Genomic DNA, 72089 nt, shown 5'->3' on the forward strand with positions numbered 1-72089 from the left:
ATGTCCTTTCAGATATAATAAATGTTCCTTGTAAACAAGACTAGAAACGGTGGGTAGTGGAGTGGGATGGGGGTGGGGAAACAAACCCTTTAGTTACAATATTTTGGGAAATGAATCGACACAATAAAGCAAATTTTAAGTCAAGTTCCTTCACTATACTACATAAGCAGTTTAGAATCTTAAGCAGATGTAAAAGGAATAAAGCAAATGGGGAGAAAAAAAGGCCAATAAAAATTCTGGCTACAATACAAGAGACATATCATTACCATATGATCTAATGTGGGTGTCAGCTGGGTAGTAGTGTTCATTGAGGGAAACCTTATTTTTTATCTGGGCTATGGAGTAGAAGCAGGAGATTTTCAACCTAGTGACAGGCACAGAGCAGCACCTACCCCCTCCTCCTTTCCACACCTGCAAACTCTTTTGCTTGGGCTGAATATTTAGTGTAATTACATCTCAGCTTTGAGGGCTCCTGTGGCAAATCCCTGGATTAAAAGGTACGGTTTTCAATAATTGTCCTGAACTCTGCTACAAACTAATAAAACTTTGATCAAGTTGAGAGATTATTTGGTGAGAAAAAGAAAAGAAAAAGTAACTGTGGTAAACTTTTTAAAATCTTTATGCAGCATTTTAAAAAAGTAGTGTTGAAAATGGAAGTAAATACTTGGTTAAATTGATTAAATGCATTGTTTTAGTTCTTTCTCTCTGTTCTTGCAGGAAAAAAGGATGCTTATTAAAATCTGTGACCTAACAACATGACTATGTTTATATATTTGTATTTGTACTGATGAAATGTTTAGCTGCTTACAATGTATTTGTAGAAAAGTATCATAGACTAGCATATTATTCATCGTTCCATTATATTGCATTACATAGTTAAGGATGTACTTCCTTCCTGAATTCTTGTATATTTTAAGAACTTTTAAAACCTAAGAGAAGTGAACCCTGGTCATTAGTTGTAGAAGTCTAGTGTACATTTCTACAACCTAGAAAAGATAAAAATTATCACCAGAGAGGTGAAAATAAACATTGAAAACATTTATGCTGATGCTTAAAGACCTAACTAAAATATCAGATTTAGCTACAAAATTCCTCAAATGTAAAGCAGCGATCCTGCCAGTATTTTCAATGCAAATGGAAATTTTTATACGGTACATTCCCTATGAGATGATGGTGTAGGTTATTTTTCTTTCTAATTGCAAAACAGGGCAACATGATGCCCACTTGTTCAGTGGGTTCCTGGTGATGTAAATACCTGTGGTTTTTTCCTTCCAATTGCTATTTTGACCAGAAAAAGAACCAAATGCCTCCTCTAGTAGCTCTTATTTATGGATAAATACAGTTTTACTGTTTATTTTTAAATTATTTCTTTTATTATTGAGGCTTTTTAAAGTCACCTAGTGCTGGGGTATTTTGATTTTGCTCTGCATTTATAGCTTCATTTGTCTCAGGAGGGTTAAATTTTGGCTTTGAAAGTCTCTCCAAAGTCAGAAATGACATCACACAAATGTTGATCTGAATTAAAAAATTAATTTACTGGGCTGAAGTAGTTTAAGGAACCAGAGATTGTTATTTTTGATAAAATACTTATAAACTGTGGCAAGATTGTGTGCTTTAATGAACTAGTGACATTATTCTTAGCAATTAGCATTTAGGAAAGAGTCATACATTTAAGAGTACTTAAACCATTTTAATGAAATTAAAAAAAAAACACTGTGATCTCAGGAATAGCCTGCCTGGTCTCTACATGGGCAGCTGTTACTTTTTGTTTATTTTCCTGATTTCTTCAGGAAGGAAGGAGATGATTAAAGAAATCATTAGTATCAACTGCCCACATTAATTGTTTTAAGATGCTGAGTTTCAAGTATTATGGCATCAATTTAAAAGAAGTTTGTGGAGGAATTGGTACAAAGTTTCTGGACATGTTAGTATTTATTCCCCAGGACAATCAGAGTTAAAATTCACACACACACACACACACACACACACACACACTGAAGGAATGGCACCTATAAGCTGCCTGTTTGCATTCAGCTCCGACTAAAAAGAATGTTGTGTAGAGAACTTGCACCATTTTAACAAGAATAAATAAGTATAAATGATAATATTTCCTTGAACTTATAGCTCAACATTTCCTTTTGTGGGTTTGTGAAACAACCAGGAACTTTGTGTTCTGGAGAAAAGATCAAAAAGTGACATTTGCATTAATTCTAGTTGCTATTTATTAAATCTGCAATTACTTTGCTACATTTTTCTTCTAAAATTGTGAGGCATTAGATATGCAAGGCTAGCAGACTGCGGTAAACCATAAACTTTGCATTTTAATGTGAAACAGACACAAAACCCTTCCCTTACATCCAATCCAAGGGAACACTGCCAAACAATAGGGTCTCCATTAAAAGGCCATGCAGCAACTGAGTGGGAACGGGCTCCTAGGGAAAACCTGATCCTAGACTTAAAGAGACAGAGTGAATAACAATCTTAGTAGCATTTTTAAAATAAAATCTACAAGCCCATATTTTATATATGCCGCATTACATATACTTCAGTAATAAATATAAACTAAGAAACAGAAGTATAAAAATTGAAAAATATTTATTTCCTCTCTAGTGGATCTAGGCAAAAATTTCCTGAAGATACATTAGGGTTAGGGCATGCAAAGATTTGTTTGCTTATTTGTTTATGCTACAATCGGATAATGACTCCGACCAATTATTAATTCTATATATAAATGTGCAGCTTTAATTTGGATTCTTATACATGTAACATTCAAAATAGAGATGATGGGACTAAAGATAATATGTGCGGTATGTTTTGGGAATACTTAGAAGAGTTTCAATGCAATTTTTAATGTATCAATTCAGGAATAGACTCCTTGTTCTCTATATGATCTCTACTAATGTTTTGTTATTCAGATTTAGTAAGATTTCATTAGTCAATTTTATTTAGTTCACTTCAACCAACTAAACACCGATTTAGCAACATAGATGTACATAAGTATTTAATGAATGAATTGACAAATATTGTATGGATTCGTCAAAAGTGTACTTTCTCTGTTTGTTTACAAATAGCCCTATAGGTAAAATGAAATCCTGTGTATTATATAAAAACCATTTAGGATTTTCCATATGTGTTTATTGATTCATTTGAAATGATCAGTGTGAAAAACTATCCAACAGAAAATTTTTAAGTCAGTCAGTCAGTCTTGCTTCTACCAAGCTGAGGTATTCAATTCAATATCTTTCTTATGCTAGAAATTTGATATTGAAAAAATATAATTTGTGTTTAAAAAATTAAACTGCTTGCTTAGCACATATTGAATAACTCATGTTAATAAACTGATGGTTGATATGGTCATTTATGTGCAAAACATTGTGCAAGGCTGGGTAGAAAACAAAGAATAATAAGGCACGCCCTGAAGGAGTGCATCTTCTAGTGGGGGGTTCCCGGGTAGACGAAGCACGCAAAACAAATTACAATAAAATGTGGTAAGTTCTTTAAAAGAAGTAACAGCAACAAACTTTGGGAGCACAGAAGAGGGAGAAAGCAGCACCCTGACTGGATGAGCCAGGGAAAACACAGGGGAAGCCCATTATCTCATTTAATCTTTACAACACTCTTACAAGGTAGGTACTTTAAGTAGCAATTAGCTTTGAGGGTCAAGGTTGGGGTGGGGAGTGGGAGTGAAGAGCAAATGGAGAGAAATATGGCTAGAATATCAGCTGGTACCAAATTATGAATGGCCTTACATTGTACCACAGGGAATGTAAACCTTATTGGCAAACCATGGAGGTTACCAAAGGGTTTCCAATAGAAGAGGAATATAATTAAATTGAATTTTTAGAAGATGACTTGGGCAGCAGAGTGCAATATGGCCAGGTGTAGAGGGAATATTGAAGGCAGATACCATGTGGCAGCTTTTACCATAGTTTCAGGAGTTGAGAAGGGCCTGGACCAAGATAAATACAGTAGGATGCAGAGATGAGATTGGCTTCCAGAGATATCTCTGAAGCAGGAATCAGAGATCTTTGAGGTGTATAGACAAAATTTATTTGACTGTGGCATGGCTTGTGTTGAGTGAGCACTGAGAATTTCAACGTGATTTATCCATAACAATTTTGTAAATGATGTGAGTATATATGTTGCCTTAATTCAGACATTCAAAAGAAGCAGATTTAAATAATATTCAAATTTTACTTCATAAGTAAATAGCCATGAAAATTAGTCTATAATGTACCTTATCACCTTTTAAATATATTTGTAGTGCTCTGCTTCCTAACGATAAATTATATGTATATAATTCAAGTTATATACATATAACTTTTCTCTATGCTCATCTGCTCTGCTATGAGGTGTTACAAACTAGGCAACACCAGTCTTCTAAACCTTTTGTTTGTTTCCTAGGTTCCTGGGTTGTGAAAATACATGAAATAAATCATGAAGGCAACCCTCATCTTCCTCCTGCTTGCTCAAGTTTCCTGGGCTGGACCGTTTCAACAGCGAAGCATATTTGACTTCTCTGAGCTCTTGCCAGCAGATGAGGCTTCTGGTGCAGGCCTTGACGACCACACTCCTGAGGACCCTGAGCTCATCGGCCCAGTGTGTCCCTTCCGCTGCCAGTGCCACCTGCGAGTCGTCCAGTGTTCTGATTTGGGTGAGTGGAGTGCAGGCTCTTTTTACCCACCTTGTTTGTCGTATTCTGGGAATGGCTTCTCTGGGAGGTTAGCACTTTCAGTTTTAATCTCTGCATTTCCAAATGTGAGAGACAGTGCCACCTAATGAGAAGTAAAGGAAGCAAAGTAGGATAGAAAGAAATAGCTTAAAGGTTAAGAGACATTTTTTTTCTTTTTCTTTTTCTGTAAATCACAGCTCTATCACTTTGCAATCTTGGACAAATCACTTTAAAAAAACTTTTTTCAAGTCTCATGGTCCCTCTTCTATAAAGTAAAATTTTAAACAAAACACTTTATCTTACATTCTGTGATTCCAGAGTGATACTTTATTTTAAGTTGATGATTTTTTAAATGAAACTTAGATAGTAAGAAAACCTGAGCAATCTCCCTATGCTTGGCTTAGTCCATACAACAGAGTTCAAAGATTACTGGACTGTAAAGTATGCAGAGTTATCAGAAGCAAAACAAGTGAACTTTGAAAATAAAAAAAAATTATCCTTCAAATACCAAAATACTCCCTTAATCTCTGGGTCTTATCTTTGCCTTCATTGTTGATATTTTGTATTCTAGCTGTTTATATTCTTTAGAAAGTTTCAAACTAACTCTTTATAAGGCATGGTGTAAATATTCAATATAATCACAGAGCCCATATATTTAGCCCAACATTGTAAATACAGTTTGATTTATCATCTTTCAAGACAAATGTGGCCTGGGAATTTCAAGAGCAACATACCCTGAAGATAAATCTCTACAAGTTTAGAAGTCCCAGCACATGGGCCAAAAGGGAATGAATTAAGTTTACACGGCAGCTGATTCGTACTCCTCTTTTCTTTTGGTACATTTTGTTAGTGGAAAGGAAAAAGAAAAACGCCCCCAATGAATGACTCTACCATGGTGTATTTCCTTGTGGAAGAAACCCATAGCATAGTGGGACATTTTCAGAAGCCCTATATTCATTCAAAAAATGCTTTCTAGCAGGATTTTGCAGGAAAAAAAATGCCACTGACTTCTACAGTTGAAATAAATTAAATACAGAAACCCAGGAAAACATAAAACATGTTCAATAATAACTGAAAACCAAACCAGTTTCTTCAGTATTGACATACATTGCATAGCTTTTTGAAGCCCAAATAAGTGTATAGAAAACATATAGAAAGGTTGTAAAAAGACTGTAAGAGAATTCTACTAGATTCATTCATTCATTCATTCATCAAATATATTGAGAGTCCACAATGGGCTGGACCTATGCTAGGCCCTGGGGAGAAAGGAGTGAGAAAGACACGTGTGGTCCCTGTTCCTGTGAGTCTGGTACTCTACTGGTGATTTTGTTTGTTTGTTTGTTTGTTTTTTAACTTTTGACTTTTGTAATCATTACCAGGGAGATTAGATTACTATCAATTCAAAAGAAACTTCTATAAGCATCTAGAGATTATGTGCATTATGGGTTTAGGCAGAAAAAACAATGAGGTTGGAACTATCTGGACAAAAGCATCATCATTTGAAAGATATACTGGTGGTCAACTTTTTCTGGCATTACTAAAATGGCTGAGTTCCCAAGAAAAGTGATGCAAGTTAAATTTCACTTTGTCTCTGAACAAGGTTAAAAGACTTCATGATTATTCCCACCACATATTATCAACGATGAAAGGTTAATGTTTTTGAAGAATGAAGACTTGTCCAGTCACTTCACTTAATTTTATTTTCCCATAAATAGTTTTACTATTTGCATGATAAATGGTCCACAAAGCTTGGCTCTGATAAAATCGTTAGAACAGTCGTCCAATTGTCTATCACGGAAAAGGCCCACGCCTACTGCACAAAAGTGCACAGAAAAGTGTAGTGTTCCAAGGACACATCAAGGGTTGTTGACTTGGGGGTCTCATGACAGTTTTGTTGCTGTTGTTGTTGTTTTGTTTATTTTCTTATTTTTAGATGAAAATGCTTTCTGTTACTTTGGTCCACAGGCCAGCACTCAGTCCACTGAGCCACACCAGCCAGGGCAATGTTGTCTTATTTCTAAGGGCCCAGAGTGTGCATCATTCCTTCAGCTTTTAAAAAGGATTTTATTTACTTATTTTTAGAGAGACAGTAAGGGAGGGAGAGAGATACACCCATCAGTTGCCTCTCATACACTGGGGACCTGACCCACAACCCAGACATGTGCCCTGACTGGGAATCGAACCAGTGACCCATCAGTTTGCAGGTCAGCACTCAGTCCAGTGAGCCACACCAACCAGGGCTCATTCCTTTACTATACATAGTTTTACTGACTCACAAAAAAGAATTAGCTAAAATTGTAATAATGATCTGTCCTGGGGAGCCATATTTAGCCAGGAGAACTGAGTTCTAAGGAGCAATGGGCTCATCCAAGTTAATTTTAGTCCTTATTACTGCACGGATGCATATCTAAATATTTAAATATGTTATCAGAAGTGTTGGTCAGATATTCCTAAGACAGCAAATACATTTCTTTTAAAAAATTGTTTTTATTTTTCAATTACAATTGACATTCAATGTTACATTAGTTTCAGGTATACAGCATAGTGGGAAGACATTTATTGTATATAACTTAAAAGTGAAGAAAATACATTTCTTAAAAGGAAGAGCAATCCACATATACATGCCTTTACAAAAACACTCAATTCACATTTTCAACTACTATCTAATTCTTGATCATTTTAGGATTCTGGCTAGCTGTTCAGAGCCTTGATATATTTATCTTCAGAAAAAAGCACAGTCAGTCTTGGAAAGCTCATTGTATGTCTGAGCTCCCTGACTCAGAGTAGAGGCTCAAAACCTTGTTTCTCTATGATGATTATATGGAGTAAAAGTAGAGAAAAGCAAGGGAGAAGTGGGCAAACTCATTCATATAAAGGCAATTCAGTTTTAAGTTCTCTAGTGATCTGAACATGGAGTTTGTATTATAGTAAAGAAAAAACTGCTGAGCACATTGGGACAAGAAGTGTAACTGTTTTAGTACCTGTAGAACATGCGCCTATAAAAATGGGTTTTTAAAGTAGTGATAACCAAGCGTGACAAACTTGACTTAGGAATCCTCAGTCCATGAAGATAGGGACAACTCTAGACATAACACTGAAAAAGTCCTGTTACAGCAACGTGAAGTATTTGGTTCAAAACTAAGTGGTGACCACATGTTTTTCTTGTTTACGTACTGCTCATTCCAATAATGGACTCTCAGCCAACATTGAAGCAATAAACTCCTAAACGAGAAAAAAAAAGAATTGTAAATGCTTATCTGTATCAAAGGCTAATGTTTTTTCCAAGGTTATTTTTGGCAGAGCTTTTAATTAGCAGAGAGAAGCTACAGCGTTAAAGGACAAGGTCCTTTGTCAATTTGTCTAAACAATGTTTAATATAAAAAAATTGTTAATTAAAATGTTTGACTATATTTGCCACTGAGTTCTGACCAAGTTAAACAACATCAGCTCTTTAAACAGCTCTTTTAACGCTAAGAAGTAAAAATTGTGACAGTAGAACTGAATAATTACTCAATAGGAAAATTTGAGACCTTCAGGAGGATACACTTACTGTTTAGGTTTCTAGTTATAATTTATAAGAATTGCAATATATTATGTTTTCCTAGAGCATGGCACATTGAGCAAGTAAACATATGTCTTAACCTGTTGGAGGAAGTAATGAATTCTCTGTACACATTGGCCAGATTTTTTTAGCTAAAAGTGTAGCGATTTAGCTTGTAATTTGAGCCAGATTTTTATGAGGTCTATATCTTCTTTCTTTACTATCCTATTAAAACATAAAACAATTCACTCCTAATTATAGCATTTATAAAAATAATAATATAAAAATAAATGTAGGAACAGCAAATTCAGAAATCTGTGGGTTACTTTAAAATAATAAACTCACAATGCAACTCATTCTTATCCAATCTTTTGAAAACACCCAAATGCCCTAATGGTGGTCCGTGACTATCTCTCTGTTTCATGTAATTAGTGTCTTGAAGAAAGACAGTCCCCCGCACTTGTGTGCTCTTTGAGTTAGCCATTCATCTGTGGGTCAGCTGTCCAGTGGCATTATTTGGTTATGATTTTCATTGTATGGATAAGGGGCAGATCAGCGCTGACAGATGAAATAAGTGTAAGCATTGCATTTTTTACTACTTGTCCAACTTAAAGTAATAGTTATTGATACATTTCTTATACACAAGATTCAAAAGAACTGAAATATCTTTTAAAATTATTTAGTCACGTAAAGAACTTGGGTTATGCAGTTCAACAGCTATGAACTCAAGTCCTGATTTACCAGTCATTACCTTTAATGTTGAAACATTCAAAATCTGTTTTCTCATTTGTTACATGGGGCTATATCTTCATTAGGTAAGAATAAAAAATACTTTAAAATGTTTACCATAATAACTGTTACATTCAGTTTACCATTTCAGGTAAAGTTGGCTAATAATATGAGGTTGTTTATGATATGTTCTTTTATTTTTCTTTGAAATTGAGAATCTTTAATAAGTATGTGTTTTGTCAAGGTGGTATAAAATAGCATCTTCTTTCACCTTCACCCTACAGAAGGCCACATCACCTCCAATGTAAATAGATGAGTTAGAAAATTGTGCAACTATTCAACAAATCGTGTCCTCCAAACACTATTCCTTTGAACAAAAGGGACTTGGTTGAGTGAAGAACAATGAAGCACTATGCTATTTTATAATCATAAAGGATTCATATCCACATACTTAGCCCTGTAGAAATGATGTCAGAAGATGGAAGGTTTTGTTTTGCCATGTAAAATCATAATAAATAAATACTGTTCTTATAATGCACCTCCTACTGCAAAGGACATTTTAATTAAAAAGAAAAAACCTCAGGGAAAAATGTATAACCTGTTAAGCTGCAAAGAGTTAGTTTTCTTCTCTTTAATCATTTTCTCACCTGTTGAAAATTTTGTTAGTGGTCACAGCTTGGGACAAATTATAGTACAGCTTGCCCCTTGTCTGGGAAAATTAGTGTACCAGAAGCAAGCCTGGTATATAAGGTAAATGGGCTGTTAGACTTCCAGGACATCAACCCAGGAGAATAATTAGGGCTATTTTGTAAAGGAGTAGAGAGAATGCTGGAAGCTCAGTTGCTTTCATGCTGATCTCTAGTGCTGTAGCAGCAAGGATGTGGGGTGACTCTCCTTAGGAGTTTAGATGCATCAAAAGGGCCCACTCCAAGATGTGGTATAGGAAAGATACTGTGCACAGAGCATGCCCAGTGGGTTTCTGAAGTTAGTGTTGGAAGAGGCAAAGTATGGCAGATCTTCAGATGAAGCAAGAGGAATGCCCACGAGTAACCCAGGTAACCGACGATCTTGACTTAAAGGGTTAAAGATGGGTGGGAGGAAGAAGAGAGGAGTTAGAACCAGAGGAAGCTTCCTTCTCCTTGACCTGACTGAGAACTGATACATGCTTAGTCTCCTTCTCAGTCCCAGGAGGGGAGACAGGCAGCTGTGTGGGATCAAGCTGCGTTAGACTGCAGCTGTGGTGCCTTCTCCTCTGTGGTGTGTTACTGGCTCCAGAGGATGGGAACGGGTTAGCCAGAACTTCAGTTCCCTGGGTAAAAGAGGAAATGCAGAGACCTTTTAATTTTAACTTTTCTTCTTCAAAAAAAGTGGCAAGATTATACGTTTCCTTGAAAATAAGGATAAAGAAGAATTAAACCAGTTTGCACTTGAGTCTTAATGAAAGGAGGAAGCCTTGCAGCAGTTACACTGTAATACTCAAGACTATGTTAACCCTGAACTGCGACTGTGGATTGTTTTGAGGCAACTTCTGGGCTTGTCAACTTCTGTGTCTTCATTGTAATACACAGTTGTTTTGATTATTCCCTAGCAATCAATGATATGTAAAATTGTTATTCACTATCTTTTTATTTCCTGTTTAAACATCTCCTTTCTCCACCAGAATGGAAGCATGCCAATAATTTAGTTGTAGACCCTCTATTCAACTAATGCCCTATGCTTGGTAGGCTGTCATACATTGATAAACACTTGGAGAACGAATAAACGAACAAATGTAGGCTTAGTCTATGGATGAGTGCATAATTCTGCAATATTCTTGATTCTGTGAAGCGGGAAATAGGAGGGATCAGGTCTGGCTGGGAAGTAGTTGTCATGTAGCTGTGGCTCACTTTTTCTTATTTTCTTTGAGAACGACCTCACAAGGAAGCTTACATCTTCCTTGAGTTTATTTGGAAATATGATCCAATTAAAGAGGGAATCTTCTATTTCTCCAACCTAGTCTGACTACCACTACAGTCAAATTGCCACTTTTAGGAGGGAAAGAGGGAAACATGCATGCCTTGAGCAGAAAGGTATTTTGATGGGGCTGGACGTCTACATATTGTTCTGGTTATATGCCCAAAACTGAAATGTATCACCATGATCCTAATTATTAAATTGAAAACAGAATTACAAAAACACTGTTGGGAATCAATAAGGACGAATGGAGGAGTTTGGATCGCGGCCACAAGGCAGAGGGGGAAAAGCATGTTAGGGGTCAGCCTGGCCTTCGTCCAGCATAGTGTTTAGCAGGTTGCTGACTCTGGCTAACAGAACACTGCTAGTCATCACTGGGACAACTACAGAGAAAATAAAATTATTTTTACTAATAAGCCTTTATTTCAGAAATGATTTTCCACTAATGTCTTTAGACTTTTATTTAATAAATAGCCCTACTTTAAAGATGATAAAGTTCCTTTTTACAGAATTTGGGAGAGCAAATAAATAATTCAGAAAAGCCTTAGAAATAACTGTATTTTAATGGAAACTGTAGGATTATATTGAAGTATTCTTACTGAAAAATAATTAATTTTAACTCTATTCCTTTTACTATTGCTGAATAAATATTACCTCAAAACTTGGCAACTTAAAAATATAATTTTCATTATGATTTTAGGTATGGGAGTATTGAGCAGTGCTTAGAATGGCTGTTCTCACTGGAGGTCTCTCAGGAGTCTGTAGGCAGGCACTGGCTGTGGCCCTAGCTGTGGGGTTGCTAGCCTAAGCTAGACAGACCCCCAGGAAAGACAGCTCAATCTCATGACTGGCAGCTGGTGCTGCTGTTGCCTAAGAGCTCTGCTTCCCGTCATCTGGAGTGTCTCAGGTGGCGTCTCCAGCGTGGTGATCTCAGCACAGACAGAATTCCTTCTTACATAGCCTCTGGCTGCCCCCAGAGCAAGCATCCCAGAGGAATGGATATCAGCTGGACAGCTGTTTCTGAGCTAGCGTCAAAAGTCATGCTGGGTTACTTCCACCACATCAGTTCATAGAGTCATTAGGAGGCCAGGCCAGACTGGAAGGAGGCAAATTTGACTCCATTTCCTGATGGGGGTGGGACAAGTTTGTATTGAGTAAGAGCATATTGGGTGGCAGATAGGATTAGTATCATCTTTGAAAAATGCAATTATCTACACAATCACTTAGATTATATACATTTCTTGACAAAAAATAAAGAATACCTGAATATAAATAAAGACTAATACTTTACAGATGTCCAAGAGAGTAGAGGATTTACTCCCATTAAAGTAGGATTACATTGACCATGAACAGCTTTTAGTAGATCTCATTATTAGTTGGGAGCATAGGTTTATGAAACTGAGGGGTTATCATCCAACAGTGGAGCTTGGTAGATAAGCTCACCGAAGGTTCTAAACTTCCTGAGAACAATGATAAATGCAGCAAGACAATGAACTGACTGACAACAAAAACCCACCCAGTATCAAGAGCTTGAGATAAAAATCTGTGTGTGGCATACCTTCAAAAGACATTTCAACCTCCAGATAATATGCATTACAATCGTATCATGCAGACAGAAAAAAGAAAACACTTGTTACCGACATACAGAGTAAAGTCAGCAGTTTCCTTATTGAAGATATTTGTAGGTACCAATAATTGGGACCGCGCTATGCACTGTGGTAAGGAATTATTTTGTAGAACAGTTTATTGAGTTCTCAGAAAAATTCTGTGAAAGATGCAGGAAAATTAAGGCACAGAGAGTTTAAGCAAATTTCCCAGTGATCTTAAGGATCAAGAAGAGGACCGGAGTTAAAATTCCAATAACAATCTTATAAAAAGGTGTGAGAACATTTGTAAATATGCAGCGTTTACAAAATGAGAGGCAGTTGTGCATCCATCACCAAGCTTCACCAAGTATCGCTAGTGCCAGTATTTTCCTCTGTACCCCCACGACTTTCCCCCTCCCATGTTATTTTGAAGCACATTTCAGACATCATATCATTTTATCCCACAAATATATCAAATCCCACAAATATTTCTCAGAAAGTTTAAAACTCATATAACACAATCACAACAACCAGATCATATCCCAAACTAAAAACAATTTTTTATTTTGCTACTTTCTTTATTTTTTCTTCATTTTTACTTTGACATTACTACACATGTCCCCACTTTTGAAATACTATCAAATATTCATCCAATGTATAGATTTCCAATCTTATAAATGTTATAGATATTTTATTTTACAGTTTATTTGTATGAATCAGAGTCCAAATGCAGTACATACATTGCAATTATTTAAATGGCTCTTATGTCTCTTTTAAACCACAGTTTCACCAACATTTCTTCATTTTTCCATGCAATTTATATATTGAAGAAATTGGGATTTTGTTGAATCCATTTTTTAGTAGATTTAGCATGTTCCTTTGACCTCTATATATTTTTTGTAAATTGGGACTTAAATCTTGAGGCTTAACCAGATTCAGGATTCATTGTCTCTTTGTTTGTGTGTGTGTCTGTGTGTGTTTGACAACACTAATCCATAACTGAGGATCTGTTTCTCCTTCCACATGCTGCAATCACTCCCTCCCCCACAAGAAATTTGAGAAATATGTGTCATTCAAAGAAACTACCACCACAGGATCAGTCACCATGTGGGACAGAAAAGGCAGGCGTCTTCAGACCCATAGGTGACCAAAGTTTCCTCACAAATATATCAGACACATAAGAAGGCGAGAGCAATTTTTAGGTACAGATATTGGGGATGATATGTTTGATAATAGCATTTATTTCTAAAATGTTCTTGGACAACCAAGAATCAGAAGGAAAATTATGACTATTATTGTTACTTGTACCCTAATACTTCTCATGAAAGCAGGATGTGAAGAGATGATTGTAACAAAACATTAGCGGAAAAGCCTTTGAAGCTTATCCGGAATGTTCACCATGGGAGAGCAGGGCAGACTAGGATTTCACAATTCATCAATCAAAACTCTACATCCTGTGTGTAAAGTGGTAAGATTAAAGCTCTGATGGAGGATAGTAATTTGTCCTTGCTTAACCAGAACTTTCGGAAAAGAAAGAAACCTAAAATGAAGTATTACATCAGAAGCTTATACATAAAGGAGTTTGCAGGGCGGGGATCATCATTATCTGGGTTGGCTAGGATGAATATTACAAGGGAGGAAAATGAGTGTGCCTTACAAGATTGTTAGAATGGAAGCAAAAGGAAATGAGTGGGTGACATATTCCATACACATAAGTTATATGAAGAAAAAGAGTAGCTAAAAATAAGCACAGTATGTTCAAGAGAAATTGTTGATTGGCATCTTTAAAAACATTCAGAACATTTATATGCATAAATGGCACATTGGGTTGTTCCGGAATGAGGACACATAACATCTTGGTCTTGGTCTAGGGTAGCTATGAGGTACCTCAGATACACCATTCAACTTCTGGTTTTTTACTTATAACAAGAGATTGTTGGACTAGCTTAGAAGTTCCTGATTTCTTGGACAAGTAAAGTTCTTTTGAATGTTGAACAAGTTAATTTTTTATTAAAGTAAAAAATCCAACAAAATAACAAAAACCTGCTACCTGCTATTAGAATCTTTTTTTTTTTTTAAAGAGGGCATATTTAAAACCAAGGCAGTGTGTGTGCACGTGTCTCTGGTGTGTGTGTTCCACAATTTATATTAAAACTAACCAGATTGCCCTCGTTCTTTTCTGGTTTTGATATAGCCCGATAAGAACCTCCTCATGGAGTCTACCTGGTCAGCATTTGGGAACCATAGACTAGCTGATATTTAATGGTCCTCCCCTTTGTGACATTCTAAGAACTTCCAGCTGGCGTAACCTCCCTATCATACTCTGCCTATAGTCGTCAAGCAACCTAGTTAACCAACACTCCGATGCTCTGCCTAGCCCTTAAATGTGCAGCCATGGTATTGAGTCTGCTGCCAGAACAATTCCAGTTGGGGTACACATAGGTAGAACAGAAAAAAAACCTTTTAGCTGGAAACCAGCAGAATTTTCTTCTGTCTGCATTTTTGTCACCCTGGCTGCTTGAACATGTTCATTCATTAAACCTTTCTAAAAATTATCTGGAAAAATGAAATGCCCATAGTGTCTTACCCATCTCACTGAGTTGCTGTGAGATCAATAAGATAACATATCGATTGTTATTTTTATAAACTGTAAAGCTACATAAACCTTAATAATAGAATAGTGATATATAACATATCCCAAATAGATATGAGTAACTAGAATTTCAGAGAAGATTGTAGGGTTATGATTTTGATCATAAAAATGACTTTCTAAGAACTGAACTACAAAACCCACAAACCTAAAGATGTTTTTATGACAAATCTTCAGAAAAAAAGATTTTAATTCACCCCAAGCATGTCATGTTTTTATAAAATCTAGGATGACAACCTAATCAAAATTGTCAGCTGTCCAAATATATCATTTTTTTCTCTTCACATCTGAAAATTAGTTGGACTTTGCATCGAACAAATGTTAAGAGAGCCACTAGCATTTAAGTCCAACAACATATAAAAGGCCCTGGCTGGTGTGACTCAGTGGACTGAACGCCAGCCTGTGAACCAATATGTGGCTGGTTCGATTCCCAGTCAGGGCACATGCCTGGGTTGCAGGCCAGATCCCCAGTTGGTGGTGCATGAGAGGCAACCACACATTGATGTTTCTCTCCCTCTCTTTCTCCCTCCCTTCCCCCATGTCTAAAAATAAATAAATAAAATCTTTTTTAAAAAAACATATAAAAGTGAACATGAGTGGAAATTAAGACTTTGACAAAGATGCCTATGGAGTAATGATGAAATGTAGGCAGTAACTTCTGTTCAAATGAAAGGAAATATGCCTTTTCTTGGTTGGAGAACAATAATTATCAAAGATTTAGCAGAAGTCTACAAGTCCTACTTGCATGAAATCAGCAAACTGACATTTCTGAAAACAGCAGCAGTCACAACGCAGCACAGTGGAGTCACCCTCCTCCAAGGTGGCTCCTGGCTGCTCTGGTGGCTTGCTGTCCGTCACCGAAAACAGTTCAGTCTCGTCATTTCTCCATGAACTGTTTCTGTGATTTCTTGGAATATAATTTATGCATGTTTAGAATCACCTGTATTCTAATATTCATGTTTAAAGCAGTTGTTGATCAATGAATTGGGATCTAGACTTTTTTTCAGAGCAGGTGATTTCAGATCCATTTTCTGTAATTTTCACGGAAAACATGAAGATAAAATATGGCTACCATGATATTTTACCAGTATGCCCTACTTAAGATTCAAAACTGGAAAGATATCTTCTTCCCAACATTGCAGTTATTATCTACCCTATTGCAACTTTTTTTAAAATTGAAAACTGTACATTGAATTCTATTGTCCATGGTGATGTGGACAATTTTTGTCTTGTTCCAGCTCTATCCCCAGGGCCTAATAAATTGATGGTATCTAGGAGGTATTCAATAAAGCATTGTTGAATAAATGAAAACATGATGGTCAATGCTTCAAGTTCCAGATATGATGGAAAGGTTGAAAAACATTTCTGATTTATGTTATGCAATTTTAAAATGCAGAAACAATCACAGGAGTTTACGTTAATATTGTAGAATCTCAAATTTTGACTAATATCCTTCATCAATATGGAACAAAAAATATAAGAAAGGCAAACAAATATAGATTTAATATTTTTCTCCATTAACATTCAAAATGATTTATTTTAAATGCCATTCTTTTGAATAAAAATAGTTCATCCTTATACTTCTAGTTGAAAAAATATGTTTTAATACCAAAGAATATTTTTATTCAATATGTTTATGTTTATAAACTACAACCATAACTCAGTTATTTAGAGCAAAATTTAATGTGCAGAGGAAATGCTTCACACTGACGATTTTAGACAAGCCCAAAGGTTCTTAGTTCATTCTATTCTAACTAGCCACATATCCATCATTCATAAAATATCAATTAAAATTGATAGTATTTTGGTATTCAATTCAAACTGAAAGAACTCCCAAAAGTTTGGATAAATATTGGCTTGGTTGGAAAAGGTAAAGCAGATATTTTAAATTACAACTAATGTAACTCCTAGAAGAAAATATGCTACTTGTAAAACTTTCATTGCAAGAGTAATTTCTTTGTAAAGACATCCTTTGTGATTCTGTAGTAATGTGTCCCTTCTCACTGACTCAACACTGCTTTTATTCCCACTGTAGGTCTGGACAAAGTACCCAAAGATCTTCCCCCTGACACCACACTGCTGGACCTGCAAAACAACAAAATAACTGAAATCAAAGATGGGGACTTTAAGGACCTGAAGAATCTTCATGTAAGAATTTTTTTTTAATTTTTGAGTTGTAACAAGATCTGACTCAAAGTATTTTTCAAAACAAAAGTTAGGTAAGGCCAGGAATGCTATATAGTAATTAATAAGCACCTAAGTTTTTATTCAATTCTCTTCTTAGGAGATGATAGGGAAGCAAATCATCATAGTCATTAACTCCTAAAAATCAGCCAAAATTTTTTACATATACTGCATATATATTTAGTGTTTGTTTCTTAAAATTACTTTGAATCTTAATCTCATGTTTCATGACTAAAAGTCTTTATCTTCCCAATTACATTGTACTTCAGTAATGAAACAAAATGGACCAATTTCAGTATTATTTTATTTCTTTGTTTCTTTTGTTTTCATTTATTCATATTCTAAGAAGTACAAATTACTTTGGAAAGGCTTATAGGTTGACAGCAAGAGAAAAAGGGGTAATATTTATATTTTATTTAGCAAATATAATTCCATCTTCAAATATATATGTATGTATACACACACACATTGCTCTGTAATTTGGGTTATGCATACAGCATTCCTATCTGCATCTGTGTTATTATTATGATTTTCACTTTAATATATGACAACACATCTAGTCTACCAATCAGGATTTCAGCAGAAAGGAGATGGCATTCTCAAAAGGGTTTCATAGAGACATTACTAAAGTGACTCTTCACAAAGGGGTATGAGAACCAAGGTTTGTGAGTCACTCAAGCCCAAAAGGCCTCAAGGAACTAGGGAGCCCCAGAGCCTTGAGAGAGTTGGGAAGCTGTAGTCCTATCTCCTGATTTCCTGCCAGTACCTTCTATGGTTGAACCTAACTGGAGGCCAGAGGACAAAGGCATATGGGTGATGAAGCCACCAGAGCTCAGCTTTCCAGGACACAGGGAAAGGTCAAAAAGGGCAAAGAATGAATATAACTAACTGCGTTTGGGAGAGGTGCACTAAAAATGAGAAATGATCAACCTACTCAAATAGGTTTAAGCTTTGCTAAGGTCGCCTTCTGTAAGTGTAAATGAACTGTCTGTTCACATAGGGCATCTGAATCCCTATAAAGTTTGTTATCTAGTCAGTGCTTCACCTATGATTTCCTACCAAAATATCATTGTGCATTTAGTGTTACCAAGCCAGATTTCAATGTCCAAATAAATACTAAATGTCTCGCTGTCTCTGTATCCTACTCTGATAAGCCTCTCTTAAAATACTGAGTCTTTGGACAAGACATTTTAGGAAGGACATTAACCTTTGAACATCCAAAGAACGGTCATCATGGCTATAAAGAATCTGGAAGTCATGTCTTATAGGAAGGACAGCTGATGCAGGTGTGACTCTCTAAAGTGCACGCAAAACGGGCATGGCTGACACATTTCAAGAGCCACGTTGGGGAAGAGAAATTGAATTTTCTTGCTTCAACTACAAGATGACAGAATTGTCCTATTGACAATTGAGTGGAATTTCAGAGATGCTGACTTTTGTTCAACATTAAAAATAACAACATAAAGAGTTAGAATTTTCAAATAATGTAGAAGATTGCCTAGTGAGCAGAGTGTTTATAAACCTTAAGAGCATTTTTCTATGAGATCTATCTCATTTATGATATAGATCTCATAGAAAAATGCCCTTAAGGTTTAAAAACTTAAAAAACTATTTTCATATTCATTTATTTCTTTTAACTGTTATAAAAATAACAGGAGTTATATAGTAAGAATAAACAATACATAGTAAAATATAAATGTAAAAATATACATGTTTGGCTGCTATATATCAGAATAAGAAATGTGTGTTCAAGGGAAACAACATAATGTAGAGTAGAACAAATTGATCATAATATGCTACAGGGTTCATATAATGAGAACGAGATGTAGTAGTCAACTTTCCCACAGCCAAGATGAGAAAAGCAGTAAACATGTATCCACTAGGAGAATTTTAAAGGGAAGCATATATCTTTTTTTCTTAAGAATTTCAGATTCCCCATGGAACCATTAATTAAAATGATAGCACTTACAAAGTTGTGTACCAATCTATCGAAGGGTCCAGCCGTGTCCTGCTACATATCAGTAGTGCATGTTAAGAGCACCACGTAAGTGAAAAATCAGACATCATTTCACGTCAGGTTACCAGTGAGTGTTTTGAGAAAATATGGGGCAAAGAAGTCTCAGAATATTAACAGAATTTTGAAGAGAAGAGGGTTTTCTGAGCAAGAGGGAAGGAAATGTAGAAGACAATAAGCAGACAAACATAAATAGAAACTGGGTTGGGTAAAAGATTCAGGTTCCAGAACTGTAGAAGATAAGGTTTGAGATAAAAATTTCAAACCATGGCCCCCCGGGGTCCATCTCCACTGGCTGGTTATGGCCCGAGCACCTACCTCACTCTGTGCTTTCCTGTGATTGCTTCCCTGGGAGTGTGCCCACCATGCTACCAGCAGGGTTTGTCTGTGAGTATTTAAACTGTCATTGGAATAAGCTAAAAAGAATAATAATAAAAATGGAATATTATTTGCTTCAATAAACTAAAACATTTTGAAAACTTTATTTTATTTTCATGAGAAAGCTATGTTTTTAAGAAAGGAAAGTTTTCTTCCCCTAATCCCTACTTCCTGTGTATTTATGTGTAATCTGAATAATTTGTTTAAACTCCTCATATCCTGAAATGAGAGGTATCTAGTTTCTATGTTCTCATTAAGTCTGGCATTTGTAATAATGTGTTCTTTATTTTCCACATCTCCATCTAAGTATGTTTTTAGGCAATTATCTTCTTGGCGATCTCTTTATTTCTACTTCAAAGTCACATTGAAAGACGAGAGAGGGAGTTTATTAGAGCTTCCAACTATTCAGAGGATGCTAAATGGCTACTTTTCTCTTAGTCTTTCATTCATGATCATTTCTAGCCTTGTTATTATGCAAATGAACATCATAATTTCAGTCAGGAAAGCCTCACTGGAATGAGAAGGAAGGCGACAAATGAAAATTTAGCAAGGATTAAAATGAAAAGGATTTAACAGAAAAATGACTATTTTTTTCCTCAATAATTTGATCAGTTTACAACTCTCTGGTTTGTTATGAGTGGTACATGTTGTATGAGTAGTTATATGTAGTAGAAAAACTATATACTTATTCTATAAAATAATAGAGAATTGCATGTCAATATTCAATATTTTTTAATTGAAGCTTAAAATCTAGTAAGGAATTTTTAAGTTAAAAATAAAAATTGTCAAAGATTGAATTATAAAAACATTTGCTTAGCAATTACTATATACTAGGCACTGTTCTTAATACCTTATATGTATTAACTCACTTAATTCTCATAACAATTCTTATGAAGTAGACGCTCTTGATAACCCCTTTATACAGATGAGGTCACTCAGTCACTGCGAAATTGAGTTACTCACTAATAGCCACAAAGTCAATAAGAGCCAAAGCTTGAGATCTAAACTTAGGAGCAGTCTGGCTTGAATATGTGTCTGAATAATTTCCTCTAAATTTGGTAGCCACCATAGCGTTCCTTAAAACAGCACCGGGTACAGCGTAAGCTCTGCATAAGTGGCTTTGGAGAAAATTCTATGTTTGAATTCAGGTTTCTATATTTTTTCTTTCAGTTTTATTGAAATATAATTTACCTACATTACTGTATACATGTAAGGTATATACCATAAAGAATTGACTTACGTATATTGAAAAATAATTGCCATGATACGATTAGTTAACATCCATCATCTAAAATATTAAATTGTTTTCCATTATGATGAGAAATTTTAGGATTTACTCTCAGCACTTTCAAATATACCATACAGTAGTGTTAACTATAGTCATCGTGTTGTCCATTGCATCCAAAGCAGTGATTTGTCTTATAACCAAAAGTTTTGTGCCTCTTATCCCTTTCTTGGATGAAGGTGGTGAAGATGCTTTTACTCCTGCCTCCGCCCATTTCTGTTGCTTGTCATCTTCATCACCTCTCCCCGCCTCCCAGGTTGGATCCCTTTTTTCATTAGTTACCTAAGAAATAGGTTGTCCTGATTTTCGAGTCTGTGCTTCAATTTTAGAATAAATGGCACTCAAGGCACTTCTCATCCCCAAGCAACACTTTCTCTTCTAATTCAATTCTCCCGGCCTCTTAGCTAACTGATGATAATCCATTTTCTGCTTGTTTTTCTTTTTTATGTTAGGTGAAGCAGTCTCCAGAAGAACACCTGGAGTTTGCCTTTGACTTTTTCTTCACTCTGGACTTTCTTATTAGCTACTGTAATTAGTCAGTTCTTTCCCATCTCAACATTTTGCCATTGCCTGTTATTGTATAAGTATGCTTTCTTAGATACATATCCCTCTGTATGGAGCTAACACCAACCATCTTTAGCAATACTGTGTATACACCAGTAACTTTCTCATGTGTGAATCTGTTTTAGATGACGTTTTAATTTACATAACCCTTAAAAGTTTACCTTATTATGACCAAAATTTTCAGTTTTATTTTTCAAATCGGTTTTATTCTGAAAGCAGAGATGGTTTTCACTAGACTAGAACTTTAAATAAACAATAATATTTGAAAGGCACTTAGCAAAGAAGCAGTCTATACATTATAATTTTTCATCCTCACAACAACCCCTCTAGGTTATTATTATTCCCACTTTACTGAAAAAATAATTGGAGGCAAATGTCATACTACTCCCGAAATCACCAGCAGTTATTACTTCAACGTGCTCACAGGCCCAGGCATCATCTAGTTATTAACCAGTCAAAGAGGTAATATTTTATTACCTGGAATAGCAGGTAATGAATGCATCCTCAGGTTGATGCTTTATTAATAGCTTTTAGCATTTAACATGAAATAAAATAGATTTTCAAACCATGTTTAATGAATTTAATTATACCAAGATTTCAGAATTTGAGGATCTCCTTTGCATTTAAAATTAAGCTTCTAAGCTGTTGCAAAGGGGGGTGGAGGGGGGAGGGGAGAAAATGCAGACAACTGTAATTGAACAACAATAAAAAAATGTTTAATAAAAAAAGAAAAGAAAAAAATTAAATTAAAGTAAGCGCCCACTATTTTGGGTGTCCTTTAATCATGCAAGTCCTTTGAATCCCTGCCTCTGGCTTATACTAATTTCTTGGGCATTTTGTTAGTATACATTTTCTATGATTTATAAACCCTGATGACTTTTTGAACTTTCTGTACTCTTCATTGGAATAGTTTAGGATTTTGTTTTAATTACCAATGCATAGTTCAGGATTAGATAAAAATCATGTTACTTGTAACAAGTTTTAACTAATTAAATAATGTCAACTACATGAAGATGTACACGGTTTAATTAACCAGCTGTTACTCTAAAAGTTATTCTTTTGCATTCCTGAGACTGGAAGTTGCTGTTACTCTAGTTTCCTTTTTGTCCCTCTGCATTTTCATGTGCACATAGATGTTACTATAGTTGAAAATGCAAGTTTTTAAAAACTTGATAAAGATTATTCTGTTAATTAGGATTACTTGACAAAGAGATTTACAATAATGACCGGTGTGGTTCTGTAGACATACAGGTCATTGGAAGACAATGAGGTAGTCCAAAATAGGTTCAGCAATAGCTATAGAAATGGCAGTAATGAATGATAAGTAATTACCCATATGAGAAGAAGTCAGAACAAGATTTTTAAAAGTTGCCAAAAAATTAATATACTTAGCCATATAAGACCATTATATGCAAAAGGGTCAAGAAAATAGAAGACAATATATTTAGACTCTGAATACCATATTAACTATATCTTTGTTTTCTTAACCAATTACCAAAATGTAATAAAAATGAGAAGTATTGCGATCAGGCAAACCCTTCCCTTCAAAAACTACAGTAAATCATAATAAAATGAACAGAAATTTCTTAAAGCTTTCGAGTGACAAAAAAAATGCGAAATAAAGCAACATGCTACAACATAATAGACTAATTTGGCAAACTTTTGAAACAGATCGCCTAAATTTTTGAGGCTTCAAGAAAATATTCCCGTCTTGCACTGCTGATGAGAGCGTCAGTTGGTGCCGCCCTCTCATGGTGGAGCCCGGGACAGCAGCCAGTGCTGTGGACTGAGAGTTTGGAAAACCGGAGAGTGGGTGGATGCCTTTTCAGGTGTCTTGGGTCACTCCAGTAATTTCAGTTTTTAGGAATATTATATATTGTTTAATATTATATATTGGGTTGGCCAAAAAGATTGTTTAATTTTTTTCAGTATGGTGACTGTGATAATGCTTAGTTGCCATTAACTTCATCCGATACAATTTAGTTAGATTGTATTGTTAACAGCTGTCATATCGGCATGCATTTTTTAAAAACTTATGAAAATTGGTGAATTTTTGTGCAGCCATTTTAGTACTGAAGATGTAAGAAAATGTGCAACATTTTTGGCATATTGTGCTTTATTATTTTAAGAAAGGGGAAAACACAACTGAAACACACACAAAAAAAGATTTGTGCAGTGTATGGAGAAGGTGCTGTGACTGATCGAACGTGTCAAATGTGGTTTGCGAAGTTTCTTGGCACTATTGACATTCTGGCCAAATAACTCTTTGCTGTGGGGCTGTCTTATGCACTGGAAGATGTTTAGCAGCATCCCTGGCCTCTACCCACTAGAAGCCAATAGCAGGAGATAACCGACATACTTAAACTATCCAAACAATAAAGTTATTGGTGACAATTTTTTAAAAATTGTGTCTTATTATATGGAAGAAAATAAAAGGACTTTTTGGCCAACCTGATATAAATAGATATATTTCATTACATTTCCTTCCCTTTTATTCCTGATGTGGAGTTCTTCATACACTTCTTAAAGGAATCACATCTGACTGATATCTACTGATTTCTTACAACTCTGCAGGTTTTTCTGCTAGCTTCATCAATGGGATGAACAGACTACCCCCTCATTTTTAAATGTGTGGAAGGTTTTGGAGTTAAGAGAAGGTTATTTTATTCCCTATCCACAGGCATTGATTCTGGTCAATAACAAAATTAGCAAAATCAGCCCTGGAGCATTTTCACCTTTGGTGAAATTGGAACGACTCTATCTGTCCAAGAATCAGCTGAAGGAATTGCCAGAGAAAATGCCCAAAACTCTGCAGGAACTTCGTGCCCATGAGAACGAGATCACCAAAGTGCGGAAATCTGTGTTCAATGGACTGAACCAGATGATCGTCATAGGTACGGGTATTCTTGTAACTCTGAGACCAGGATTCAAGGTTCACCCTAGGAGATTCCAAGTAAGCTTTAGCTGCAGGAAGGTAAATTACCTAGAACTTACATATCTTAAGCCTAGAAGCCTGGCAGGAGCATGGCCTGGAGAAGTGGGATTTGGAATTTGTGCCTTACTTACTACAGCGTTTCTATTTCTCATCCTCGGGGTTCTGAGAATATAGAGAAAGCTCTAGAGCTGAAGTTACCCTACTGCTTGTCCAACATGCAGGATGTAATTCAGTAGGGCTTAATTAGAGATATGTGAGGGTCCATTTTCATGTGGGAATTGGTTTTATCCGGAACATCTATAAATTATTTGCTTCAAAAAATGTGTTCTAATGTTTTGTACTCTGCATGACAAAATTAGAATTTTATAATTGGCTTACAATTACAAATGTTAGATTCAAATTATGTAACAACATTTTAATGTCTTTTAGGAAAGAAATAGTCCCATAATAAGTATAATATGCAAATACTTGATTTTGTTGATTTCTGGGCAAAGTTGTGTATGTACCTTAAATAATTTTGTTGTTATTGTTTTTGCTACTATTACTCATCCATAAACATTTGTGTACTTTTTTTTTTTGTTATTCGTTTTAGTAAGGGTCATTTTAGTAAGGGTCATTATTACCCCATTTTGCCATCCCTTTGAGGAGCATTACTTTAATTTCTCTTTTGTTTTTCAGTCACGATGTTATTGAACCAAATTTCTGTTTATTCCTTGTTGAGATAAACACTGCTCTGACATGCAGTATCCTGAAATTGACTTCTAAAAGCTCTGTGCTTGCTGCGTTTGCAGAACTGGGCACCAATCCACTGAAGAGCTCCGGAATTGATAATGGAGCCTTCCAGGGAATGAAGAAACTCTCCTACATCCGCATTGCTGACACCGGTATCACCTCCATCCCTGCAGGTGACGGCAAACTCCCCAAAGCAGTTTGAAAACCTAAATTCAAAGGCTTTCATGCTTTTAAAAGATTGTTTTGTAAAGCTGAATGATGACTCAAGTAGCCAACTTCATTTCTAGTAAATTCTCTATCCCTGGAAGTGTTTCTACCAAGTCTGGCTGACCACTCGGCCAACTAGGCTCATTGGAGAGATGACCCGGCTCTTTTACCTATAAAGTTTCTTCTAAGATGTAACTTAATGCATAGTGATTTCATATAATAGAATTGTGACTGTACAAGGGAAAAAGCATAGTTATTTTAAGAAATAGAGTGCCTTAGTGGTACTCTGTTAAAAGATAGATACATAGAAGTACCTCTGAAACTGAACCAATTTTTTCTTTGAGTCCCTAATCGCTTAGTGAATTTCTTTCCATTTTAGTATTTTCCTGTTACTACTCTTTGAGTACATGGATCCACAGTGACCACACTCTTATGTAAATAGAGATGTTTGCTTGTTATAAAGAGTGTGGGTTTTGGAGACTTATCTGCTTGATTTCCAATTGTCACTAATTGGAAGTTATCAAAATCAATTTCTTTATTTTTGAAGTGAAATTAATATTAATAACCACCTCATTGGGTTGTTTTAAAATTAAACAAATAATTGGAGGGATATCTGGCATATAGATAAGTAGTGGATTAGTATTACCTTACATAGTTCATTTAAAATGTTTTAAACATTTATTTTGCTTAGGCAAAGTCCCATACCCAGGAGACAGGACAGTGGATAGGAGGATATACTGCCTGCCTTCAGGGAGCTTATTGCCTGAGCAAAGCCCAACAATTAAACAGTAATCACTGCACAGCCCTGGGGGTAAGCTCATTCTGTGAAGAGCTACCCAGGAGAGGCACATAAGCCAGTCTCTGTGAACCAGAAAAGGTATCAAATCACCAAAAGAGAGTTCTTGTCATTTTCCCATTTTCCCTGTCTTAGGTTCTTCAGTCTCACAAAAAACCCTCTATATTCTCAATTTTTCCTTTCAATCTGCCTCTTCTCAATTTATATGTCTTATTCGTAACCTGAGTAGAAAATGCAGCTACTTGCTCACAGAAAAGCAATGACCCTTTATTGTGCTTCCATAAAAACTTCAACTTTTGAGAGTACATATTCCATAAAATGGTTTCTTACCACCCCTTGCCCTCTGCACAGTCTTTATTTTACTGTGGAGGGTATTTTTGACTCATAACGGCAACTACAGGTATAGGTAGGGAGACACATACAAAGAGAAGGGAGATTGATTTCCCGTTCATAGTGACTTGTTGCATGTAATAAGCGATGTTTTTTATCCCCAGTGCAAGGATTATATATATTTACTGTATTTATATATTTTATGTTATATAGTTTATGTTGTGTATTTATGGTATATATACAGAAAGTTTTGTATCTATGTCTGTATCATCTACATCTATCTGTCTATACCTATATATCTTGCCTGAGAGCTGCAGGAGGTGAAGTAAAGTTGCTGGGATTTAAGGTCCAGGTCCTTCCACTGCTTCACGCCGCCAGATGTCTTGCATTCAAAGAACAATCTCTGATTTTTCTCTCCTTAATGTATCTTACTAAATATCCCTCAGTAATACATTTTATTGCTTAGTGACCAGTTTTTCTAGACTCTCTTATATCCTTTCTCTACGCTGGGTGCTCTTATCATCTCTAGCTTGTTTTTATTTAGTAAATACTTAATACTATTACAATTACAGTAACTAAATTTCATTTAGCACATGAACCAAACACCTTTCATGGGTTCTGTTATGTGTGTCAAATGCTTTTCATGGATTGTTAAATGAATCTGAAACAGTCCTCTGTAAGTAACATTATTAGACATGTTTTATAAATGAGGAGAATGAGGCTTAAATTGTGATCAAAGACTTGGGGCTGGGAAGGGGCAGAGTGGGGGTGTGCTGGGCTGATGTCAGAGTACCTGTGTGTGACATTTCACTCTGCTTCCCTATTAAGGCCTTACTGCATGCATATTTATTCGTATCTGATGTCAAAATCTACGTTCTTAGGCTGGGCCCCTTCTGCCTGAACATCACCAGTTTTCAAGGAGTCTTAATTTCTGCATGTTACCTTCCATTACTGTTTCAGGAGAATAAAATGGACAGATTATAAACTCACACTTGAGTTAGACCAACCTGAGCGAGAGGCCTACCCAGCCTTTTAGTTGCCCTTTGACTTCAGGCCATTTGTTCCACATCTCTAAAACCTCCGTTTTGTTATCTGTGAAGTGGACACATCAATGACACTATCTTCCAGTACTTGGAGGATTACTAGATGTCAGACTTGTAATGCACACACATACTATTTGGCCCAAAGTAAGCTGTCAATATATTTTGTCTGAAAATGGAAAAGGGAAGAAAGGTAACTATAGGGTTTTTGGCTAAATGCTACAGTGCCAAAGGCTGATGACGTTTGCTGTTACTTTGACTCCTCTGTCCTATGCAAAGCTTTCGTCCACAAACTCCCTCCTGACTATAACTTTCCTTCTGGGAAACTGGTGTGCCCAAAAGGGAGACACTTTGAAACTAGGTAAGAATGACAGATGTGGTGATGCTTGGCATTCTAGGGACACTACACTTTAGGAACATCTTTTCATGGTGATAGGGAAGAAAATAGAGGGTCCAGGAGAAGTAACACCTGCTTGAGTGTGGTCGGTAGGAGAATAATATGGATGTAATCATATATAGTTTTAATTTGAACATTTCACCTAAAATGCCATATGGTGTGCTTCAGTGTGATTGTTATGTTATAGAATTACATGCTTATGATTTTGTAATAAAAAGGGGCACTATTTGTGCCAGACCCTGTATATGCCCAATTTTAAAAATTTCTAGAGCTACATTCATTGTTTTATATATATATATATACATATATATATATATATATATATATATACATGTGTGTGTGTTTTCATTTGTTTTACTCATAGAAATAGTTTACAAATCCACATGTATTTATACTAAGGAAATTCAAGTGGTTGAAATTCCTTATTCCAACAGTGATTATGATTTCCTGTTATTTATTCATGAGAATAATGCAATTGCCACTTCATTTCCTTCAGCTTAGAGCATGCTATTTTAACTCCTTTTGGCCATCTGGAAACCTACTGTATTCTCTACTTACTACCTAGATAGCCTACAACATTTGTAACTTTGAATCTATGTTTCCTCATCTATGAAATGGAATAAATAAAAATAATTTAAGTAATGAAAGAATTAAATGAGCTAATTCAGGAAAAGTGCTAATCTCAGTGTTTGGCACAAAACAGACATCTAGTAAGTAGACCCTTTCCTTAGCATGTCCCACATAAATAGAGAAACTAATAGTCATTTTCAAATCAAATATAGATTAAACTTTTATGGTAAATAGATACTCTTGACAGAATTCAGTGGGATGCAATGAAAATTTTAGACCAAACATAACCTGTAATTTTCCAGTTATGTTTTTAATGGACAAATAACCAACACTTTCTGCTAAGCAGATGTTAGTTCTACATGTAACCAATTTGCAGTTTTCTTTGTAGTTGTTGCTATTCTTTTAAGTGGAACAATATGCTCCACTTAGAAGATAAAAAAAAAAAGTATTAAAATATAATACCTCCTCGGATGGCAGAAGGAAATGAAAATAAAATATCTAAAGTTTTCTATTTATATTACCAAATCTTTAGAAATCTTAGCCATTCAAGAAGTAGCATCCAGAGGTTTAGTGGATGCTTTGGATCTGAAGTGATTTCCCCAGGTGCTCTGCATATGGCAGATCACTTGGTTACCGGACTCTGCACTCCACTTGTATAAAGAAACAGTCTTGATTAAAGAGTCCAAAGAAGCTTCAGCTCTTCCCATACACCTATGCTGCAGAGAGGCATTTGATATTTTTATGGAAAAGTTAGGTTAAGACTAAGCCAGTATATCAGTGTTAATTTTTAATGATCAAATACCTAGTTAACTTATATATGATCTCTGTATTATAGTTCAGCTGCTCATCTCTTCACTTAGAGTTATTATATTTTGTCAATAACAGTGTTACCCCTGGCCGGTGTGGCTCAGTGGATTGAGCGCAGGCCTGCAAACCAAAGGGTCACTGGTTCAATTCCCTGTCGGGTCACGTGCCTGGGTTGCTGGCCGGGTCCCCAGTAGGCAACCACACATTGATGTTTCTCTAATTCTCTTTCTCTCTCCCTTCCCCTCTAAAAATAAATGAATAAAATCTTTTTAAAAATATCGCTGTTAGCCCATTAACAAAAGTGTAAATGCCTAATGAGATTCAGGGTTTCACTGCAGTTCTATAATTGTATCCTAACAATTCCTAGGGGGAGAAATCTACTATTTGTTAAGCACAATCCATATTTTTGTTAAACTCAATCTAGGAGAAAAGTAAAAAAGGTCTCATACTACTTCCAAGAGCATATATTATTACAAATAGGGTGAAGAAACATGAGGAAAAGCAAAACTGATGAGCAAGATCAAAAGCAAATCGTTTGAAACTGTTATCTTTTAGAAAGTGGCATATGTCATCATTACATACTTCTACATTCTGTAATTATGTTTATCTGCTAATTTAACTTTTTGTATCCCTATTCTAGGTCTCCCTCCTTCCCTTACTGAATTACATCTCGATGGCAACAAAATTACCAAAGTTGATGCAGCTAGCCTGAAAGGACTGAATAATTTGGCTAAGTAATAATCTTTCATGCAATTCTATCAGTAAAATTCTATCAGCAAAATGGCTAGGTGTATTAGTGCCTACGTGCTCAGAATTAGAAACATGATTGCTTTTCGACTGCACCACGTTTTTTGTTGTTGTTTATAATAACCTCAGACTCCAGCTAGCCAGCCCAATTACTTCTTTGAAAAAGCTAATGAAATAGTATAGTTACTATAACTACCAAGGTCAACTTCCTATTTTATGAATACCCTATGTTGTTCGATTAAGGTATATCTTATTACAAAGTATTTAAATCAGTATGCTCATTATGTTCTAACTTAGCTTGATTGAACAGAAGTTTAGCAAATCATAACAGAGTGTCCAGAATTTGAAAATGCATTAAAATGAAAGCTACCAGGATATGGAAATATTGGGCATCCCACACCACACTATTGAGTTAGACCAGTTATGATGAGATTTTCCAATTCTTATTCAGAAGAGTTTAAAATGTCCCTAGATACTTAATATAGTATAAAAAAGATTTTTAAAATGTCTGGCCCTTCTTCACTTCCCTCGCCCAACAGATGATCACCAGTTCCTGTCTTTCTTTCTAGCCTAACTATGATATTCCTGTACTTACAGTCTGGTTCAGTAATAAAAGGAGGAGAGTTCTGGAAAACTATTTCAGCTGTCTTCAAGGAAGACTTTGTGCTTGATCCACCAGTACTGCTGAATGGTTTTACAGAGGAGCATGCTATGGTGCCAAATCGGCTCACTCCTCTTGTTGTATATGAATTTCATGGCAGATAAATAAACGTAAAGTATTCAGTTCATCTTTGAAAAGCACCTGGTACATCATGCAGCTTTTCCCACTTCTGTGGGTATTTCTCGTAACCCCAGGGACGGTGAGAGCTGAAGATGACCACAGGCATGTGACAACCCTGGCATGTTACAGGTGATAAGAAATCCTTTATCTGAAGCTGTTTAATTTCAGCTTCTAATGTAGAAAATATTTTTAAAAATAGTATTATGCATCACCCACCTTTCGTTGTTGGTTCAGTCCCCCTAGCTGCAGAGAAGTGTTGGAAACTCAGTTGCATTACTCATTGTGTAAACTGTCTTTAGGACAGCAGTTAGCGCTGGGTCATCCCTCAGAGGAGTAGTGGGGATAAGAACAAACAATAGCGTAACATTCTAAATGTCTTAGGTCATTCATAACATTTGAGCCTTTTTAGTAAAAACAATTATGTACTGAAAATAATATGGATATCTTGAGATTCTATACTTCAGTACTAACATCATATGCTTGGCATTAAATAGAAAGAAGCATAAAGAACTAGTAAACTTTGAAAGATCAATAGAAGTGAGGATTTCCGGTTAAATGGATTTGAGCCTCATTGACTAAGCAAACTTTGCTAACTCTTGAATTTATCAAACACATTTCTTTTGGGAATCAAACCCAGAAAAAGTTGTCTATTAAACCATCAAACTCTTGTGCTACTTGCTCCTCACCAATGTTGGAACAGGAGAAGTGTTTTGGAGCTGAAATATCAAAACTGTGAAAACAACGGGAAAGCAGCCACTGGTCTCAGATTGCTGTTGCAGGGCAAATATTCTAACTAATGACTGGGAACAGTGGGGGAGAAAAGTGTGTATGTTCCTGCACACACAAAAAAATTATTATCAGGCAGACTTCCCTTTTCTTATATATACACACACACCATCATATATATCAAAATATCTGTCATTGTATCATCATCTCTCCCTAGTCTTCAATGGAAAGAGTTGTGGGTATTTGAGCCATGTGTCATCTGCCTCACAAGCCTAGGATAATGTCTTGAACATACTAAGTTCTTGAATATATAAATAAATTATTTAAACATCAAAGCTTCCTTGAATGAATTATTAGGAATATTATATTCTAAAAAATGTGTGAGCCCAAAACAGATGTAGGGCTTGGAGTGTAGTAAGAAATAGGAGACATGATTCTGAAATTTAAACAAAACAAAACAAAACAGGGAAGTCCAGAAACAAGAGATAAATGCCTAAGATGAAGGGAAAACCAAAATACTCAAGAGCTAAATTTCCAGGTTAAGAATCTAAAGCTAAGATAAACCAACTGTGCTATTAATTCCCTAAAGTCAGTATACTTCAATCAGTTATTTCAAATAGCAAGTCATGATTAAAATTTAGCCAGAATCTAAATGTTAAAAGGGTTCAAAGGTCAGAACTAGCTAAAGGCAAGCAGAAACCTGTAAAACACGCCCTAGTCTCTTTCACTGCATCTGAAGAAACCCAGTAGATTCTTTCTCTCACTTGGAGCTTTCTGGGTCTCTTCCAAAATCTTCTTGCCTCATCCCTAGAGAGGAAGGTCAGAGATGAGGGCCAGAAACTAGGGATGTCAGTACCTGGTGCATTCGGATAGTAATAGATGGCCATTGACTCTTTCAAAGTAGTGGGAGATACTCATTATGGCGACCGTTCTGGAAGGTAGGCTTATTGACTCATTAGAATCTTATACCTTTTATTTCCAACAAATAAATCTATGCAATAAATATACAGTTGCTTAATTTCCAAAGTAACCAAAATAATCATAGTATTCTTTTTATTTTTCCCCCAAATGAATCCACTACATTCATTATATATAGAAATCAATTCAACAGCTATTCATCGATTATGTCAAGCTTTGTGTTAGTGCCTAATATGCCACCAGACAGTCACTGTTCTCAAGGAGAGACCCACAGGAATACAGCCCCTTGCATTTTACCAGAGGGTGACAGCAGGAAGCTTGCTATACATGAGCATTTCCATTTAACTTAGTACTGTCTAAGGAATTTTAAAGAGGGCAAACTCTAAGCTGAAATCTTAAGAACAAATGGGCTTTGTGCAGGTTCAGCAAGTTTGGACAAGCACAGAAGGCAGAGGGAAGAGGAAGTGCAGAAATGACAAACGTCCTTTCCCGTTGACTTGGTTGATCACATGTCTGTAGGAAGGTATCCAGGTGTGGTGTATGAGCTTGTTCCCTCTTTTCTGTTGTAGGTTGGGCCTGGGTTTCAACAACATCACTGCTGTTGACAATGGCTCTCTGGCCAACACGCCTCATTTGAGGGAACTCCACTTGAACAACAACAATCTTACCAAAGTGCCTGCCGGGCTGGCAGAACATAAGTACATCCAGGTAACGTAATGTCACTCAACCATAATTTCTAGGGAGCAAACCCTCTTTCCTGGGGTGCCGGGAGGTAGGAAGCTCCACTTAGAAATCATTTTTCAGAGAGAAATGTTTAGTGTTTCCACATAAATAGTCATTCTAGTTTTATAGGTTTAAATGATTAATTTTTAAAAATTAGGACTATTTATTGCCTTGAACTTACTTGCTCCCAAAATATGATATTTTTTATGAAGCAGGGTAGTTTCAAGTAACAGATCAGTGTAATAAATGCATATTGGTCAGAAGAAATGATAAAACCTGTGATGCATAGATATGGAATAAAATCATAGTTTAAACTTTTAGCTTCAGCAGATGTCATATAAGTCAAAAGCAAATATTTATCCAGCAGTATGACTGAATTAACTTTATATCAATTATAAAGTCATAATGTATCCAAAAGGATAAGATGATACAGTTCAATGGTCCGCTGTGGTAGTAGAGCTTTGTGGTCTGTAAATCTATAAATGTAAGAAACGTTTACTAGTTTAAATTGTGATAATCACTTTATATATAACAGTATAAGACTTACATTGTTACTTTGAGGAACTAAGAAATACATTATTCAAATTGTGCATTTTTTAAAAATTCAGTAATGTGATCTTGGTCTTCTGTTGGTTTTACATATTTGCTTATTTTATTTAAATTTGCAGCCTTTGAAAGGTCATATTTAAATTGTTGCAGAGCTTTACATAGGTGCTTAGTTCAACCATGGTGATTCGGAAAGTAAACCTCGGCACTGACACCATGTTGCAGGGAAAATCATTTTATAAATGTGCTCTTTTTCTAATCTAGAACCTCAGCTTAGTGCTTGGGGTTCAAGATAGGTGTCCCTTTTACTCTGCTCTCAACAATATGAATAAATTACTGATTTTTTTCATTGACTTGTGACAAAACTCCAAATTAAATTGCTAAATTGCAATTTTCATTATCCTATGCTAATTCTTTTTCAGTGGGTCTTTGGTGATGATAGAGAAGTGAGTAAGCAGGGTTTGAAGCCACATGTGAAACCAGGCCACTTGGAAGACCTAGAGGAATAGCTATCGTTGTTACTACTAGGATTTTAGTTGGTAGTAGATTTTGTTTTGTTTTGTTTTTGTTTGTTTGGTTTGGTTTGGTTTTCATTTTTAGATCTCAAGTAATCATTTTCACCTTCTTTATTGCTCTTCTTCAAACATTAACCTGAACACATTATTAAGTTTATAAAATCAGTTTCATGGGTTCATTAGGAACATTTATGAAATGGTATGGGTCTGGGATAGGGTGGGATGAAATAGAATAAACTGAATATAAAAGAAAACATCCTGTAATATTAAATATTTAATAACTGGTTTGTATACACATATTTTTATAATAAACCTCAATTTATAATGTGTCTCATATTGTGGATCACAGAGGAAAAATGAAACACACTTGTTTGCATCTTTGTTGAATATCAGTAAATCTCATGGGCTTTCACAGAGGGCCCCACATTCAGAAGGGCCTCACTCTTGGTTTTCCATATCTACTTGGTTCTCTGTGTACTCATTTTTACCCCTCTTCTGTCAGGCACCAAGGGATTCCACTTACCCTTCTTCCTTTTCTATAATTATATACCTCACTTATTTGAAGGAAACTAATAGAGTTGTTCAACATCACCACAATCCAGTTTCAGAACATTTCTGTTACCCTGAAAATATTCTTCTGTTAATTTCTAGTCAGTTCTCAATCTCATCCCCAGATACAGAGAATCATTAATCTTCTTTCTGTCTCTATGCATTTGCCTTTTCTGGACAATTCATATAAATGTAGGGCTTCCAGGCAAGATGGAGGCATAGGTTCCTCACACAATCAAAAGAAGGATAACAACCAACTGAAAAACAAAAATAAATCAGAACTGCCAGAACATTGAACTGGATGGAAGTCCAACAACCAAGGAGTTAAAGAAACATTCATCCAGACTGGTAGGAAGAGCAGAGATGGGCACCTGGGGCAGAGAGGACATGTGGCAAGGCAGCAAACCAGGTGGGCCAGGAGGTGGCTGGAGGACCCAGAGGTCCCACATTCATGTGCAGATAAGCTGGGAGGAACAACTGGGGAGCAAGATAGACTGCACAACCCAGGGTTCTAGGAAGGAAACTAAAGCCTCAAAACCTCTGATTGTAAAAACCCGTGGGAGTTGTAGCAACAGGAGAAACTCCCAGTCTCACAGGAAAGTCTGCAGGTGGGGACCACAGGATCCTAGAATGTACACAAGCCCACCCATCCAGGAATCGGCACCTGAAAGGGCACAATCCACTTGTGGGAAGTGAGGGAAGTGACTGAAAGCTGGTGGAGAGCCAAGCAAGTGGTATTGTTCCTTCTCTGACCCCTCCCACAGGTAAAGCACCACAGCACAGCAAAGTGGATTAAGAACACCTAATGCCCCACCCCTTACAACATAACAGGTGTGCCGAGACAAAGAAATATGGCCCAAGTGAAAGAACAGATCAGAACTCCAGAAGAACTAAGTGTCAAGGAGATAGCCAATCTATCACATGCAGAATTCAAAACACTGGTAATCAGGATGCTCACAGAAATGATTGAGTATGGTTGCAAAATAAAGAAAGCAGTGAAGGCTATGCAAAGTGAAATAAAGGAAAATGTGCAGGGAACCAACAGTGAAGGGAAAGAAACTGGGACTCAAATCAATGATTTGGAATAGAAGGAAGAAATAAACATTTGACTGGAACAGAATGAAGAAATAATAATTTTTAAAAAACCAAGGAGAGGCTTTGGAACCTCTGGTACAACTTTAAGCATTCCATCATCTGAATCATAGGAGAAGAGGAAGGAGGAGAAGGAAGAAGGAGAAGAGGAAGACCAATAAATTGAAAACTTATTTGAACAAATAATGAAGGAATACTTCTGCAATCTGGCAAAGGAACTAGACATGCAACTCCAGGACACTTAGTGCCAAAGAAGTTGGATCCAAGAAGAAACATGTCAAGACACATCACAGTTACATTACCCAAGATTAAAGATAAGGAGAAAATATTAAAAGCCTCAGGAGAAAAGGAGACAGTTACCTATGAAGGAGTTCACATTAGACTATCAGCTGATTTCTCAAAAGAAATCTTACAGGCAAGAAGGGCCTGGAAAGAAGTATTCAAAGCCATGAAAGGCAAGGACCTACATCCAAGATTACTGTATCCAGCAAAACTACCTTGTAGAATGGAAGGGCACATGAAGTGCTTCCCAGATAAGGTCAGGTTAAAGGAGTTCATCATCACCAAGCCCTTATTATATGAAATGTTAAAGGGACTTATCTAAGAAAAAGAAGATCAAAACTATGAACAGTAAAATGACAACAAACTCACAACTATTAACAACTGAACCTAAAAAACAAAAACAAAAACAAACTAAGCAAACAACTAGAACAGGAACAGAATCACAGAAATGGAGATCTCATGGAGGGTTATAGGTGGGGAGGGTGAGGGGGAGAATGAGGGAAAAGGTACAGGGAATAAGAAGCATAAATGGTAGGTTGAAACTAGACAGGGGGAGGTAAAGAATAGTATAGGAAATGGAGAAGCCAAAGAACTTACATGTACAACCCATGTGCCTGAACATCCACATCACAGCATTTATTAGAAGTTGATTCACATTTATTTCTAAAGTGCATTCCATTATATAGATGTGCCACATTTTGTTTGCTAGTATTACCCCTTTTTGTCTGTGTTTTATTTAATCTTTATAGTATTTTTTTTGCATTACCTTCTAGTCCCCTTATCCCCCTTTCCCCTCTGCAGTCACCACACTGTTGTCCATGTCCATAAGTCAATTTTCCTTTTTGCTCGATCCCTCCACCCCAAACCTCCCCACCACTACCTGTCATCCTGCTCTCCATCTATGAATCTGTCCCCATTTCCCTTGTTAGTTCAGTTTGTTCATTAGATTCCGCACATGACTGAAATTACATGGTACTTGTCTTTCTCTAACTGGTTTATTTCACTTAGCATGTTTTCCAGGCCCATCCATATTGTCGCAAAGGTTAAAATTTTCTTCTTTTTTATGTCCAAGTTGTGTTCCATTGTGTAAATGTCCCACAGTTATTTTATCCACTTATCTGTTAATGGACACTTGGGCTGCTTCCCTATCTTGGTGATTGTAAATAATGCTGCAGTGAACAAAGGAGTGCTTATGTTCTCTTGAATAAGTGTTTTGGGTTCCTTTGGTTATATTCCCAGAAGTGGGATCACTGGGTCAAAAGGCAGATACATTTTTTTTGAGGTATCTCCATTCTGTTTTCCATAGTGGCTGCACCAGTCTATGTTCCCACCAACAGGACAAAAGGGTCCCCTTTTTCCACATCCTCACCAGCACTTGTTTATTGATTTGTTAACCATTCTGACAGGTGTGAAATGGTATCTCATTGTGGTTTTAATTTGCGTTTCTCTGATGATTAGTGATGTTGAGCATGTTTTCATATGTCTATTGGACATTTGTATGTTCTCTGTAGATAAGTCTATTCAGGTGCTTTGTCCATTTTTAATGGGTGTTTTTCTGTGTGTGTGTTTCATTCTGGAAGTACTTTATAAATTTTTGGATATTAAACCCTTATCAGCCCTGACTGGTGTAGCACAGTGGATTGGGCCTGTCAACCAATGGTCACCGGCTTGAGTCTCAGTTGGGGCACATGCCTAGATTGTGGGCCAGGTCCCCAGTGTGGCGTGCACAGGAGGCAACCACACATTGCTGTTTCTCTCCCTCTCTTTCTCCCTGTCTTCCCCTCTCTCTAAAAATAAATAAATAAATAAATAATCTTTTAAAGAAACCTTATTAGATGTATCGGTGAATAGGATCTCCCATTCTGTGGGTTGTCTTTATTTTGTTGATGGTTTCCTTTGCTGTGCAAACACTTCTTAGTTTGATGTAGTACCATTTGTTTATTTTTTCTTTTGTTTCCCTTGCCTGAGGAGATATATCTGATAAAACATAATTGCTACAAGCAGTATCTGAGATTTTGCTGCCTATGTTTTCTTCTAGGGTTTTTATGGTTTCGGGTCTAACATTTAAGTCTTTAATCCACTTTGAATTGATTCTTGTGTGTGGTATAAGAAGGTGATCTAGTTTCATTTTTATGAATTTATCTGTCCATTTTTCCCAACACCATTTATGGAATAAACTATCTTTAGCCCATTCTATGTGCTTACTTCCTCTGTCAAATAATAATTGACTATGAAGGTGTGGGTTTGTTCCTGGTTCTCTATTCTGTTCCATTGATCTATGTGTCTGTTTTTAGGCCATTACCATGCTGTTTTGATTAATATGGCCTTAAAGTATAGTTTGATAGTAAGTAGCATGATTTCTCCTACTCTGTTCTTCTTTCTCAGGAGTACCATTGCTATGTGGGGCCTTTTATGGTTCCACATATACTTTTGAAATATTTGTTCTAGTTACGTGAAATGAACCATTGGAATCTTGATTGGAATTGCATTGAATCTATAGATAGCTTTGGGTAGCACAGACATTTTAATGATGTTCATTCTTCCTATCCATGAACATGGTGTGTGCTTCCACTTATTTGTATCTTCTTCGATTTCTTTCTTCAGTATCTTATAATTTACCAAGTGCAAGTCTCTTATATCCTTGGTTAGGTTTATTCCTCGGTATCTTATTCTTTTTGAAGCAATTGTGAATAGGATTGTTTACTTAATTTCCCTTTCTGTTAGTTCATGATGGGCATATTAAAATGCAACTGATTTCTGGATATCAATTTTTTACCCTGTTACTTTGCTGCATTCATTTATCAGTTTTAGTAGTTTCTGGGTGGAATCTTTAGGGTTCTTTATGTACAATGTCATGTTGTCTGTGAATAAAGGCAGTTTTACTACTTCCTTTCCAATTTGGATACCTTTTGTTTCTTCTGGTCTGATTGCTGTGGATAGGACTTCCAGTACTATGTTAAATAAGAGAGGTGAAAGCGGACATTCCTGTCTTGTTCTTTATAAGGGGAAAATGTGTAGTTTTTGCCCATTGAGTGTGATACTAGCAGTGGGATTGTCATAAGTGGCCTTTGTTATGTTCAGGTATGTTCCTTTTATTCCCACTTTGCTGAGAGTTTTTTATCATAAATGACTGCTGGATTTTATCAAATACTTTCTCTGCATTGAATGATAGTATCATGTGATTTTTATCTTACATTTATTTATGTGGTGAGTCACATTTATTGATTTGCAAATGTTGCTATTACTACACCTTTTGATTACTGTAGCTTTTGATTATGTTTTGAAATTGGGAGTGAAGATATTCTATGTTTCTTCATGTTTTTCAAAATTGTTTTGGCTCTTCTTGTTTCTTTGCATTTCCATGTAATTTTAGGATCAGCTTTTTCATTTCTGCTAAAATAGTGTGCCGAGAATTTGATAGGGATTGTATGGAAACTTTAGATCAATTAGAGGAGCATTTTTATCTTGATGATATTGAGTCTTCCAATTAAAAAACATGTAATATAATATTCAAACATGTAGATCTCTCTTTTATCTTCTTTAATTTTTCACAACAATGTTTTGTCATTTTAGGGTACAAATGTTAATGATTCTTTTATTAAGTTCATTTATGGTTTTTTGTTTTTTTGGGGGGGGTTTGATGCTCTTGTGAATGAATTGCTACCTTACTTTCATTTTGAATTGTTTGTTGCTGATATACAGAAATTCAATTGATTTTTTTATCTTGCTCTTCTGTCCTAGTACTGTGCTGAAATAGTTTTTAGTTATAATTAGTTTTTTATGTATTCTTTTGGATATTCTATATTTAGGAAATATCATTTATAAATAGACAGTTTTAGTTAATCTTTTTTTATCTGAATTCCTTTAATTTCTTTTTCTTGTCTCATTGCAATGGATAGAATCTCTAGTGCAATGTTGAATAGAAGTGATGAAATTAGACATCTTTATTTCATTTCCTTTTATAAGGGGGGGTTGGACAATCAGATAAACCAGTTTATGTTGCTGAGATAAGTGTCTTGGTCTTTATGTATAATTTTTTTTACATGTGAGATACAGTTTTCTTATAGTTTGTTAAAGTTTTTGTCTATATTCATATGAGATATTTGATTATAGTTTTCTTGTGATAATTTTTGTCTTGCTTTAATATTAGAAAATATTGACCTCATAGAATGAGTTGGGAATCTAATTTCCTTTTTTCACAGACTAGTACTTGTTTTATGTCTTGATATTTTATTTTCTCACCTTCAATATTAGCCGTAAACTCTCACCAAACACCTCTCCCCTTTCTTGCTAATCACTGCTAAGAAATAAAGAATGGTAAATGTTAACAAGAAATGTTCAGAGTTTGAGAATCACAAAAGAAAAATACTCACAGTTACTTGACACAGATCCCGGTCCGCAGGATCTGGTGTTGTGGCTGTAATATATAAATACACATGTGCTACAGAAATCCTGTGGAGCAAAAGGGACAGCATGGCCACTCTCTAGTGAGAGAGAGCAAGAGGGCTAGAGAGAGCCCAAGAGAGAGCCGACCCCAGCCTGGACCGGCTTTTATTGCTTTTCTGGACACATTACATGGAGGATGGTCCTCATTTACTATGCACAGGTTCACCACAGGTGATTACCTTTTAAGGACGACAAAGGACAGAACACTGCTAATTACTTCAAAGAGAAGGATGTTACAGCTCAAGGGGGAAGCTACTCACACTCCATACTTGGGTGGTTTAGCACAGATTTCAAGAAGATGAAGATACTCAGTAAACATTTGCTGCCTCAATTCAGGGTGACGGAGTTTTAGCAAGAGCAAGTCTCATAGCAGTCAAAGTACAATGCAGGCCTGATTTCCCACTAGAGAACCTATCCATGGATGTGGGTCCTGCCTGCCAACCTCGCTCCCCACTGGCTTTTCCAAGGTGGGGCTGAGCCACATTTCCCATGCTTGGAATGGTTCCCCACAGTTACTGTTTTGATTTTGATATCCCTATTTTGATATCCTATTTTGGTATGACATCTACTGTTCTCTTTATAAACCCTTTCTGTAAGAAGGCCCTTTTCACCACCACGTGAGTGTGAGTGTCTGAAAGGTGGAACAGTGCATCAAGTCAACTATTTTAAGGGAACACCTCCTGGATTTTATAACTTGCTCCAGAAGTTGTTGCCTGATGTATCATTGTATTTTAGCCTTAATTGTATGGTTGTATCATCAAGTCATTTATTGCTCTTCAGAATTCACATCTACATAAAGGGAGTAAAAAACTCATTTCTTAAGTCCTTTTTCTAAGTCTGGTATTTAGTATACCTACAGAAATCTATGAACAAATTACCATTATCTTAAATGTGATCATAAATATATTTCAGAAAAAAAGTCTGATAAACTATAACATATTTATAGAGTATAATTTGTAACAGAATACATTTAAAAAACTTTATAATTATATTCATTGCAATTGCTATGACACATTTTTTTAGAGTTTGTGTTGATTTTGATTTCAGTATTGAATACTGTCTTTTTCTTTACTATTTATTACTTCCTCATCATATATAACTTTATTGAAAGTTCTATTATTTATCTTTGTCCCTGAAAATATATTTCACATAGATATAATTTATGAAATAACTATGAATCCATTAATTTATCCTCTCAACATATGTTTATTGAACACCTACTCTGTCCTAGTAGACACTAGAGATACAGGCATGAACAAAACAGGAGGAGGTTTTTCTCCTAATGGAACTTTTATTCTAGAGGAGGAAAATAGACAAAAATAAATAAATATATAATATGCTATGTACTTGGCTTACTTTTTAAAACAATTGTTTTGTGAACTAAAAATAAGGAAATAAAGAACAGACTTTAGGGAAGAAAAGAAGAAGCAAGAAGAACAATTAGTGCAACTTTAATAATCCAGAAGGAGATGATGTTGGCTTTGGAGAAGGATTTGGGAGTAGACATGGGGAGAAGAACTGGATTACAGCCATATTTTGTAGTTTGAGCTGGCAGGGTTTGCTGCTGGTTGGGGAGAGAGTGTGACAGAAAGGAAGGAGCAAAGATAATGACAATGTTTTTAGCTCGAGAATCTGAAAAGCTTGTGATGCTGTATACCAAAACGAGGAGGCTAAGGGAGGGAAAAGCAAGTTTTAAAAGGAAGAAAGAAATCAAAAATTTGGTTTGAGAAGTATTACAGTATTTAAACTGAAGAATGAAAATACTGAAAAAGAATAAAGTATTTACATGAGGGGCCTCGGTATATTCAGAGGAAAATAATTATTCTCCGTTATTTCACGTTGCAGGTTGTTTACCTTCATAACAACAACATCTCTGCTGTTGGATCTAATGACTTCTGCCCACCTGGATACAACACAAAGAAGGCTTCTTATTCAGGAGTGAGCCTTTTCAGCAACCCCGTCCAGTACTGGGAGATTCAGCCCTCTACCTTCCGATGCGTCTATGTGCGCTCTGCCATTCAGCTTGGAAACTACAAGTAACTCCCAAGGAAGCCCCCATTTTTATAATGGCAAAATCCCATTAACGTCATTGCTCGGGAAAAAAGAAAATGAAAGCTAGATATTGAAATCCTAACTGCAATGTGGATGTTTTTCCCACATGACATGATGCATAAAGCCAAATATGCAGTTTAAATAATTGCCTACAATAAAAAAATATTTTGCCTGAATTCTTTTTTGAAGCTTTCTCTTGATGTTCACTGAGCTATCGCAGATATTCTTATTTCACTAAATGTAAAATTTGGAGAAAATATGTATGTCCAAAATTTAGTAAAGCTTTTCTTTTTTAATTTTCAAAAGGAGTCAAATTTAAAAAGCATCAATCTTCTGTAACTCATAGGATGGTTAGTGCCTTTGACTTAAAATCAAAAGTCAAATTCTAACTTTGTATTAATCCTTATTATTACTGGAAAAGCCTCATTTGAAAATGTAAATTCAATATAGGCTATGTAAAATTTTTACAGTCATTATTTTGAAAAAAATAAATTCACAAGTTTACATTCAAAAGTAATATTGTATAGAAGTATAATTGTAAATCTTTCCTAAAACTGATTTTCTGAAAAGAGTAGACATTGCTTTCTTGATAGAAACAGCACATTGTTTCAAGTTCTTAGATATTTCTTCTGCTCCTGCTCTTTCACATTTGTGTATTGTAACTTACATTATCTATATTCAATTTTAAGCTGCTAAAGCACAAAACTGACTTTTTCTGATGGTTTAGAAAAGTGATATTTTATAGTTACTAAGATCTAAATCAGCTTTGAAACTATCATGAGGATAATTAGGCTGCTTACCTAAACATTTCTATTATTACTGGGTGGATTAGATATTTACTGCATTTAGTTAAACCGGTCTTCGATTTCAGACTGTTTTTTTCAGGATTTAGAAACAACTATGAAAGCAGACCATTCAACAGGCCTGGGGAATGGGATCATTTACCAAGAGTAAATATTTATCAAAAAGTGTATTTGTTCCATCAACGTCTAATAAGTAAACATGTGAAGACAGTTTGTTTCTTTTACAACGTTGAATGTTTTATGGTTGTAAATACAGAAAACCAAATCCAGGCTGGTTTAAACTATAAAGGGAAATACAAGATAGTCTTTCTATTAGGTGAGCCTTTAGTTGCAGTTTGATAGAATTCTAGCTGAGTTTCTCTGCAGTTCTTTCAGCTCTGCCTTCCTTCATTACATTCTCAGGATGGTTCTCTTATGTTTGCAAAACAGGCATCTCCCCCCATAATTTATCCCATTCAGAACACAAAAGAATGTTAGCACAGTTCCCAGGAGAAGTCATGAGATTCGTTTTGATTTTTGCATACCAACCTCACAACCCTGTAGAGTCAATGAGCACATACTATTTCTCCCATTTTGTAGAAACCTAAACTGAAGTTAGTAGAAATAACTTTCCTGTAGTTAAATACCTGCTAAAGACCTGCAACGGAGCTTTTTCTTTTTTCTTTGTACAAGGCAGGGTCTGGTAGAAAACAGAATTTACCCCAGAGAATTCACATGAAGGGGATTTAATGAAGGGACCGTGACAGGGTAGGCGCAGAGTTTATTGCATCAAAGGATGGTGAGACACCCAGAGACCAGCAATGGCGTCAAGCCATTCCCACCATATGGCTGAATGCAGGGGAAGAAAGTGAGTTTCTGGAGCCAAGTGAGAGGACGGCTATGAAGTACTTTCGTGCCCAGGGATCCTTGTTCCTGGAGGAACACAACCTCTACCAGAGGTGATGTACTGAAGCAGGGCATCTACTCTTCTCTCCTAATACAGACCCTGTCACTCACTGTTCAAACCTAAAGGAAAAACAGCCATCAACGAAGCCAGGCAGATGAAGTCTTCTCCTGGCGCAGGGCAAAGAGGAGAGGAAAATGCATCTGGTCAAGGCATATGGAGAATAACTAACTCAGGCGCTCTAATTACAATCATTGAGCCAATCCCACCAACCTCAGACCAACATTGCACATAACACATCATGTGTTATCCCAGGCACTTCTCCTGAACCACAATGATTTTAGACTTTTTTGCATTGATCAAAGGTGCTGATATATGTGTGTGTATGATATATATATATTTGATGAAACTTCATCAAATGATTAGCTGAATCTGGTTTCCATTATTAAACATGAGGCTATTTTTATAATGGCTTTGATTAAAACAGAGTTTACTAATTTAAATAAATATATCAGGTTAGAAATCAAAGTGCAAACAGAAAACTTAGACTGTCAATGTTAAGGGACAGTCAGTTATGTACTATACATAAATTTGGCAGACACAAAAGTAATATTTGGGTAATTATGAGAATCATGAGAATGGAAGCATAGAGCTCTAAGCTATTGCACTTAAAGTCATATTTTACTTTTTACTGGTTGCTGCTTGAAATGCACAAATCTTGGTATGAGCTATTTAATTTGGCTGGACTTTCATGAAGGGAACATGTCGGTGATATTTATTCATAGTCTGCATCAGAAACTGGGAGAGGGTATTCATTGATTTAGCATTTACTCATTCATCAAATAAACTAGACATGAGGTAACTCTTAGTAGGAAAATGAAAACAATAACAACAGGTATTTGTTTCTGGAGTTTATTGAGTGAGTACAAACTATCGGCTTCTGGGTTAGGCTCTTTTTGGACCATGTACCTATTTATCACAAAAATCTCATAAGAATATACTATCCCTATTTTATAGATGATGAAATTGAGATATACAGGAAATACAGAGTCAGCATTATAACCCTGATATGTGGCGATCCAGTTATGCTTGGCCTTTGCTTTTCAGTGGTTGATACAGTTCAGAGCATTGTCACAACCAGAGGTGGAGGACTTAGACACTGAGAAGGGAGTCTAGTCACGGTTCTTAGCAGTTCTGCAGCATTGTGTTCACAGGTTAGGGCCTTGAGGTTCAGGTGCCATAAAGATAATAACTGCCCTTTCATTGAACAGTATGCCTCAACTGTATGTACAGTATCTCATTTAATTCTTACACTAGCCCTATGGGCTATGTGTGGTTGGCTATTTCATTCCCTTTTGCAGAGGAGTACATGGAGTCCCAGAGAGGTCAAGCAATTTTCCCCCAGACACATAGCTTGTAAGTAAGGAAGACGAATTTTCTGTCTTTTCAATGTGTTGCCTTCTGCTACTTTAGGAAAAAAATGTATCTGTGCCTAACAAGGAAGCATCGCTGAACATTCACAGTATTGTTTTTAAAATACTGTGCAGGGCTATAAAATAATGGGTAATCCTACCCATCAGAATTAGTGTTGTGCATTTCAAAAATGATGAATTTGTTCATAACAAATAGAAAATATTCTATAGCACTGTTTAATTTTGAAAATGTTCTGCATCTGTATGGTATCCACTAGCCACACCTGTTTATGGTGAACTAGAAATGTGACAGAACTAAAAAACTGAATTTTAAATTTTATTTAATTTCAATAAATTTAAAATTAATAGCCACATAAACTACTTGATATCATATTTGATATCATATTCTAACTACTCCCAACCAGTTTAAATAGGACTTCCACGAAATAGAGTGGATTTCTATTCATGAAAAAATATTTACTAGGCCTGTGTGAACACTAGGGATATAATAATGACCTTAGACTGATCATAATTTAATAAAGGACAGAATCATGTAACCAAATATTAGAGATAGGGAAGGATAAATTTTATAATAGAAATGAAAGCAAAGTTACAGTGGAGCCTCAGAAGAAGAGTGAGCAGTTCTGCCAAGGGTAACAGAACAGGCACAGAGAGACACAGAAGACTTCATTGAGGAGGTAATGGTTGAGGTAGGTTTTGGTGAATGTATACGAGTTCAAAAAGGAAATTTAGGGAAAGGGGCTACTCAAGGCAGAGTAAGTTCAAAGACTTGGGATGCCTACGCAAGTGCTCTCTGATAGGCTGGCAGACAGGAGGGTGTACTCACCCTCCCACCCTCTCTTACCTCCTCCTGAAGCAGAGGCAATAGTCTACAATTAGATATGATGGACACAGAGCTAAGGACAGCATTAGGGGAAGCCACTATTTATCCTCTTTCCATAATATTTCTCAGTCACAAAATATCAATTTCGTAGAATGGTCAGTAGGAGGGAGAAAATGTCTTTCTTTTCCTTGTCTCTTATGATCTCAAAAGATCCCACTCTCACAGTGAAAAGGACGTTTCTATTAGAAGGCACTCAGGAGTGCAGGGTCCAAGCCATCACTAGATTTTTCTTTTTTTCTGAGCTGGACCTTGAATCCTGCACTCTCTTCTCTAGCCCCACCTCCTCCAAATTGTATCTTTCCTCTTGGGGAAAAGCCTGCAGTTACCATGCTGCTTAATTTACAACTGCAGGAGATAGAAGAATGGGAAGGCCATTTTGCACTTTTATCTGTAAGGTATATCTTGTAATACACATTTCCAGCAGCAAAGCTATTTCTAATTTTGTTTCAGGAGCAACGGGAGAGAGGCCTGACCTTTCAGCACCCCTCTCTGAAGTATCCACATAATATTGTAACTTTCCTTTGGAATAAAGATACATGTGGTTCGTGTCCTAGAATTCAACATTTGTTATTTGCATGACTTCAGAAAGTTACTTAGCCTTTCTGGGACTTATTTCCCTGTCTGAAAAATGGGAATGATAATAGTATACTTCTCATAGGTCGGTGTGTGAATTAAGTGAATTAACATACAGTGTGATTGTTAGGTCGGAGCCCAGCACACAAGAAAGGCTCAAGTATGTTGGTGCTCTTACTGTTCTTCCCCAGGCTGCATAGTTAGGGCTGCAACAATGTCAAGGGATATTAGGTCCTTCAGACTGTGGTGGGGTCTGAGATTGTGTATTTCAAACAAGCTCCCTGGAATGTTGCTGCTCCTTGATTCAGGCTCTGACGAACAACTGACAGACAAAGCTATAGAGTCCTCTCATTACCTATTGTGCTATGTCTGTCTCTTGTCTCCCACCGGTTGGACCCTGTGAGAAACCACCACTGTTTTAGTTTCCTAGGGCTACTGTAACAAAGTATCCACAAACTAGGGGGCTTAAAATGACAGAAACTTATGCTCAAACAGTTCTAGTGGCATAAAGTTCAAAATCAAGGAGTTGGCAGAGCTGTGCTCCCTCTGAAGTCTCTGGGGGAAAAGCCTTCCTTGCTTCTTCTGGCTTCTGGTAGCTCCAGGTGTCCTGGGCTTGTTGTATTGTCATTCTAATCTCTGCCTCTGTACTTATATGGCTTTCTCTCCTCTTGTCTTGGGTTCTTGGGTGTCTGTGTCTATTCTCCTCTTCTTCCAAGGACCCTCCTTACATTGGGTTAGGTCTCCGCTCGATTAAGTATGACCTCCTCTTACCTTGATCTTCTGCAAAGACCCTATTTCCAAATAAGATCACCTTCACAGGTGCCATAGGGATGGCATCTGCACCATATGTTTTGGAGGGACACAATTCAACCATCAATGCTTTTTATTATTATAAAAAGTTACTTATTTTGTCCTTATTTTTATTATTAGTTTTGTTTGATTGTGTGTAGTTTGCATAAGAGGTTGGAAAATGGGACTTTTCCTCTGACCCTTTGCAACTGAGTAAGCCCCTACATCCATTCATGTTTAATTAGGTTGCGATCCTTTGTGCATTAAAGACAGTCATTTTACCATATTCAAGTGACCCACATTTTCCAGAACACAGTGTTTATGTTCTTTCAATGCATTCCTTTTCAGTGACCTTTATCTGGCAATGAAAATTGTTATGTCGTTCTCATCACATAAATCAGGCATACTGTGGGTCTCCACTTTCCTTCTGGTTCATTCATTTTACTGAGTTGTGACTATTTTCTTTTTCCTTCTTCCTTTTCCATAATATAATGCTGTTCCAAGGAACTCCTTCATTCCACAGTTCACAGCAGCTGCAGAATCTCATTTCCTTATCTTCCACGCAAACAAAGAAACACCTAATCCCTCAAGTAAACTGAAAACACTATATATAACAGTTTCTCAGTCATCCAAAGTTCCCGAGAGGCCTGGCCCAAGACTCCTCCTTAACGCACACAGAACTCTTCACAAGATTCTATTGCCTTTCAGACTCTGAGCTCCTGCAGCACAGGTATTATAGTTGCTGCACTGATATTACAGCATTTCATTCTTGACTTTGCTGCTCATTTTCACTTTCCACACTTATTGCTAAAGCATATAGTGGATCTGTTTCTGTGTTCTAGCAAACCATCTGTCACAGCAACTTCGAGTCACAGGTCTGCGCCAGACTGTCAATTTCACACTACAAAGTATGAATAACAGTGGGAAACAAAGAAAGTTCAACAGAGGAAAAACACTGAACTTATTAAAATCAAACACAGACATAAACATCCAAGAATGTAAAGTAACCTTAAAATGGAGTTAAATAGTTTTCAAGGAAGAAAAAGTCCATTTGTTTCCCCAACATGAGATAATTAGAAAAGGGCTGGATGAGATCTCTCCTGAGCACCGGACTCCCAGCGATGTGGCAGCCATTGACGGCCAGAAGACTTTCTGCCCGGTGCCTTGTTGAAATAGGAACTGTGAGGTCTGTGTTAATTAATGCTTCCAGGCCTCTGTGAGCAAGCACGGAGACACAAATCAATTTAAAAATATACTCAAAATATCAAAATAATCTAAACCTTCTGTTCAGGCCTGATATATCTACTAGCAGAGGTTATTCTGTTTGTTCAATTCATATTTATTAAGGACCTACTGTGTGCTTGGCACTGTCCTAGTGGCTGAGATAAGGCAATGAACAGTGTCTTGCGCTCACATAGCAGACAACACCGGCACTGTGGAGGAGACCGTTCGAGGCATGACAAATAAAATGGAAGAAAGTAAAGCAGGACTGGGAAATAGGAATGTGAGAGAGTGAGGCTTGTTATTCTACATAGGATGGTCAGAGAAAGACATTCATATAAGAGACATTCGAGCAGAGATCTTAAGAGCTGAAGGAAGCAAGACAAAAAGAAGGAGCTCTAATTAGAATGATGTTAGGAAGATTCTAGTATCAGCAGAAATGGCATACGTAAGCAGAGTAAAGTGAGAAAGGAGAGGCAAAACGTGACATAAAGTCAGAGAGGTAATGGGAACCTAAATCTGGCAGGGCTTTTTGGGCCATTGTAAAGACTAACGTTTCCTCTGAATATAACAGGTAGCTATTGAAGGATTCTCAGCAGAGAAATGACTGGATTCAACTGCCTGTAAAAGAATACTTCTGGCTGTACAGACTGTGGAGAGACAGGAACAGACACAGGAGGGATATTTAGGATGTCTTTGCAATAATCAAACCAAAAATGATACTAGTTTTGGCCTGGATAGCAGCAGAAAAGTTGGTGAGAAGCGGTTACAGTGTGGAAGTGTTTTGAAGATACTGAGGACAAGGATGCCTGAGAGAGCAAATGGGGCAGGTGGGATATGCACGAGCAACAATAAAGACAGAGATTCTTCTTCCGAGAATTTTGAGCTGAGCCACTGGGAGGATGAAGTCACTGACTTGAGATGGGAAAGATGGTGAGGAGGTCAAGGTGGAAGGGATGGAAATCAAGTTTGACTTTGGACGTGTTCCTTTTGAGATGCCTACTCAATTTCCACATGGACATATCAAGGTGGCTTTGTGGATCTGGGAATCGAGCTCAGAGGAGAAGGTTGAGTTGTGGACATAAATTTGGAGGATACCAGAATATAGATTCTCTTTCTTTACCAGTACAGAAATGACTTAAGTCTGTTCGAACCAAGCAATCATACTGTACATATTAGCAACACATTTTACAAGGCCAGTCCTGGCCTTTTGCAATGTTCCTGTGGTTTCCAAAATAAATAAACATATTCTGTGTTTCCCACTGGATGCCTTTGCTGAGATCCTGTCAGCATTTCCAAAACAGTTCCTGCTTGAACAACACCGAGACAAACCTCTTGAGGAGAAAGGATAGTATTGTTTTTGAAAATAAATCCCTGTTTTTCTCTCATGAGTTTCAAATCGTACAAAAACAGTCTAGTTTCTGTTCCCCACAAAATCTCACATTAACAAAAGTGCAGCTTGCCTTAAATGTGGGTTGATAACGTGCTGGAAGTTTGACAGTTATGAACAGACGGTCCTGTGCCATAGAGAAGGCGTGTTCCCAAAACTGCAGGAGGTTTCAGGGCGCCTCGGGCACTGTAACCAGGACATTTAACTAGAAAGTATGGAGACGCATGCAAATCCCTCAGCTAAGGTCATTATTCCATGGAATCCTAGCATAGACAATTCTCTAATACCTTGTATTGATCAGTAGTTTATAAGCAATCCATATGTCCACTTAATCTGGCATTAATGTATACAAATATTACATATTTCTATTGAAATAATTTACCTTTTCCCATCTTTTCATGAAACCAGTTATGTGTGCGTGTCAGGTGTGTGTGGGGGGGGTGTCCTCCTCTAATATTCACATGCACAATGGAGGAAATAAAAGTTTAGTTAATTTAATTATTCATTCACTTATTCCTTTATTTCACATATTTATTGAGGGTTTAGAATATCACAGGAACTATGCTAGATCTGGATAAAATAAGAACAAAAAAATTTATATTTTCCTCCCTGTAGTGAAAACTATGTGATGTGAAAGTGAGATATTATTTCAACAAACTTTAAAAATGAATGAAAAGATAATATGTGAGATGTTTCTGGGAGGAAATGAAAGTCAAAATCATTGTACACCATTCATGATTAAAAATTATAGTGTGCGACAAATTTCCTGTGGTTCTCCTTGACTTCAGGAAAAACATCTGGAACACTGTCTGTAAGAAATACAAGGCCACCTACACATCACAAAGCTTTGCTGAGGTCAGGGAGATGATAAACAGAGCTTGTGAGACCAGATGTGCCTGGATGCTGTTATTGTGATTAAGACCCTTCTCCAGCCATCTGGATTAATAAATGAATTTTTTAGGGCATTTCTTTCTAACTTCAGCACTTCTCACTGATAAATATGTTTGAGCTCTATTTCCCCAATATGGATGACAATGGAGTTAGTGCATTTCTGAAAGGCAAAGTGAGTACACAAAACTGCAACTACCGGTGAGCGAGGTGAGCGACGTGGTCCAGGGTTGAAAGTCTCCGTGCTCACAAAGCCTGCCGTTCTTCCTGACATCCAGCGTCCGCTTTTCAACTCTCCTCTCCGAAACAATGCCTAAGGCCCTAGTTGGCAAAAGCTGGAAAACAGCTAACAATGTTATCACTCTTTTCATCTATTGCTAGGACTCCTTGATTTCGGCCCTTCCTGACTGTCGTAAATAGCAAACGGGTTTGATGTCGTTGTTTCACGTGGGCAAACATGTATTGTTTCAGTTCTACTGATATATAATTGACACCTCACATTTTAGAAATTTACGGTGTAAGACATAATGATTTGGTAGTATATATAAATATGTATATCAAAATGATTTCCACAATAAGTTTAGTGAACATTTGTCATTACATCCATTCTCTGGATGTTCTTCCTGTAACCGAGATAGGAAAAATAGCAATGCTAGTTTGCATTGATATGGCAGCTTTGCGTTGACAAGTGTGTTCACTGATATACTCTCATTGCTGTTCTACAACCAGTAGTGCAATTAATTGACATTCTGATAAGAAAAAGAGACAAGAAATAAGTAATTTAAAAGAGCTTTGATGAAAAATGACATTAAACATAGGCCTGATTCATTAGCTAGGGGTTAAAGAGTTTAACTGCTAACAAGAGTTGGGAAAGAAAAAGGTCTCCTTTTCTGCTCCAAATCTCAGTGGTAGCCCCCTGCCCCTCCACTGCTTTACTCTCTCATTTATCAGTTCCATCCTTGTCATAGTCTGAATGTCTGTGATGCCCCAAAATTCATATGTTGAAACCCTGCCTCACAATGTGATGGTATTAGGAGGTGAGGCCTTTGGGAGGTAATAACCATTAGCTGAGTTCATGAGGGTGGAGACTTCCTGAGTAGGATTAGTGCCCTTTTCAGTCTCCAGAGATCTTGCTTTGCTCTGCTCCGTGCCACGGAAGGATACAAAGGGAAGTTGGCCATCTGCAACCCGGAACCAAGTGCTCATTAGAACCCCACTGTTCCGGCACTCTGTTCTCAAATTTTTAGCCTCCGGAACTGTAATAAATACATTTATGTTGTTTATAATTCACCCAGTTTATGGTATTTTGTTATAGCAGTCTGAAGTGACTAAGATAATTTCCACCATCCTTGCTCCATGAACGGGTCAGAACAGGGCCTTTCAGATGTGGGGATCCTGGGAAGATCTGTGGGCTTGCGCAAGCCCAGGTTTCTGAGCTAAGGGAGAATGTGCTCAGGGGTCCAGACCACCCATGTGGAAGCCTGAACTGTAGCCTCAGAATCTAAGTCACCTCCTGAGCCAGGAGCCATAAAGAGGAAAAGTCTCTGGTCAAATGGACCTGGGGTACTCTCTGTTTTGGTGTTTACAAGCTGTGTGACATTAGGTACATCAGTTTACCACTTCAAGCTTAAAATGGGGAATAATAATAAAGCCACCTCCCATAAATTACTTAGCACAATTAACTGAAATACTATATGTTAATAACAAAAGATCCTCTAACGTAAAATGAAAAGGAGAATTAAAGTTGTGGGGGGAAAAGTCACTGCTTTGAAAACTATTTCTCTAGAAAACAAATTTTTAAAAGTTCTACTCTAAGTAAATACTGAAAAAGTAATATGAAATAACAGATATTGAGATGGAAGGAAATAGAGGGCTAAATGATAGGCAGAATTTAAAGAAATAAAAATGCATTATGAGAAAAGTAATCAGTTGCAAAAACAGTGAAAACATCATCAGCACTGCAGAAAGAAGGCAAAAGAAAAGAAACAGGCATGAAATGTGATGACAAATGAAAACAAATGAGAAATCCATCCCATGAGTTCCTGCTGTTCTTTAAAAAGAAACTAATTCAAATGGTGCAGAAAGAATAATCAAAGGAGAACAGGAGAAACATTCTCTGAATTGAAGATTTGAATCTGCTGCTTAAAAGGGCGCCCGTGGAGGACTGAAAAATTAATGAAAGGAAACCAGTCTTAATGGAATCTGCCTGGTGAAGTATTTGGATTTCAAAACTAAGCATGATACCAACACACACAAAATCACACAGGCATCATGTGACACAAGCAACAACAAACAAAAGAGTCTGTCTGCAAAGGGAAAATGACTGTATTTGTTTGGGACTTTTCTATAGGATGAAACTTCAAAGGAATTTCGATAAAATTTGTAATTATTTGTATGCCCCCTTTTATTTCCCTAAGACCTGGGTTATAGTAGGTCATAAATAAGCATTTGTTAATTGAATTAAGATGGAGTAAATACAAACATGAGTGGAGCAAGCTTTTTTAAATGTTTAGATTATTTTTTAATTTTATTTTATTACATTTATTTGGGTGACACTGGTTAATAAGATCACATAGGTTTCAGGTGTACATTTCCATGATATGTGATCTATATATTGCATTGTGTGCCCACCACCCAAAGTCAAATCATCTTCTGTCACCATATATTTGACTCCCTTTACTCTTTATTATGTTCCCCATCTCCCTCCTTCTGGTAACCACCATGCTGCTGTCTCTTTCTATGAGTTACAGTTTTATATCCCACATGTGAGTGAAATAATATGGTTCTTAGCTTTTTCTGACTGGCTTACTTCGCTTAGCATGATATTCTCAAGGTCCTTCTGTGTTGTCACAAATGGCAGCATGTCATCTTTTCTTATGACAGAGTAGTATTCCATTGTATGCAAGTGCCACATTTCCTTTTCCAATTATCGTGGAAGGACGCTTCAGTTGTGTCCATGTCTTGGCCACCGTGAATAGTGCTGCACTGGACACAGGTGCATGTATCTTTGCAAATAAATGCTTTTTAAATTTTTAGGTAGAAATGTGGAAGAGGAGTTGCTGGGCCATATGGTAATCTGATTCTTATCTTTTTGAGAAACCTCCATACTATTTTTCATAGGAAGGAGAAGAATGTATTGAATTTTAAACAAGGAGTATGAGCTTTACTCATTAAGTAGTAATTAGTGTACTTGTTTTTCATGTATATTTGCTGATAATCATTATCAATATTTTTACACTTTTATTGTCCAAGAAAACATAATATGATTTCCATTGCCCTCATGTTATTGAAATGAACATAGGTTGTTTCTCATCAATATACTATAGAGTCATTGATTTGTTCATTCAAAATCTGGAAAGTACTTTTTGATAATCTATCAGCAAGTACTACAAACATAACACCCAAGGCATATCCTCAATTTGTCCCCTTTTCATCAGTTGCAACCAAGTCACACCATCATATCTCCCCTGGGATGTGACATATCCTGAGTGATTTTCCTGCATTTCCACTGTCTGCCTTTCTCTACTCCATTCCATACAACCACACTTCTACAAAACGCACTCTACAGGACTGTCCCCAAACAATTCTCTGTCCAACTCTCAGCACTACCATGCCGAGCTCATCCTACCTGAGGACATTTATAGTTGCTCTTCCCTTTGTCTGGAACTCTTTGGTCTGAGCTCCAATGGCATTCCCATGACCACTATTTATGAAACAACATATATTTTCCTCACATTCCATCCTTTTATCTTGTTTTCTTTTCTATAGTACTTAAACTATTTTCTAAGATTATGTCAGGTTCTTATTTATTATCTTTTAGTCTCCCAATAAACTACTTCTTTCTCTTGTTTGTTCCTAAATGCCAAGAACATAGATTAACTCTAGACTCACAGTTGGGCTTTCAAACCATCTTCACTGAACGAATGACTAAATACATGAATGAATGCCTGTTGAGGCTGGTTGTTTAGTTTCTGTACTCACCCGCAAGCTAACTACTTATGTTGTGAATTTTTGTCCAAAACTGCAAACCAGCTGCTTCTATTTATCTTCTTTTCCTTAATTTGGAGTGTTTGGAGGAAGGTCCTGTGAATAGAGATGATTTGTAACTTGGGTACTGCCAGAAGAATCTGAGGAAGTAATTCGGATACTAGAAGGGGGAATGTAAGGTCAAGGTGACACAACACTAGTACATTTAAGAAAGTCTGCATCGCTCTTTGTGAACCCCACAGACATCTGCATTTCGAGCTGGTGTGAGCAGTTCTGATACTGAAAATTCATCCTTTTCAACAAACTTTCTTTCATTTTGCTGTAAATGTCCAAAGAATAGTTGATGAGAGAGAGAGAGAGATGGAGATAGAGAAAGAGGTGGGGTGGGGAGATAGAGGTAATGAATGAGGAAAGAAGGAAGGAGAGGAAAGAACTGAGAGAGAGGAGAAAGAGAGGAAGGAAAATTGTTTTATTTCAACAGCCGAACCAAATTAGAAAACCAAATGACATTCTCTGGGTTGGATTCTTGACCCAGAAAACTGTAGTTGTGGTAAACACCACATTATTTTTAGCAAGTAAATTAGGGAAAATCACATCTGTAATTCCGGGTTCTGTAAGTGTTGGTGAGTTAGACAGATACCTTAGGACATAGTCTTCAGAAACTGTAAAGTATTGTTACTGGTGAGATGGAAAATTAGAGTTAATGAAGTTTAAAAACACTCACCTAAAAAATTCCTTTTTGCAAACCGGGCTAAGGTTTGTTTTGGGTTTGTCTATGTTTATACTAGGCAGGGCATCTGAAAGCCTCTTTTGGTCGTATCAGACTGTACATCTATTGAAAAACAGTGTTTCTTTGAGATGAGGTCATTACTTCTGAGTACCCACAGCGTTTTCTTCAAAATAAATATAGGCATGGAGATGAGGGGAGATGTGCTCAAAAAATATATCAAATGTTTGTCACATTATTGGGAAATGGAATTTGTAAAATACATAGTTTTAATTTTTATTACTAGATCTTTTCTGAAATTTGAATCAAGAAGTGTAATTTCATTTCATAAGACTATAATTGTCACAGTATAAAAATGAAAAGTTTTTAAGGTTTTGTCTAAAATGCTCACATAAGTTTAACAGACAAATTCTTTATTTTTGGTTGGGATAAGAATACATAAATAAGATAGAAAATTAGATCATAGTTACAAAATAATAAAATATGCATTAGCATTTAGGAATTATTCATTAATAAAGGTTAGAAGTTGCCTCTTTGAGAAGACTATTTTGATATTAAGCTGTGTAAAATTATGATACTAAAGCTAAAAGGTGTGTTGTGTGTTTAGTTCAAGGAGATGCTTGGTTCAATGATTTCACTTTAACTTGCTTCATTGTCTGGCGTGTAGGCCATGCGGATACATACTGGTATTTCAACACAAATACAAATTATGAACTTTTGTGTTACACTTTTACTGATTTATTTGAACAGAAATGTTTCTACTTCATTACATAAATGGGTATAATTTCAATAATGTTATGTTTTATTATGTGTGTGTATCCCATGGTCACTGCCCATACTCTTATTCATCTATTTTATCATTTCTTTCAATTTTCTATTGTCTTGTGTGGAGAAAAATAATGTCCTGATTATAAATCACTTAAGATTTTGATATCTAGATATAAGGATTACTGGATCAAAGGGTGTGAACATTTTAGTACATTTTGGCAATTAAAATTGTTTCTTGAATTAGTATTATTTTTTTAAAAGATTTTCTTTATTTATTTTTAGAGAGAGGGGACAGGGGGAGAAAGAGAGGGAGAGGAAGGGACATCAATGTGTGGTTGCATCTCACGTGCCCCCTACTGGGGACCTGGCCTACAACCCACGCATGTGCCGTAACTGGGAATCGAACTGGCGGCCCTTTGGTTCACAGGCCTGTGCTCAATCCACTGAGCTAGGCCAGCCAGGGTTGAATTAGTATTATTTTATAGGTCCAAAATGGTAACTTATTTTCCCTGTTTACTATTAGTCTTATTATTGTTTTTCTACCTAGTTTTACCTCATTAACTTTATTATAATGATGACTATAGAGCCCATAGAAGTTGAATGATAGCCCAGAAAAAAAAAGAAACAGCAAATTAGTGAAACAGCTAATACTACCAGCTCAAGTATAAGAGACTGTTAAATCTGTGAGTCAGATCATAAACATTTCTGAAACACAAATTAGTTGAGAAATAGAAGGTTTAAGAGACTCGTGCCATGCATAAGGATCAAATGGAAATGATTTCATGATGCAGCCTAAGAAGTGTGGGAAAACTCTGATATCTCCCAACCTCTTGCAACATCTCACATAATCCCTGAACTACCTCCATTATGGGTTAATTCTTATAGGATATTCAAGAGACTTCAAATGGATTCCAGAACCCTTTGGTATATAAAAATAGTTTTAGCTATGCTTGGATTAAACTATGATCTTCATCTATATGTTCAAGTATTTGACAAATATGTGAGTGCCTACCCTGCAGAGAGCATTGTGAGAGATGCTGGAGGCACCACAGTGACAACAACGACATGAAAAGCAAGTGTGGTCATCGTTGCTGAGGGACATATATGTACAAATGCACACAGTAACAGAATTAAATAAAAGGCAACTTGTGACAGGCGCTGTGGCAGAAGCAAAGGAGTAACTGAGGCTGCTAGGCAACATGCTGAGTGCAAGGCCCCAGGGCTTGTAGGTCATGTGTAAACTACAAGGACCCGAGTTGAGTGGGGGGTGGTGGAGAGGGTTAGTGAGACAACTAGGACCCGAAGGGATATGGCAAACGTGAGAGGCAATATTGCTTAACTCAAAGACAGTAGAGCTGGGAAGTCATGGAATTTGGAAGCGAAGGAAGGTCCTGTCTCTGAGGCTTGATTTTCTTCATCTTTAACACATCCTTAATAGTTTGTATTTTCCTGGGTTTTAATGAGAATTAAGTAAAATTGAAAGGGATTCTATATTATAAATCACTAAAATGTTAATGGTTATTATGATCTTTGTCAAGAATGGTAAACTGGTAAATTTCTCTCGCTATCACTAAGATAAAAGACTCTTAACAAACAAGGCATTCTAATGAACTCCTGATGCAGCCTTACATTCACAACTGGGCACGTTTAAAAAGCCCTGATTAGACCTGGCACGTTAGAGTCACAGTCTTCAAACACAGAGTAATATCGTGAACGTCTTTCACTAGTTCAATGGGGAAGATTTTTGTATTGGTGGGGGAGGGTGACCTTATTATAGAAGTCATTATTCTCCTATAATAAGGAGAATATAATGACTTTATCTTCATTAACCAACAATTTCTCTTCTTTTTAAAAATCTTCCTTTCCTCTTTGCCTGCTCATAGTTAGGACACATACCTTATTGCCAATTTTATTTCTTTCACCTTCCAAAGAATACCAAGAATAAAGTATCATTTTATTAATTATATTGATTTTTGAATTTTTTTCTTTTATGTAGAGTATAGTGATTAAGACCTGGGTCTCTAGAGTAGGAGATATAACACTTTAAATCTTAATTTTGCCATTAACTATCTGTGTAGCCTTAAAAACTGTTGTCTCCACTCTAGTATTCAGTTTCTCTTATCCGAAAATCAGAAAAAACAAGAGGATGTAATTCACAGGATTGTTGTGAGGATTACATAAATAAATGGGGATGGATTACAATCATCAGTTATGTTTATTCTATGTAGTATTCTGCTCCCATCTATTGCTAGTATGCAGATGGTCTATACATTTTTTTTAAGTTTTTTTTTAAAGATTTTATTTATTTTTAGATGGGAAGGGACGGAGAGAGGGGGAGAAACATCAATGTGTGGTTGCCTCTCATGAGCCCCCTACTGGGAACCTGGCCTACAACCCAGACCTATGCCCTGACGGGGAATGGAACCAGCGACCCCTTGCTTTGCAGGCTGGCACTCAATCCACTGAGCCACACCAGCCAAGGCTGTTTATACATTTTTTAATAAAATGTGAACCTATGGTGTTAGAAGTCAAGAAAGTGGTGATCAGGCTCCTGGTTCTAATACTCTTCAGTCTCTGGATCTGGGTTTTGGCTACACAAGTGTGTTTACTCTGTGAGAATTTATCAACTGTATGCCTGAGATTTGCAAATGTGATTTGTGTTTGCACCCCGACTCCTTTCCCAGTGGTACTTTTTCCCTTTCCACGTTTCATAATATTCTTGGACAGAGAGTGATATTTGGAATTGAGGAAGGAAGACATAAGGGCTCAAATTAAATCATAAGTTAATTACATTTAAGAAAGACTAACTTTGCCTTTTTTCCTAAGGAATGTTCCCAAAATATATACGTTAAGAATGTTCTCTATGCTCTAGTAGATGTAAGCAAAAATCCTATACAAAGGCTAATAAATTGAACTGGTGAAGCTAAAGAATAACAGAAAGTCCCTTCTTTTGTTTACTTTCTTGTTCTTTTCAGTCCATCTGCGTGGACAGCATATGTACTAAGCACTAAACACATGTACACACACACCTGTGTTCATAGAAAAAATAACACGTGTTCGCATTTATCACAAAGTGAGTGGAGGAGCGACAAAGGGAAATAGGGTTAAGAAGTAGGCAGGGAAGTGTGGATGGAGGGCAGTCAGCATTAATGAGGATCCTGATGATGCTCGCAGACAAAATTATATTAGAAATTTGAGGAAGTGTTTTCCACGGTTGGGAACCATGATCCAGCACAGCAGCACAACTGTTTCTCTATTTCCATATTCACCACCTTCTTTTTTCCAAAGTGGCAAAATGAGGTTATGAATCATGTAAGGATTCCACTCTGAGTCAGGACCGTGGCGATCACAGCACCAGGCAGGCTGGCGAGCTCTCACGCCTCCCTCTCCTGGTTGCCCAGACTAGGGTACAGCATCACTTCTGGGAAGAGCAACCCACATACCCACAAGCAGATTTCTCAGTGTACTTTACAAGTTATTCCAAAGTCTGTTCCCAGAAGAGACATTAATCAGTCTCAGAATAATTCAATTTAATTTTATTTTCCCTGGCTTCCAAAAGAATATGAAATTCACAATTTGGTGATGTAGCAGCTTCATTAATCTACTAATGACCACATCTCAGTTACTCTTCCTAACTGATTCTAAAAGCTTAAAAGTAGTAAGCCCAAGCCTCTAATGTTAGAGTATAAATTAAGAGATACTATGTGGTACAGCTATAATGGATTTCTGAAAAAATATTATCAAACCTATTAGAAGTCATAGATCTAAAGAGCAAAGTTTCTTCTAATCAAACACAGATTTGGAGATTTCATGTAAATGAACCTATAATTTCAAAAAATGTTTTGGAAACTGTCGTAGGCAGAATAGTGGCTTCTCAAAGGTGTTCACTTTTGAATTCTCAGAAGTTGTGAATATGTTACCTTAGGTGGCGATGCTGCTGGACTTCAAGGTGCTGCAGCTGAGTTCAGGGAGACATCCTGGATTTTCTGGGTGGGACTAATGTACTGACAGGGTCCTTAAAAGGAAGCAGAAGTGTCAGTGTTGGAGTGACGTGATATGATGTTTGAAGGCCCACCTGGCCATCGCTGGTTTTGAAGATGGTGGGCTGAAGAGACAAGAAGCTTGGGCATCTCTAGAACCTGGAAGCGGCAAGGACGCAAGTCCTCCCTTAGAGCTTCCTAAGGAATGCTGCTCCGCTGACACCTTCATTTTAACCCAGTGGGACTCATTTTGTATTTCTGAGCTCCAGAACTGAAGGATGATACATTTGTGCTGGTTTCAGCTATTCAATTTGTGGCGATTTGGAGCAGCAGCAATAGGAGACTAATGCTGGAACTCACCTGGGTCCCTCCTCCTCCTCCCTCACTGTGCTTGAGTCACTTTGTCCTTGGTTTTGATAATGGAGAGTCAACCGCACAAGCAAGAATTTGGGAGTCACGGCAAAGCTTCAGAAGTTACTCAAAGCCAGCCAGAGATGGGGGGGGATGATTCATCATGGAGGACTGATGGGCACATGACTACCCCAGAGATAAGAGGCCACAGACTCAGAAGCCACAATCTCTTGTTGTAGGGATTAATCAAGAAGATACTAAAATGAATAAAAGAACCTTAAGACAGATCCTACTAGCCACTCCTTCCTTACCTCAGTCCCCTCTCCCCAGGACAATACATTGTGTTCGCACCCCCAGATTCCATCTTGTGGAGGATAGTGATGAGGGAATTAAATTCTGGAAGGCTAAAGGGGTAATCGAAATTGAAAGAGACTGTTTAAATAGATAGAGGTTAACAAAATGTCAATTAGTAAGTTCAAATGTCCTCCCATCCAATGTTGGTGAAAGGGAGATTTAAAAAATGTAAAAAATAAATATACTAATGTTCCTTGTACATCTGAATACAGTGCATTAATTTGCAAGCAACATAAATAAATACTCTGTGACCAGCTAGCTTCCACACTTGCATTATTTGTGGACTGAATAGATGCGTCAGGCAGGTCATGCTGAATGCATCTCTGCTTCCCTGGTGGGGTCTTTCTGTTTAACCTTGAATTTCCTCCATTGGAGTCACACATTTTCATTAAAAATAAAAAAGGCAGAGACATTATGTCCTTAAGGGAACTGAAAAAACTTAAGAGTTGTAAAGGGGCTCTTTAATCAATGCAGGAGACCATAAGAAACCAGGCATTTGGAATCTGAGGTCATTATTAAAAGATCATTTCAATAGTGTTAAGTAGGGGGTTCCCCATGCCTGACATTAGCATAAGGCCTCCAAATTTAGGGTGATCATATCTTCTACCAGAAGGACAAAACTAGAGAAATGAACAGAATATATCTTGCCTTCTGCCATCTGATTACCCCTATCATTTTTAATAATGGTCACACACGTTCAATCCGGATGTCCAAGGGATATCTCTTGGAACTCTACATTTCTTGAAAGTTCCTTCATTGATCTTGATCAACAGCCAACTTTGAAAATCATTGACTTATTTCCAAATCTGAGTTATGGCCAACTCTAAATGGAGGACGAGGACCCAAAAGACATGGCTTGTTTTTTTAATACCAAAACTTTAAACCAACAAATCGCTGCCAAGATTACTATAATGTATCTGCCCTATTTTCTTCTTGACAACTTTGAAGGACTTTACTGACATCATGGTCATTCCATTGTTGTGCAAAGAAGAAATTGGGAGTGGGTTGGAATATAATAGGTTTTGGTGAGTATCCAAACATATATATTCTTCAGAGGGGAAGCTTAGAAACACACAAGAGTTTAAATATTGAAGTAATTATCATAAACACATCTTTGTGGTTTATGAATAAGTCAACTACAACTTGTATTTTAAAACCCCAGAGCTATTTTCTGAAATTTCCTTCTGAAGCTTAGAAGAAACCATATAACTTTGGAAAATGTGTATCATCTGGAAGTGTATTAACTACTTTTTCTAACAGGTCAACTATTTCCTTGCAAATATAATTAAGGAAGGTATTTGTAATGAAAGGTACATATTAAATTTCAGGACCAAGGCTTTCAACACTAAAATAATGAATACTTACACCAATTTGTTTTCAGTGGAACTATTTCATAATGAGTCAACCTTATGTCATTTTCAAAACACGTTAAGTGACTTTGGTACTAAAAAAAACACACTTTAGGATTATTTAAGTCTTCAAAAACTCATAGTTTTATGAGGCTATATCTCCTAGGAAAGTGTTCATTTGTAAACAGGTCAATCCCAAGATATTTTCAATCTTATATGCTATTTACACATAATTAAACCTTCAGTTAATTTAGCTCCTTGGGGAATAATGTGTTCTGAACCATTGTAGTTAATCAGAAGGAAAAGTGATTTCTTTTGAACTTTGAGTATATCTAGAGTTTATCTATTCATGTATTCAGCCATGGAGAGCCAGATGGTTCCCATATAAAGATTCCTCCACCCCTCTGTACCTTTTAAAACCTTTCCGTCTGCCTGGAATTGTATAAACTATTCTGCCCTTAGCTAACCTCAGCTCATCCTCCACCTCTTACTGTAAAAGCTTCTTCAGAACATCAGGACCGGTTCTGCTGCTGCTGCTCCGTGAAACGACGTCTTGTTCCTCCTGTAGAAGAAGTTGCCACACAGTATCAGAACTGCATCTCTCTCTCTCTCTCTCCCTCTTTTTTTAAATTTACACATTTTCCACTTAGATCTTGTGCTTCTTGAGGTCAGTGTCTGGTCTCTGGTGCTATATGATGCCTAAATTTTTATAGACATTTATGTGTGGACTGATGATGAATTACAGTGGTTTTTTTTACAGAGTAAATCAGAATTTTTAAAACTGTCTTACAGTTATTTTATAGTTTTGTATTGATTTTAACTTAGATTGCATGTTGGGGAGTAGTTCCATAAGATTTTTTTCAGTGCTTCCAATCTGTCAAGTTCTTAACTAGATCCCAGCCACAGAAGTTAGAAGGGAGTATTTTTATGCAGTTGACTCATTCCCTGATTACAATTGTATATGCCAAGTACTGTCTGTTTTCATTGCCACTTCCGTGGTTCAAGCCACCATCTTAGTTTCTTGCCTGGACTACTGCTGTTTTGTCCCATTTGGACTTTCTGCTTTCTTTTATCATTCTATTACTTAACAAACAATCATTTGTATCCCAAAGCACTTGAATGAAAATCACAAGGAATAGAGTATTCTTACCTACCTGCACTGATCATCATTATGTGCCCAATTCCAATTTGCATGCCACTTAACCACCAAGATTTTACCATCTGCCACTCATTCAACAATTCTGGAACCCCTGCATTAAACACTTTTTCCACTTCACCTTTTCTTACCCAGCTTAAATACTAGTTTATCCAAGGGGGGGTCTTCCTCTGTTTTCCTGTGCTAGTACTCTCTTTCACTGCAACTTATTATTTTATTTCATAATAATTATAAGTTGTAATTTATATTTGTTTTTGCATGTTACTTGTAAATATTGGTATAAATTTAAGCATTTGTGAATATTAAACTTAGTTTCATATGTTTTAGCTTACAAAAATAAATCACTATATGCTTACAATGTTCTAGGTACTTTAATGTATCAACTTATTTAATCCTCTTAACTTCCCCGTGATGGACATAATTAACCCCAGTTTACAAATGGGGAAATGAGGTTTAAAAAGTGTACGTACATAGAGTTAGTTGCAGAGCAGACAATAGATGAGACAGAAGCAAAGATTCCCATCTCCGGGAATGTGTTGCTCCTATAAAAGGCACGAGCTGCCATGTTCCTCTCTTTCACTCACGCTGAAAGTGGTGCACCTCCATAACAGAATAATAGCTAGCATTTATTGAGAGTTTATTGCATACAATGGATTATTCTAAGAGCTTTGCATACATTAACTAATTTAAGTTCATTAATAAATCCTTATGAGGTAAGCACCATGGTCGTACCCATTTGAAGGTAAACAAACAGAAAGTGAATTGTCCAAGCCCACACAGCAGATTTGTCATAGAGCACTCAGCTGGTAGAACGTGTTCAGTAAACACACACACACACACACATGTGCACACAGATAGTTATGGAGCAGAAGGTAAAGGGCTTGGTGTCATTATTTTTCTCTTTTTAGTTGGCATAGTACAATGTTGATGTCCTTTGTGTTTTACTATCTTAAATGATTATTTCACATGATGTAAATCCAATTAAACATGTGTAATTATGATGCACATGGTACTACATATGCATGACTCCTTCACATCTGGTTGGCATGCACTACAAGTGACAGTGATGTGACACATGTCTGCCATGAGAGCTTTAAAGGAAATGTCAGGGAAACTTCTAGCTTTGAACTTTGACCTTTAAAACAAAACTACAATGTCATGGGAATATTACTTAAACTTCACCTGCTTTCATGGAAAAATAATAGGAAATTTAATTCTTTCTTGCTTATTATCCTGCCAAAACAATTAAAATCCACATCAGCAATTTTCATCATTGAAATGTTTCTTCTAGATTTAGTTGGTTCACTAACTGAGACAAAATAATCTAGAGAAAACTAGACCTAAAGAAGATAATTTTAACTTAAAAGAATTTTTACTGAATTTATTGAGGTAACATTGGTTAATAAAATTATATAGATTTCCAGTCAACATACACATGATGTATTATAGAATTGTACTGTTCCAAGGGTGAATTAATTTAATATGCACAGTGAGTTCACAGCTAGACATTCATGCACACAAAATCTACATAGATAGATACAGGTTGCTAAGACAATCTATTTTTGGATGTCAAAATGCAATATTTTAAAAATGTCAACTGCTCCTCAAATGATGTATAAAGTCACTGTGATCTTAATCAAATGCAATGGTATTGCTTTTGATATAACAAAATGTATATGAAAATCCATCTAAAAATAGACAAGCTGAGAATAGCAAGCAATATTCTGAAAATTTACTTTGTCTACTCAGAAAATAGAGAGAGAGAACCTGTGCCACGCCAAAGGGACAAATGAAGTCTTCATTCTTGGGGAAGTGGCAATCTAGAATGTAAAAGTTATAAAACACACTGCTAAAAAATGACAAAGAACCTAAAATAATTCCAGAGAGTGGTAATGGGCAAGAAACTACAATACATTAAAATGATAGAGAAAAACTACAGGAAGCTCGTATTTAGGTGGCTAGAATGTTTGGCGGAGGAACCTGAGAACTCAGGGACAAGAAGTCAATAATTAAAAGGGTTAAGGCAGCAATTCTCAAAGAGTGGCTCTTGCTCCTTCAGGGTGTCCACGACGTGACAATTATTTTTGTAATAATATTACGATGTAGGAGAGGGTAAGGGGGGTAAATGCTGATGAAAGGAGACTTGATTTGAGGTGCTAAAGGCAAATACAATGTATAGATGGCGTGTATATATATATCCCAAGTAATTTTCTGTGAGATGAGAGTTTCTTCCTACATACCAACCATAGCAACATATCACAAGAGACTGAACAAAGGAGCAGCTCAAAGAGTGCTGCTTTCTTATATTAAGCCATTTATTAAATAGATTTGTAAAAATATAAAATAATTCCACTCTTCTTACTAAATATTTTTTTGGAAAATACAGTTATTTTTCATAAAAAGTTATTTACACAATCACATAAGAGATTCATTATTGCTATATTAATGAATTACTTAAGTACTTAAAGTATTTCTTAGTTTTAATTTTGAATGTAGTGTATATTGATGGGTGTATCCTACATAGGTGGGTGACCCAAACAAACTGGAATTATCTTCTGGAGGGTGGGCCCCTTGTAGCACAGGCTTCCCCTGCTAGGTGAGCGTCCTAGGAACCCCTCTGCATCAGTGCACCAGCTGCCATTGTTGCGAGAGGCTTCAGTGAATTTGTTTTTGAAGACTCTTAGTGCATTTGCCCATTTCATGATGGGCGACTTACAAACACACCTGCCCAGATCACACTGAGTGTTCATCAGTTTTTGACCAAAAATGGCCTGACTCCCATGCCCCACCCTCCTCATTCACCCGATCTTGCCCCGGTTACTTTTTTTTGGTACCCCCAGATAAAGAGGTCCTTAAAGGGAAACATTTTGCTGATGTGGAAGAGGCGAAACAAAATAATGGCTGAAACACTAAAAGACATCGAAATCAACAATTTCAGACACTGTTTTGAGCAGTGGAAAAAAATTGTCTCCATAGACGTACTGCATCAAATGGAGAGTATTTTGAAGGTGACTGAATGTAAGAATTACTAAATTCTTACTAAATATGTAAGAATAAACACATAATTTTTATAAATAAATTCTGTTCTCTGGGGTCTCCCTCATATATTATTGGGGTCCTCAAAATATCCACAATTTTAAGAATAAAAGGGTACTGTGAGAAGCGCTGTTTTGTGGGTGAACCTTTCAGTCAGCAAGAACAACTGGTAAAGGCTCTGAAGTGAGAACCACCTTGGCATAGTTGAGGGCTAGGACAAAGACTGAAGTGTCTGTGCCATAAGGGAGAAGGAGGAAAGAAAGATGAGATGGGTTCTAGAACGTTAGCACACATCATGTTATTTAAGGTCCTACAGACCGAAAGTAAGGAATAAAGAAGGAGAACTGCACTACCAGGTATTATTAAAGCAATAAAACCTAAACAATGAGGTAATGGAAATGTTAAGCTTGAACCTATCTAAGCTTCATGAATGGTTGGTGAAAATACATTCTCATATACCATTGAGTGGAGTGATAATCAGAATATTTTGGAGGCAATTAGGCATTAAGTGCATAGTCTTAAAATTTGCATATACTTTTCCCCAGAAATTCAAATTTTGGAATTTTCCTTAACCTATATTGAACTAGTGCACAAATTTGCTTGCTACAGCACTGTTTTCATAACAATGAAATAATCAAAACAACAAATACAAACATTGCAACAGCTGAAACACTCAACATTGAGCAAACACATAAGTAATCTTCAATACACTGGGGTACTCGGTAACCATATAAAACATAGTGCGAAGTTATATGTATTAATTAGATAAAATAAGATAAATATTTAGGTGAAAAATACAGGACGTATAGGACAAAAGAAACAGATAGAGAGAGAGGGAAATAAAATTCTGCTTCATATCTCAACATACAAGAATGTGTGAAATACCTGAAGTAATAACATCTAAACAATATCACTTTAGGGAATGGGGTGCGAATTCAGTTGGGTGGCAGGTGGTTTTAACCTTATATCCCGGTATGCTGCTAAGTGTTTCAGCGTGTTATACCACTCATGGATATTATTTTTATAATGCAAATAACATAATTCAGTAGTATAATAAAGCCTACTATTGATCATTTAAAAAATATATTTTTATGTAAAATGTCAAAAGAAATGAAAGCAATTTTAGAATGAGTTTAAAAATATATACCCATATGAACAAAAGGACTATGAGGATGAAAGCTAGTTTCATGGCTCATAAGAAATGCTAAAATTAAGAATGCTGAGAAGATTGATGTGAGGAGAGAAAAAACCTAATCCACTCTTTCATTGCCTGATTTGAAGATACAAACCAGTTACTAAAAAGGCATTTTTATTGAAAATGTGCCTACTGAGAAAAGCAGGGTAGGCAGGTTAAGTACAACTAATTTAAAGAATAAAATTCCATCGCATGTTCAGCTTTTTAAATTACAAGGAAAAGCAAGTGTTCATTGTAATATTAAAAAATAACCACTACATTAAGGTGCATCTATATAATGGAGTTTAATGTAGTAAATAAAGTGACATTATTAGAGAACAATACTTAATGATACGTAAAAGTATCCATAACTAATTTTTAGGTGGAAAAGGATACAAAACTATAAGCATAATGTAATATTCTTGTGAAGATCAAAATATCTGTAAGTTTGTATATGTATACACTCACACCCTAAGGAAAAAAACACCAAAAGATGATTACCTTTGGGCTAGAATACTTGTTTTCATCTTTCCTGTAAGTACTCTCTAAATGTACTAAAATTAGTATTTTCTTCCTTTTCCTTGTATTATCCAAACGTGCTAAACCAAACTACATTTATGAAATTTGTGATAAGGAAAAGTTGAGTTTGAAAACCCAATACACAAGGCGATAACAAGGGAACTGCCTCCTCTGAGAGTAAGGAATCGCTGTTACATCTGAGCACAGGCTGCGCTTTCGGAGGGTTTCGCTGGCGCGGAGGCGCAGCCACACAGCCCTGCACCCACAGCGCGGGAGGACTATCCTCCGTTTACCGGATATGGAGAACAGCACTGCAGTTTGGTTGGAGGACCGCCAACAAGTTAGCTTCAGCTCGACACACCAGAAAAAAAGACCTAACAAAGAATTTGTTTAACAGTACCCATTGATTAGGTAATCTCTGATATCTATTCCAAATCTGTTGGTCTATGACTCAATGAATAATGACTCATAACACCTATAAGATAGTAAGGACTTTTTTTTTAATTATATAATTTTATTTAATTTTTTAATATATTTTTTATTGTTGTTCCAGTACAGTTTTCTCCATTTCCCCCCCACCATGCCCTTCCGTCCCGCCCTTCCCTGCCTCCCACCCTCAAACCTACCTCCTTTGGCTTTGTCCCTGTGTCCTTTATACATGTTCCTTGACGACCCTTTCCTTATTTTCCCCCAATATTCCCCTCCTCTTCCCCTCTGGTTACTTTCAGTTTGTTCTTTATTTCCATGCCTCTGGTTATATTTTGCTTGCCTGTTTGTTTTGTTGATTAGGTTCCACTTATAGGTGAGATCATATGGTATTTGTCTTTCACTGTCTGGCTTATTTCACTTAGCACGATGCTCTCCAGTTCCACCCATGCTGTCTCAAAGGGTCAGTAAATGAATGGATAAAAAAATAGTAGGCACTTTAATGTATCAATCCCTTATGTCATCCCATGCCTTATACCAATAGCATTGTACACCTGGTGTCTTTTGCTGCTCATGTTTTCCTACAGAAATCACAATATCCATCTTAAAAATGAAGACACTAAAGCGATCAAGTTACATTTTTTTTTTTTCATTTTTACTCCCGGCAGCTTACTAGAGAAAGTTTCTAATCTGTATCTATTGTTTCCTCAAAATCTGGGTTCTACTATTTCTTATTCCAGGACTGACGTTACTACTTCCATTACCACAAATGACCTGAACCTTCACGTACCAGGGTAGAAAGTTTATTCATCACCGACAGGCCAAGAGTATAGATGTGGCTAGGTGTGTGTGATATACAAAGAAATAAACTATGGCTTCATTTCTGCCACTTAAAAATTATTGCCTAATTAATATTTCACTGTTTTCTCAAAGGATACTAACATTGCCTATAAAATAATTCAAACTGATTATAATAACCACCTTGTCTTAACTCCCTGTCCACCCTCTTCCCAATTACTGAAAGCACTTATGATCTTGTTCTTACATTTACTTAACTGACTTATAGCAAATTATTCAGACTTTCTGAGCCTCCATTGCTACTTCTGAAAATGTGATAAAAATCTTAAATGGATTTTAAAGCATAAAATTTAAAGTTACAAAAAACAGTTATTGCTTCCTAAAGAAAAATACTAGGAATAGGTAGCTGAAATTTTTGAAACAAAATCTCACATTATATAATTTGACACACTTCGATTGTTTTAACTATCCTCTTACAATGCACCACTTAATTATGAGATTGGTCTATTTGTCTTTTTTCTTCTTGATTTCTTCTAAGTTTATTCATTTCTTCCATCATAAAATTAAGGCCTTTCTATAATTTTTCCAAAATAATAATAATAAAATATGCTATGAATCACCTTATAATTCTATGAATTACTTTCAGGAAGATTGTTAATTGTTTTCTAATGGTTCTATGTTAAAGCGAAAGCATTTATTCCAATATTAATTTTTCAGGCAAATGCATTAGTGGTCATGAAGATTAAATAGCTTTTCACAGTTTTATAGTTAGAAAGTGACGTACTTAAATTATTTTAAGAGAAAAATTTCTTACAATGTAGCAACTTATATTAAAATGTCTGATTCTAAGAGTTCTTACAAACCTGGGTAAGTGGAAATTTTAGAGAACAAAAATCCTATAAATACAGCTGATACATTCACAAAATGAAATAGACAAGCAAATGAGTAGATCTCTCATTTGCTAGAAGCATGCATCAGAAACTGACAATAAAAGCATATCAAATTAAGCCTTTGGGAGGTTATAATATTGCATAATTTTAAGTTTTGGAAGAAGTATATTGCTAGCATGCAATGACGGAGTGAAAAATTATTGCTTTGTGATATTTTAGTATACATTTTTGTATGTTTTTTGGCATTAAACTATAGAATGCTATCCCTAAGTAAGGTTTTGGATGAATTCCTAAATCAAATCCACAAAATAAGAAACAGGCAGAACATGGCTGATTGATTCCAGACTTGAAAAGCATAAAATGTATCCCCTGAACATTTGAAGTAAGCTGGAAAGGTTGATATTTATCATTTGTAACAGAGTGTAAATGAAGTAGATTTCATGTTTCAGAAACTAATGTAAATCACCCTCCTGGACAAAAATTGTTAGTCCTAATAAATCACTGTAGACTTCAAAAGTAATGGGCAAAAGAATTCAATTCCTTTAAGTCTGTTCATTTGCATTTTCCTGAAATTATTTATTCTGTTTATGTTTTGTGAGACCTTTAGATGAACATGGGAGTTGGCTGAGAGAATCACGTTTAAATTTTGCCACAGCTACATTTTTGTAGCTGGACTAGGAATATTCTCACTCTAGATGCCTGCCCTGCAGCAGGACTCAATTTTGGGTTAAAAGCTATGGCATCCGGGCTAGTGAAGCACGTATCACTCTCCCATTCCATAGGGAATGTGCTGGGCCGTCCTTACTCACCACGTCCACCTGCACTTCGTTAGAGAGCAGAGCGTTCACATGCCACACCACAAGATCCCCACAATGACATAACTCCATTCAGAGACTGGCGCGACTGGGCTGGGTTTTCCCCCTTCAGCTCTTGTATCACTGAGAATCTGGCAGCCAGTTCCGTC

The 72089-nt window shown here is 36.5% G+C and overlaps 2 protein-coding genes across 3 annotated transcripts in view; both read left to right on the forward strand.

Annotated features, from left to right (window-relative positions):
- The first annotated feature begins 304 nt into the window (after positions 1-304).
- On the forward strand, positions 305-42923 carry DCN (decorin). Of its 2 annotated transcripts, none has more exons than XM_024571050.4 (8): positions 305-497; positions 4405-4654; positions 17167-17279; positions 24237-24450; positions 25283-25396; positions 30011-30104; positions 33112-33250; positions 42541-42923. In XM_024571050.4, exons 2-8 carry the CDS (start codon positions 4438-4440, stop codon positions 42733-42735), a joined length of 1086 nt encoding a protein of 361 aa, XP_024426818.1. In that variant the 5' UTR covers positions 305-497; positions 4405-4437; the 3' UTR covers positions 42736-42923. The 2 variants fall into 2 exon arrangements, with proteins under 2 accessions (XP_024426818.1, XP_024426872.1); XM_024571104.4 differs by lacking the exon at positions 305-497 and adding an exon at positions 3458-3626.
- Positions 42924-71943: 29020 nt separating this feature from the next.
- Positions 71944-72089, forward strand: part of LUM (lumican) — a 7079-nt gene continuing 6933 nt past the window's right edge. The window contains exon 1 of the mRNA XM_024559071.4: positions 71944-72089. This exon is cut by the window's right edge and continues 88 nt beyond it. The gene's annotated coding sequence lies outside the window, so the exon portion shown is untranslated.

This window comes from Desmodus rotundus, chromosome 3 (assembly GCF_022682495.2).
Source record: "Desmodus rotundus isolate HL8 chromosome 3, HLdesRot8A.1, whole genome shotgun sequence".
In the NCBI taxonomy this organism is placed as follows: domain Eukaryota; kingdom Metazoa; phylum Chordata; class Mammalia; order Chiroptera; family Phyllostomidae; genus Desmodus; species Desmodus rotundus.

What these genes read in the sequence shown, in the direction of transcription:
- DCN (XM_024571050.4), top strand. Translation starts at nt 4,438, where the DNA reads ATGAAGGCAACCCTCATCTTCCTCCTGCTTGCTCAAGTTTCCTGGGCT. An exon ending in CGTCCAGTGTTCTGATTTGG is followed by an intron (nt 4,655 to 17,166) that starts GTGAGTGGAGTG and finishes TTCCCACTGTAG; the next exon opens with GTCTGGACAAAGTACCCAAA. An exon ending in GAACCAGATGATCGTCATAG is followed by an intron (nt 24,451 to 25,282) that starts GTACGGGTATTC and finishes CTGCGTTTGCAG; the next exon opens with AACTGGGCACCAATCCACTG.